The sequence below is a fragment of the Vicugna pacos genome, unplaced genomic scaffold (genome assembly GCF_048564905.1).
Source record: "Vicugna pacos unplaced genomic scaffold, VicPac4 scaffold_14, whole genome shotgun sequence".
Classification (NCBI taxonomy): domain Eukaryota; kingdom Metazoa; phylum Chordata; class Mammalia; order Artiodactyla; family Camelidae; genus Vicugna; species Vicugna pacos.
The window spans coordinates 4,667,068-4,738,796 of NW_027328735.1; the positions used below are offsets into that span (position 1 = coordinate 4,667,068).

General features: G+C 45.0%; 9 long non-coding RNA genes across 9 annotated transcripts; all 9 read right to left on the reverse strand.

Moving 5' to 3' along the window:
- Positions 1-2,525: 2,525 nt before the first annotated feature.
- Positions 2,526-7,565, reverse strand: LOC140692631 (uncharacterized). Its single transcript, XR_012068188.1, has 3 exons — positions 7,319-7,565; positions 4,040-4,112; positions 2,526-2,668 (listed from the first exon to the last, which is right to left on the reverse strand). It is a non-coding gene; the product is annotated as an uncharacterized lncRNA (long non-coding RNA).
- A 131-nt stretch (positions 7,566-7,696) lies between these two features.
- On the reverse strand, positions 7,697-18,048 carry LOC140692630 (uncharacterized). Its single transcript, XR_012068187.1, has 3 exons — positions 17,900-18,048; positions 14,627-14,699; positions 7,697-7,964 (listed from the first exon to the last, which is right to left on the reverse strand). It is a non-coding gene; the product is annotated as an uncharacterized lncRNA (long non-coding RNA).
- A 291-nt stretch (positions 18,049-18,339) lies between these two features.
- On the reverse strand, positions 18,340-23,296 carry LOC140692623 (uncharacterized). Its single transcript, XR_012068180.1, has 3 exons — positions 23,192-23,296; positions 19,919-19,991; positions 18,340-18,545 (listed from the first exon to the last, which is right to left on the reverse strand). It is a non-coding gene; the product is annotated as an uncharacterized lncRNA (long non-coding RNA).
- Positions 23,297-23,569: 273 nt separating this feature from the next.
- On the reverse strand, positions 23,570-28,630 carry LOC140692629 (uncharacterized). The gene is made up of 3 exons (XR_012068186.1): positions 28,482-28,630; positions 25,209-25,281; positions 23,570-23,837 (listed from the first exon to the last, which is right to left on the reverse strand). It is a non-coding gene; the product is annotated as an uncharacterized lncRNA (long non-coding RNA).
- Positions 28,631-28,933: 303 nt separating this feature from the next.
- Positions 28,934-33,879, reverse strand: LOC140692626 (uncharacterized). Its single transcript, XR_012068183.1, has 3 exons — positions 33,774-33,879; positions 30,501-30,573; positions 28,934-29,127 (listed from the first exon to the last, which is right to left on the reverse strand). It is a non-coding gene; the product is annotated as an uncharacterized lncRNA (long non-coding RNA).
- Positions 33,880-34,213: 334 nt separating this feature from the next.
- LOC140692624 (uncharacterized) lies at positions 34,214-39,170 on the reverse strand. Its single transcript, XR_012068181.1, has 3 exons — positions 39,066-39,170; positions 35,793-35,865; positions 34,214-34,419 (listed from the first exon to the last, which is right to left on the reverse strand). It is a non-coding gene; the product is annotated as an uncharacterized lncRNA (long non-coding RNA).
- Positions 39,171-39,519: 349 nt separating this feature from the next.
- Positions 39,520-44,447, reverse strand: LOC140692628 (uncharacterized). Its single transcript, XR_012068185.1, has 3 exons — positions 44,358-44,447; positions 41,085-41,157; positions 39,520-39,711 (listed from the first exon to the last, which is right to left on the reverse strand). It is a non-coding gene; the product is annotated as an uncharacterized lncRNA (long non-coding RNA).
- Positions 44,448-44,809: 362 nt separating this feature from the next.
- LOC140692625 (uncharacterized) lies at positions 44,810-49,750 on the reverse strand. Its single transcript, XR_012068182.1, has 3 exons — positions 49,650-49,750; positions 46,377-46,449; positions 44,810-45,003 (listed from the first exon to the last, which is right to left on the reverse strand). It is a non-coding gene; the product is annotated as an uncharacterized lncRNA (long non-coding RNA).
- Positions 49,751-60,685: 10,935 nt separating this feature from the next.
- Positions 60,686-65,626, reverse strand: LOC140692627 (uncharacterized). Its single transcript, XR_012068184.1, has 3 exons — positions 65,526-65,626; positions 62,253-62,325; positions 60,686-60,879 (listed from the first exon to the last, which is right to left on the reverse strand). It is a non-coding gene; the product is annotated as an uncharacterized lncRNA (long non-coding RNA).
- Between the last annotated feature and the right edge of the window lie 6,103 nt (positions 65,627-71,729).

The following is a 71,729-nucleotide window of genomic DNA, read 5'->3' on the forward strand; positions in this document are numbered from 1 at the left end:
CATGGCATCAATGTCTAGGAGAAATTGTCCTCACAGAAATCCCATGGAATTGCGTAGTGCCAAGAGTCTAAAATTTTCACTTAACAAAACATAGAATTCTGCATTAGATACCTGATATTACCTGACCAGTAGAGATGAAGAAGTACAGTAAAAGAAACAGGAAGTACCATTTTCAGTTCCAAAGAGAATGAAGGCACAAAAGATAAGCTTTCAAACAACTAGACTGCAAAACGCTACCAGAGCAAGTATTGAAAACAGAGGTGAGGGAAACACTGAAGAACAACAGGGTCTCAGAATCACAAAAGGCAGAATACCAGAAAAGGGGAAGAGAAAGTCTCAAGATGAGCCAAAAACTATCAGAAAACTCAGTGGATGAGATAATATCAGGGCTAAAATTCAGTCCTAAGCAGACTAGATAATGCAAAGGGATGCGTGAATGTCTGTGAAGACAGGGGAACAGAAATCCCTCGGTCACAAGCACACATAGAAAAGCAAGTGCAAACCAATGAACACATTGCTGTCGAATCCTGGGTAAGAAAAGGCATGAAAGACAAGGAGTCATAAGAGTCCCAGATGGAAAAGCAAGAGATAAAGAGAAAAAAATATCTGAAAAGATATCTGAAAAAAAAATTTGACTGAAACTTGCTTAAAGCCAAGAAAGAATCATCTATTCAGATTCAGGAAGTACACAGTGTCCAAAGGAGGTGGAATCCCAATAGAACTACCAGCAGCAGTATGATTCAAATCAACAGAGTTCACGAGCACCCCAGTGATTAAAATTGCACCTGGAGGAAAACAACATAGTCACCAGAGTACATCCAGAGGGGTTTCAGCTGATATATTGGCAGCAATATTGTAGGACATGGAGGAGTGCCAGGACATAGACCATATCCTGAATGGCAAAATGCTGCCATCTCTGGTAGCCTATGACACATGACCCCCATTTCTAATAATGGCAGAGATAGAGAATTCCACAGACCGGCAAATCTTAAAAGAATTCAGCAGTTCGAAACTTTTCCTAAAAGAAAGGTTGAGAATATTCCCCTGAATAGAAAAGCAGCAAGATGAAATGGAAAAGAAGCAAACCATTATTGGAAATGCAAGAAGAGCTTGAGTGGCAAAGAAGAAACAATAAGGCAAGGAGGACATCAAAACCCTAATGATGGGAGAGGGAAGCAGGAAATCCTAGGTGATTGGAAGCACTTTCTTAAGTGAATCAGCTTATATGACTCTCTCTTTGAAGCGAACGGAGAGATGAATGGCATGACATTTTGCTAAACAAACGAGAAGCAGGCCAACAAAGAATCAAACAGACAAACAAGTAACAAAAGGGTACGGTTGACTGACATATACCAAGGGAAACATGATTATTCAAAAGAAAATACTCAAGGTGATGTGAAGGATCATTTAGCACGCATCGACCTAGTATCGCGGCTTGCATATATTCAACACACTTGTTTTTGTAAATCGAAGGCGTGCATTTCTATTCATAAATATTGATTCATAAGAGCATATTGTGACCTAAACCAAATGCCGATTTGGTATCAGATGGATTCCTAGTCAGTGATATATACTTACAAGTCTTCCAACAGGATGAATGAATGCCATATTATACCCTACATAGAGAAGAAATGGCATAAGCCTATAACAAAGACAAGTAGCTCTGCAAAAGTGTACCAAGAGCAAAAGGGATAGACATTAAAGTGCACATTGTTGTTGGTTTCATCTCTTGGAGTTTCAGCCCCAATGAAACCAATGGATCCATGTCCTGAGATTGTGGGGGTTTCAGCAGAAATCAACCAACGTATATGTATCCCAGATGTACGGGTATTACAGGAACATAAGATTCTTTATTGGGTCTCTGTGTACTGTGAAGTGTAAGAAAGTTAAAAGACGTGTGGAACCATCAACTGAAAATGGACACACTTCCCTCCTTTGGTACTGTGCACACAAATCAGAACAAAAGGATACAGGGGAGAACAAAGGCCCATGGGACGCTAGTGGGTAGAATCACATTTGCCTTAGGAACCTCTCATCGGATGCAGCCACTCCCCTAACACTGACAAGAGGCAGCAGGCTTTGGGGGTGGCAGTTAGCGGTTGGATTCCAGGTGGAATGTTGGTGTGTACCGCGAGGCTTGTTGTGGCTGGTGGATCCTAGGTAACCGGGCAGAGTTCTGTGGGTGGATCAGTGTGATGGAGGGGCTGCCGCCCTCTGTGGAGCATGGCTTAGTTCTTTCGTCTGGGAAGCTGTGTAAGTTCGAGATTCTGCTGCTCTTCCCCTAAGACCTGAGTTCACGGGTAAGTTTCCAGAACCTGAAAGGCAGACAGTGGAAGATCAGCCTATCATCAGCTTACTGGTAAGGCTCCAAAGTACTTTCAGACTTGCCCAGTCATGTTGAAGTTGACTTTATGGGAGAAACGAAGAGAAGCTGGCCAAAAAGCTGGCTGCACGGACTGAGGAGAGATGCGAACACACTGATTAGAAATATTCTGCTACAATGGAGAATACTGGCCTGGAGACAGCTGTAGACAATACCAGGATCGAAAGACATTAATGAGACATATTGAACCTTGCTGATACTGGCAGAAACATACAGAGTGCCAACGTGGACTTGAGGAAGTTCATCAATTCTCTGCTCCAAGAACAGGTCCAAGATGCCTGACGTCTAAAAGAGAAGAGATGGCAGAGATGATCAAAACGCTCATGTTCTTGGAAGAGGTCGTGAGAATCCACACGTCCCAAGGGTCATTTCCAAGCCCTAGAGACCAAAATGCACCAAGCCCAGGTAAGCCTTTTCCCAGGTTGGGGCCTAGCTATCAAGCACTTGCCCTTCCCTCCCCTCTACTCAGGCATCCATCTGAAGGATCAGGACCTGAGCTGCAATGAAGCCAGTACGAGAATGGCAAGCCCCTCCTAGAACCAGAGTTCCTCTAGCTTAACACTCTGTGAACAACAGTGATCTCCTTAAAGGTCAAATACTCTCGACTGAAATATATAGGGATTGAATACTTACCTCCCACAAAGAAACGATGGCCTTACACTAGATTCCGCAATTGCTGGGTTTATGTCTTCCCTGGGGTGAAGGGAGTGTGGTAAGTGAGGGGAAACTTTGACTGAACTTGAATATGTATTAGGCCTCAGTTTTTCAAGACAGTCTGGGTAAATATTAGAATCAGATAGTGAACTGAACTGTAAAAGTCGCCAATGACATTAAAGACACAGCTATGTGGACATTCTTTCACTTGAGTCAAGCCCCCGGGGGCACTATATCATGTGGTGCAGATTTGGTTGCGTTCAATTGCTTTACCCAACATGATCGGATGATTAAAATATCTCATCACTGATAGGAGAACACCTGGTTCTCAATAGCCTGGCATAGCTGCAGCAGGGTTCCCTGAGCTACAATGCCTCTAGGTGCTTTTGGATTCAAACCTAAATGTATTTATTTGGTTTGTTTTCCCTTGTATTTTCCTAGAGAGGGATGTTACCCCTAGAAATGCCAACATAGGCCAGTAGGTGTCATTGGGTGTAAAGTGCACCACATGCACAAGTATATCCAAGGTTGGGGTTATTTCATATTTCCAATAGTTATTTCATGGTTCCTGTTGGGTTCAGAGGCTTCAACCGTAAAGAGCTGACATGACCCCTTTAACAGTTTGGACTGCTAGTTTGCATTCTATCTGTCTAGGTTTTCCGTAGAGCTGACAAAATGTTAGAAAATTGACAAGTCTGGCTTCTAGGTCGATTGAGTGTGTTTCAAAAAGTAAATTCATTTTCGTATAACTCCTAAAACATGTAAATGAATTCTGCTAAACTTCTTAAAGACTGCAAATGAGATATGAACACAATGTCAAAAAAGGTGTCTTCGGACAATCCCTCCCACCACGGCTGTATAGAAACAAAGAGCTAAGCAAATATCACATTTCTGTGAAATGTATCTGGATAGTGTAGATTCATCGATGCCCAGGTGGCAGAGAAGAAGTGCAACCTGCACTCACTCGCTCCCATGTACAGAGGAATGGAAACACCAACTCACCCAGCATTTGGCACAGGATACTGGCCGAAGAGAGGTCTGTTATTTCCAAAGACAGGATGAGGCCTCAGGACACCTGGAAGCAGGAGAAGGCAAAGCAGGGAATGGAAACCAGTGCAGGGTCTGACCCCTGGTGATGGAGCAGCAAGGGTGAACTGTGTTTAATTTGGACGCACACTCTCAAGCGGACAGGAGACATGGGATTGAAGGTGATGTGCTGAGATTTACAAGAGTGCACAGCAGATGCTTGGCTGACAGAACTCAAAGAAACCAGCGCAAAATATCCCCACAGTTGATTCTGAGACCAAGATCCCAGCTGCCAAATTTGAGGTAGCAGAGGCAACGGTCAGTGAGGGATAGGGCTACGGATGATGGCACACGCTGAGTCTCAGGGATCTGGAGTGCATTGTGGGATGTTGTGGGTCGAATCAAGAGAGCAAACCGAAATGTGTACAAATGATAAAGCAACCACACTGGTCGCGCGGTTGAGATTACTGATATGGCCCATGGCCACACACAGTACATTTGCAGGACCAGGGACCAATTGGGCATTTTGCCAATAGAGAACGTGTGGGGCTGAATCAGAGCTATCGTGCATCTGCTCTGAGTGGTCCAGGGGGCCTTGGTTTTGAAATCAGAATGAAAAGCCTTAGGATCTGCTACATTCATAACCTGGGCTGGGATTATGGTTTGGTTTGAGGCACAGGATGCGCAACACCTCTGTGATTGCTTTCGTGAACCCGTGCCACAATGATGAGAGGACAAGGAAGAGTGGTCCAAGACCACAGCATGAGAAGAGGAAGCATTACCTTCAGCACTACCTCCCAAAAACAGATGCTACATTTTGGATGGCACCGGCACGGTACGGCACCGAGGACACCAAGGTAGGTCTGCGGGATCATTCCAGCAGGCCCTGATATGTGACATCCATAGATATGCTTCCACTGGTGTTTCTGTAGACAGAGAAGCTCTGAGAAGAACTGCTTTCATTATGAAATTCCCGAGGCACTACAAATCACAAGCACACTCTCAGTTTGCTGTTTTAGAAACACTCCAAAATGACATAGAGCAGAATGCAGAGCTGAGAAACTTTAGAAGCTTCATTTCCACAAGAGGAAGTGCCCTGCGCACTTTCAGAATTGTGAGAAAAACATAATCAAAATGAAGTTATGCTAATCGAAATAGGATGGGATGTTCATCAAAACTAATGCAACACCAGCAATTGGAGATATACCAGACAACACACACAGGAACACGATATGGCATCAATGTCTAGGAGAAATTGTCCTCACAGAAATCCCATGGAATTGTATAGAGCCAAGAGTCTAAAATTTTCACTTAACCAAGCCCTAGAAGTCTACATTAGATACTTGATATTACCTGACCTGTAGAGATGAAGAAGAACAGTAAAAGAAACAGGAAGTACCATTTTCAGTTCCAAAGATATTGAAGGCCCAAAAGATAAGATTTTAAACAACAAGACTGCAAAACGCTATCCAGGCCAGGTGTTGAAATTGGACGTCAGGGAAACACTGAAAAACAACAGTGTCTCAGAATCACATAAGGCAGAATACCGGAAAAGGGGAAGAGAAACTCTAAAAACGAGCCAAAAAATATCAGGAAACTCAATGGATGTGATAATATCAGGGCTAAAATTTAGTCGAAAGCAGACTAGATAATGCAGAGGGACGCGTGAATGACTGTGAAGACAGGGGAACAGAAAAACCTCGGTCAGAAGCAGACATAGGAAAGCAAGTGCAAACCAATGTAAACATTGCTGTAGAACCATGGGTTAAGACAGGGCATGAAAGACTAGAATTCATAACAGTCCCAGATGGAAAAGCAAGAGATAAAGAAACAAAAAATGTCTGAAAATTTATCTGTAGAAAAATCAGACTGATACTTGCTGAAAGCCAAGAAAGTATCATCTATGCGAATTCAGGAATTTCACAGCATCCAAAGGAGGTGGAATCCCAATAGACATACCAGCAGCTGTATGATTGAAATCAACAAAGCTCACGAATATCCCAGTGATTTAAATTGCACCTGGAGGATACAACATAGTCACAAGGGAACCTCCAGAGAGGTTTCAGCTGATATCTCGGCAGCAATATTGCAGGACAGGGAGGAGTGTCAGGACAAAGACCATAACCTGAATGGCCAAATGCTGCGACGTAGGGTAGCCTATGCCACATGACCGCCATTTATAATAACTGCAGATCTAGTGAATTTCACAGACTGGCAATTCTTAAAAGAATTCAGCAGTTTAAAATTTATCCTAAAAGAATGGTTGAGAAATAAACCCTGAATAGAAATGCAGCTAGATGAAATGGAAAGAAGAAACCATTATTGGAAATGCAAGAAGAGCATGAGTGGCAAAGAAGCAATAAGAAGAATGCAAGTAGGACATCAAAACCCTAAATATGGGAGAGGTAAGCAGGAAATCATAGGTGATTGGAAGCACTCTCTTAAGTGAATCAGCTTATTTGACTCTCTGTTTGAAGAGAAAGGGGAGATGCATGGCCTGACTTGTTTGCGAAAAAAGCTAGAAGCCGACCAACAAAGAATCAAACCTAAAAACAAGCACCAAAATGGTACGGTTGGCTGACATTTACCACGGGAAACATGACTATTCAAAAGAAAATTCTTAAGGTGATGTCAAGGATCATTCAGCATGCATCGACCCAGTATCGGGCTTGCATGTACTCAGCACAATTGTATTCGGAAATCAGAGGCGTGCATTCATATTCGTAAATTTTGATTCATAAGAGCATATCGTGACCTAACCCTAATGCCGATTTGGAATCAAAAGGATTCGTAATCCGTGATGTAGACTTGTATGTCTTCCAACAGGATGAAGGAATGCCATATTCTACGCTACGTAGAGAAGAATTGTAAGAAGTCTATAACAAAGGAAAGTAGCTCTGCCAACGTGTCCTAAGAGCAAAAGAGACCGACAGTAAAGTGCACATTGGGGTTGGTTTCATTTCTTGGAATTTCAGCCCCCATGAAACCAATGGATCCATGTCCTGAGAGTGCGGGTGTTTCAGCAGAAATCAGGCGACACATATGTATTCCGGGTTTACGGATATTATAGGAATATAAGTCTCCTTTAGTGGGTCTCTGTGTACTGTGAACTGTTAGAAAGTTTAAAGACGTGTGAAACCATCAACTGAAAAGGGACACACTTCCCTCCATTGGTACTGTGCATAGAGATCTGAACAAAAGGAAAGAGGGAAGAAGAAAGGCCCATGGGACGCTAGTGGGTAGAATCACATTTACCTTAGGAACTTCTCGTCGGATGCAGCCCCTCCCCCAACACTGACAAGATGCAGCAGCCATTGGGGATGGCAGTTAGCGGTTGGATTCCAGGTGGAATGTTGGTGTGTACCGCGAGGCTTGTTGTGGCTGTTGGATCCTAGGTAACCGGGCAGAGTTCTGTGGGTGGATCAGTGTGATGGAGGGGCTGCCGCCCTCTGTGGAGCTTGGCTTAGGTGTTTGGTCCGGGAAGCTGTGTAAGTTCGAGATACTGCTGCTGCCCAAAGACCTGAGGTCACAGGTCAGTTTCCAGAACCTGAAAGGGCAGACAGTGGAAGATCTGCCTGTCATCAGCTTACTGGTGAGGCTCCGAGGTACTTTCAGACTTGCCCAGTCCTGGTGAAGTCAACTTTAGGGGAGACACGAAGAGAAGCTGGCCGAAAAGCTGGCTGAACGGATTGAGGAGAGATGCGAACACATGGATGAGAGATGTTCTGCTACAATGGAGAATACTGGCGTGGAGACAGCTGTAGAGGATACCAGGCTCCAAAGACATTCATGAGACATATTGAACTTCGCTGATACTGGCAGAAACATACGGAGTGCCAACGTGGACTTGAGGAAGTTCCTCAATTCTCTTCTCCAAGAACGGGTCCAAGGTCCCTGACGTCTGCAAGAGAAGAGATGGCAGAGATGATCAAAACGCTCCTGTTCTTGGAAGAGGCCATGGGAATCCACACTTCCCAAGGGGCCTTCCCAAGCCATTCAGACCAGAATTCACCAAGCCCAGGTAAGCCTTTTCCCAGGTTTGGGCCTAGCTAGCAAGCACTTGCCTTCCCTCCCCTCCACACAGGCATCCATTTTGAAGGATCAGTAGCTGAGCTGCAATGAAGCCATTACGAGTAAAACAAGCCCCTCCTAGAATCAGAGTTCCTCCAGCTTCACACTCTGTGAACAACAGTGAACTCCTTAAAGGTCCAATAAACTTGGCTGAAATAGATAGGAATTGAATACTTAGCTCACACCTAGAAACGATGGCCTTCCGCTAGATTCAGCAAATGTTGTGCTTATGTCTTCCCTGGGGTGAAGGGAGTGTGGTAAGAGAGGGGAATCTGACTGAACTTGAATCTGTATTAGGCCTCAATTTTTCAAGACAGTATAGGTAAAGAGTACAATTCAGAAAGAGAACTGTACTGTAAAAGTCGCCAATGATATAAAAGACACAGCTTATGTGGATCGTCTTTCACTTGAGTCAAGCCCCCGTGGGCACTATATCATGCGGGTGCAGACTTGGTTGCGTTAAATGGCTTTACCCAACATGATCGGATGATTAAGCGTTCTCATCACTGATAGAAGAACACCTGGTTCTCCATAGACTAGCATAATTGCAGCAGGGTTCTCCTAGCTAGAATGCCTCTAGGTGCTTTTGGATTCAAACCTAAATGTATATATTTGGTTTCTTTCCTCTTGTATTTTCCTAGAGAGGGATGTTACCCCTTGAAATGCCAATATTGGCCAGTAGGTGTCATTGGGAGTAAAGGGCACCAATGCACAAGTGTATCCAAGTTTGGGGGTTATTTCAAGTTTCCAATAGTTATTTCATGGTTCCTGTTGGTTTCGGAGGCTTCAACCGTAAAGAGCCGACATGAACCCTTTAACAGTTTGGACTGCCAATTTGCATTCTATCTGTCTAGGTTTTCCGTCGAGCTGACAAAATGTTACCAAAATTGACAAGTCTGGCTTCTAGGTCGATTGAGTGTGTTTCAAAAAATAACTTCATTTTCGTATAACTCCCAAAACATGTAAATGAATTCTTTTAAACTTCTTAAAGACTGCAAATGAGATATCAACACAATGTCAAAACAGGTGTATTCGGACCATCCCTCCCACCACGGCTGTATAGAAACAAAGAGCTAAGCAAATATCACATTTCTGTGAAATGTATCTGGATAGTGTTGATTCATCGATGCCCAGTTGGCAGAGAAGAAGTGCAACCTGCACTCACTCGCTCCCATGAACAGAGCAATGGAAACATCCACTCACCCAGCCCTTGGCACAGGACACTTGCCGAAGAGAGGTCTGTTACTTCCAAAGACAGGATGAGGCCTCAGGACACCTGGAAGCAGGAGAAGGCAAAGCAGGAAATGGAATCCAGTGAGGGTCTGACCCCTGGTGATGGAGCAACAAGGGTGAAACTCTGTTTAACTTGGACGCACACTCTCAAGCGGACAGGAGACATGGGATAGAAGGTGATGTGCTGAGATTTACAAGAGTGCACAGCAGATGCTTGGCTGACAGAACTCAAAGAAACCAGCGCAAAATATCCCCACAGTTGATTCGGAGTCCAAGATCCCAGCTGCCACATTTGAGGTAGCAGAGGCAACGTTCTGTGAGGGATAGGGCTACGAATGATGGCACACGCTGAGTCTCAGGGATCTGGAGTGCATTGTGGGATGTGGTGGGTCGAATCAAGAGAGCAAACCAAAATGTGTACCAATGATAAAGCATCAAAACCGGTCACGTGGTTGAGATTACCAATATGTCCCATGGCCACACCCAGTGCATCTGCAGGACCAGGGACCAATTGGGCATTTTGCCAATAGAGCACGTGTGGGGCTGAATCAGAGATATCGTTCATCTGGTCTGAGGGATCCAGGGGGCCTTGGTTTTGAAATCAGAATGAAAAGCCTTAGGATCTGCTACATTCATAACCTGGGCTGGGATTATGGTTTGGTTTGAGGCACAGGATGCGCAACAGCTGTGTGGTTGCCTTCGTGCACCCGTGCCACAAGGATGAGAGGACAAGGAAGAGTGGTCCAAGTCCACAGCGTTAGAAGAGGAAGCATTACCTACAGCATTATCTCCCTAAGCGGATGCTACATTTTGGATGGCACCAGCACGGTACGGCACCGAGGACACCAAGGTAGGTCTGCGGGATCATTCCAGCAGGCCCTGATATGTGACATCCATAGATATGCTTCCACTGGTGTTTCTGTAGACAGAGAAGCTCTGAGAAGAACTGCTTTCATTGGGACATTCCCGTGGAACTACAAAGCACAAGTGCACTCTCAGTTTGCTCTTTTGGAAACACTCCAAAATGACATAGAGCAGAATGCAGAGCTGAGAACCTTTAAAAGCTTCATTTCCACAAGAGGAAGTGTCCTGCGCACTTTCAGAATTGTGAGATAAGCATTATCAAAATGAAGTTATGCAAATCGAAATAGTATTGGTTTTTCATCAAAACTAATGCAACAACAGCAATTGGAGATATACCAGACAACACACACAGGAACACGATATGGCATCAATGTCTAGGAGAAATTGTCCGCACAGAAATCCCATGGAATTGCGTAGAGCCAAAAGTCTAAAATTTTCACTTAACAAAGCCCTAGAAGTCCACATTACATACCTGATATTACCTGAGCAGTAGAGGTGAAGAAGTACAGTAAAAGAAACAGGAAGTACCATTTTCAGTTCCAAAGATATTGAAGGCCCAAAAGATAAGCTTTCAAACAACTAGACTGCAAAACGCTATCCAGACCATGTGTTGAAAATGGAGGTCAGGAAATCACTGAAAAACAACAGTGTCTCAGAATCACATAAGGCAGAATACCGGAAAAGGGGAAGAGAAAGTCTAAAGACGAGCCAAAAAATATCAGGAAACTCAATGGATGTGATAATATCAGGGCTAAAATTTAGTCGTAAGCAGACTAGATAATGCAGAGGGACGCGTGAATGACTGTGAAGACATGGGATCAGAAAAACCTCGGTCAGAAGCAGACATAGGAAAGCAAGTGCAAAGCAATGTAAACATTGCTGTTGAACCCTGGGTTAAGACAGGGCATGAAAGACTAGAATTCATAAGGGTCCCAGATGGAAAAGCAAGAGATAAGGAAACAAAAAATGTCTGAAAATTTATCTGTAGAAAAATCAGACTGAAACTTCCTGAAAGCCAAGAAAGAATCATGTATGCGAATTCAGGAATTACACAGCATCCAAAGGAGGTGGAATCCCAATAGACCTACCAGCAGCTGTATGATTCAAATCAACAAAGCTCACGAATATCACAGTGATTTAAAATGCACCTGGAGGAAACAACATAGTCACAAGGGAACCTCAAGAGGGGATTCAGCTGATATCTCGGCAGCAATATTGCAGGAGAGGGAGGAGTGCCAGGACACAGACCATATCCTGAGTGGCCAAATGCTGCCACCTAGGGGAGCCTATGCCACATGACCGCCAGTCCTAATAACGGCAGAGCTAGAAAATTCCACAAACCGGCAAATCTTAAAAGAATTCAGCAGTTCAAAACTTATCCTACAAGAATGGTTGAGAAATCTACCCTGAATAGAAAAGCAGCAAGATGAAATGGAAAGAAGAAACCATTATTGGAAATGCAAGAAGAGCATGAGTGGCAAAGAAGAAACAAGAAGAAGGCAAGGAGGACATCAAAACCCTAAAGATGGGAGAGGGAAGCAGGAAATCATAGGTGATTGGAAGCACTCTCTTAAGTGAATCAGCTTATTTGACTCTCTGTTTCAAGCTTAAGGAGAGATGCATGGCCTGTCGTGTTTGCAATACAAGCGAGAAGCAGACCAACAAAGAATCAAACCAACAAGCAAACACCAAAATGGTACGGTTGGCTGATATTTACCAAGGGAACCATGATTATTCAAAAGAAAATACTTAAGGTGATGTCAAGGATCATTCAGCATGCATCGACCCATTATCGCGGCTTGCATGTACTCAGCACACTTGTATTCGGAGGCGTGCATTCATATTCGTAAATTTTGATTCATAAGAACATATCGTGACCTAACCCTAATGCCGATTTGGAATCAAATGGATTCCTAGTCCGTGATGTAGACTTGTATGTCTTCCAACAGGATGAAGGAATGCCATATTCTAGGCTACGTAGAGAAGAATTGTAAGAAGCCTATAACAAAGGCAAGTAGCTCTGCCAAAGTGTACTAAGAGCAAAAGAGACTGACAGCAAAGTGCACATTGGGGTTGGTTTCATTTCTTGGAATTTCAGCCCCCATGAAACCAATGGATCCATGTCCTGAGAGTGCGGGTGTTTCAGCAGAAATCAGGCGACGCATATGTATTCCGGGTGTACGGATATTATAGGAACATAAGTCTCCTTTAGTGGGTCTCTGTGTACTGTGAACTGTTAGAAAGTTTAAAGACGTGTGAAACCATCAACTGAAAAGGGACACACTTCCCTCCATTGGTACTGTGCACAGAGATCTGAACAAAAGGAAAGAGGGAAGAAGAAAGGCCCATGGGACGCTAGTGGGTAGAATCACATTTACCTTAGGAACTTCTCGTCGGATGCAGCCCCTCCCCCAACACTGACAAGATGCAGCAGCCATTGGGGATGGCAGTTAGCGGTTGGATTCCAGGTGGAATGTTGGTGTGTACCGCGAGGCTTGTTGTGGCTGTTGGATCCTAGGTAACCGGGCAGAGTTCTGTGGGTGGATCAGTGTGATGGAGGGGCTGCCGCCCTCTGTGGAGCTTGGCTTAGGTGTTTGGTCCGGGAAGCTGTGTAAGTTCGAGATACTGCTGCTGCCCAAAGACCTGAGGTCACAGGTCAGTTTCCAGAACCTGAAAGGGCAGACAGTGGAAGAGCTGCCTGTCATCAGCTTACTGGTGAGGCTCCGAGGTACTTTCAGACTTGCCCAGTCCTGGTGAAGTCAACTTTAGGGGAGACACGAACAGAAGCTGGCCGAAAAGCTGGCTGAACGGATTGAGGAGAGATGCGAACACATGGATGAGAGATGTTCTGCTACAATGGAGAATACTGGCGTGGAGACAGCTGTAGAGGATACCAGGCTCAAAAGACATTCATGAGACATATTGAACCTCGCTGATACTGGCAGAAACATACGGAGTGCCAACGTGGACTTGAGGAAGTTCCTCAATTCTCTTCTCCAAGAACGGGTCCAAGGTCCCTGACGTCTGCAAGAGAAGAGATGGCAGAGATGATCAAAACGCTCCTGTTCTTGGAAGAGGTCATGGGAATCCACACTTCCCAAGGGGCCTTCCCAAGCCATTCAGACCAGAATTCACCAAGCCCAGGTAAGCCTTTTCCCAGGTTTGGGCCTAGCTAGCAAGCACTTGCCTTCCCTCCCCTCCACACAGGCATCCATTTTGAAGGATCAGTAGCTGAGCTGCAATGAAGCCATTACGAGTAAAACAAGCCCCTCCTAGAATCAGAGTTCCTCCAGCTTCACACTCTGTGAACAACAGTGAACTCCTTAAAGGTCCAATAAACTTGGCTGAAATAGATAGGAATTGAATACTTAGCTCACACCTAGAAACGATGGCCTTCCGCTAGATTCAGCAAATGTTGTGCTTATGTCTTCCCTGGGGTGAAGGGAGTGTGGTAAGAGAGGGGAATCTGACTGAACTTGAATCTGTATTAGGCCTCAATTTTTCAAGACAGTATAGGTAAATAGTACAAGTCAGAAAGAGAACTGTACTGTAAAAGTCGCCAATGATATAAAAGACACAGCTTATGTGGATCGTCTTTCACTTGAGTCAAGCCCCCGTGGGCACTATATCATGCGGGTGCAGACTTGGTTGCGTTAAATGGCTTTACCCAACATGATCGGATGATTAAGTTCTCATCACTGATAGAAGAACACCTGGTTCTCCATAGACTAGCATAACTGCAGCAGGGTTCTCCTAGCTAGAATGCCTCTAGGTGCTTTTGGATTCAAACCTAAATGTATATATTTGGTTTCTTTCCTCTTGTATTTTCCTAGAGAGGGATGTTACCCCTTGAAATGCCAATATTGGCCAGTAGGTGTCATTGGGAGTAAAGGGCACCAATGCACAAGTGTATCCAAGTTTGGGGGTTATTTCAAGTTTCCAATAGTTATTTCATGGTTCCTGTTGGTTTCGGAGGCTTCAACCGTAAAGAGCCGACATGAACCCTTTAACAGTTTGGACTGCCAATTTGCATTCTATCTGTCTAGGTTTTCCGTCGAGCTGACAAAATGTTACCAAAATTGACAAGTCTGGCTTCTAGGTCGATTGAGTGTGTTTCAAAAAATAACTTCATTTTCGTATAACTCCCAAAACATGTAAATGAATTCTTTTAAACTTCTTAAAGACTGCAAATGAGATATCAACACAATGTCAAAACAGGTGTATTCGGACCATCCCTCCCACCACGGCTGTATAGAAACAAAGAGCTAAGCAAATATCACATTTCTGTGAAATGTATCTGGATAGTGTTGATTCATCGATGCCCAGTTGGCAGAGAAGAAGTGCAACCTGCACTCACTCGCTCCCATGAACAGAGCAATGGAAACATCCACTCACCCAGCCCTTGGCACAAGACACTTGCCAAAGAGAGGTCTGTTACTTCCAAAGACAGGATGAGGCCTCAGGACACCTGGAAGCAGGAGAAGGCAAAGCAGGAAATGGAATCCAGTGAGGGTCTGACCCCTGGTGATGGAGCAACAAGGGTGAAACTCTGTTTAACTTGGATGCACACTCTCAAGCGGACAGGAGACATGGGATAGAAGGTGATGTGCTGAGATTTACAAGAGTGCACAGCAGATGCTTGGCTGACAGAACTCAAAGAAACCAGCGCAAAATATCCCCACAGTTGATTCGGAGTCCAAGATCCCAGCTGCCACATTTGAGGAAGCAGAGGCAATGTTCTGTGAGGGATAGGGCTACGAATGATGGCACACGCTGAGTCTCAGGGATCTGGAGTGCATTGTGGGATGTGGTGGGTCGAATCAAGAGAGCAAACCAAAATGTGTACCAATGATAAAGCATCAAAACCGGTCACGTGGTTGAGATTACCAATATGTCCCATGGCCACACCCAGTGCATCTACAGGACCAGGGACCAATTGGGCATTTTGCCAATAGAGCACGTGTGGGGCTGAATCAGAGATATCGTTCATCTGGTCTGAGGGATCCAGGGGGCCTTGGTTTTGAAATCAGAATGAAAAGCCTTAGGATCTGCTACATTCATAACCTGGGCTGGGATTATGGTTTGGTTTGAGGCACAGGATGCACAACAGCTGTGTGGTTGCCTTCGTGCACCCGTGCCACAAGGATGAGAGGACAAGGAAGAGTGGTCCAAGTCCACAGCGTTAGAAGAGGAAGCATTACCTACAGCATTATCTCCCTAAAGCGGATGCTACATTTTGGATGGCACCAGCACGGTACGGCACCGAGGACACCAAGGTAGGTCTGCGGGATCATTCCAGCAGGCCCTGATATGTGACATCCATAGATATGCTTCCACTGGTGTTTCTGTAGACAGAGAAGCTCTGAGAAGAACTGCTTTCATTGGGACATTCCCGTGGAACTACAAAGCACAAGCGCACTCTCAGTTTGCTGTTTTGGAAACACTCCAAAATGACATAGAGCAGAATGCAGAGCTGAGAACCTTTAAAAGCTTCATTTCCACAAGAGGAAGTGTCCTGCGCACTTTCAGAATTGTGAGATAAGCATTATCAAAATGAAGTTATGCAAATCGAAATAGTATTGGTTTTTCATCAAAACTAATGCAACAACAGCAATTGGAGATATACCAGACAACACACACAGGAACACGATATGGCATCAATGTCTAGGAGAAATTGTCCGCACAGAAATCCCATGGAATTGCGTAGAGCCAAAAGTCTAAAATTTTCACTTAACAAAGCCCTAGAAGTCCACATTACATACCTGATATTACCTGAGCAGTAGAGGTGAAGAAGTACAGTAAAAGAAACAGGAAGTACCATTTTCAGTTCCAAAGATATTGAAGGCCCAAAAGATAAGCTTTCAAACAACTAGACTGCAAAACGCTATCCAGACCATGTGTTGAAAATGGAGGTCAGGAAATCACTGAAAAACAACAGTGTCTCAGAATCACATAAGGCAGAATACCGGAAAAGGGGAAGAGAAAGTCTAAAGACGAGCCAAAAAATATCAGGAAACTCAATGGATGTGATAATATCAGGGCTAAAATTTAGTCGTAAGCAGACTAGATAATGCAGAGGGACGCGTGAATGACTGTGAAGACATGGGATCAGAAAAACCTCGGTCAGAAGCAGACATAGGAAAGCAAGTGCAAAGCAATGTAAACATTGCTGTTGAACCCTGGGTTAAGACAGGGCATGAAAGACTAGAATTCATAAGGGTCCCAGATGGAAAAGCAAGAGATAAGGAAACAAAAAATGTCTGAAAATTTATCTGTAGAAAAATCAGACTGAAACTTCCTGAAAGCCAAGAAAGAATCATGTATGCGAATTCAGGAATTACACAGCATCCAAAGGAGGTGGAATCCCAATAGGCCTACCAGCAGCTGTATGATTCAAATCAACAAAGCTCACGAATATCACAGTGATTTAAAATGCACCTGGAGGAAACAACATAGTCACAAGGGAACCTCAAGAGGGGATTCAGCTGATATCTCGGCAGCAATATTGCAGGAGAGGGAGGAGTGCCAGGACACAGACCATATCCTGAATGGCCAAATGCTGCCACCTAGGGGAGCCTATGCCACATGACCGCCAGTCCTAATAACGGCAGAGCTAGAAAATTCCACAAACCGGCAAATCTTAAAAGAATTCAGCAGTTCAAAACTTATCCTACAAGAATGGTTGAGAAATCTACCCTGAATAGAAAAGCAGCAAGATGAAATGGAAAGAAGAAACCATTATTGGAAATGCAAGAAGAGCATGAGTGGCAAAGAAGAAACAAGAAGAAGGCAAGGAGGACATCAAAACCCTAAAGATGGGAGAGGGAAGCAGGAAATCATAGGTGATTGGAAGCACTCTCTTAAGTGAATCAGCTTATTTGACTCTCTGTTTCAAGCTTAAGGAGAGATGCATGGCCTGTCGTGTTTGCAATACAAGCGAGAAGCAGACCAACAAAGAATCAAACCAACAAACAAACACCAAAATGGTACGGTTGGCTGATATTTACCAAGGGAACCATGATTATTCAAAAGAAAATACTTAAGGTGATGTCAAGGATCATTCAGCATGCATCGACCCATTATCGCGGCTTGCATGTACTCAGCACACTTGTATTCGGAGGCGTGCATTCATATTCGTAAATTTTGATTCATAAGAACATATCGTGACCTAACCCTAATGCCGATTTGGAATCAAATGGATTCCTAGTCCGTGATGTAGACTTGTATGTCTTCCAACAGGATGAAGGAATGCCATATTCTAGGCTACGTAGAGAAGAATTGTAAGAAGCCTATAACAAAGGCAAGTAGCTCTGCCAAAGTGTACTAAGAGCAAAAGAGACTGACAGCAAAGTGCACATTGGGGTTGGTTTCATTTCTTGGAATTTCAGCCCCCATGAAACCAATGGATCCATGTCCTGAGAGTGCGGGTGTTTCAGCAGAAATCAGGCGACGCATATGTATTCCGGGTGTACGGATATTATAGGAACGTAAGTCTCCTTTAGTGGGTCTCTGTGTACTGTGAACTGTTAGAAAGTTTAAAGACGTGTGAAACCATCAACTGAAAAGGGACACACTTCCCTCCATTGGTACTGTGCATAGAGATCTGAACAAAAGGAAAGAGGGAAGAAGAAAGGCCCATGGGACGCTAGTGGGTAGAATCACATTTACCTTAGGAACTTCTCGTCGGATGCAGCCCCTCCCCCAACACTGACAAGATGCAGCAGCCATTGGGGATGGCAGTTAGCGGTTGGATTCCAGGTGGAATGTTGGTGTGTACCGCGAGGCTTGTTGTGGCTGTTGGATCCTAGGTAACCGGGCAGAGTTCTGTGGGTGGATCAGTGTGATGGAGGGGCTGCCGCCCTCTGTGGAGCTTGGCTTAGGTGTTTGGTCCGGGAAGCTGTGTAAGTTCGAGATACTGCTGCTGCCCAAAGACCTGAGGTCACAGGTCAGTTTCCAGAACCTGAAAGGGCAGACAGTGGAAGATCTGCCTGTCATCAGCTTACTGGTGAGGCTCCGAGGTACTTTCAGACTTGCCCAGTCCTGGTGAAGTCAACTTTAGGGGAGACACGAAGAGAAGCTGGCCGAAAAGCTGGCTGAACGGATTGAGGAGAGATGCGAACACATGGATGAGAGATGTTCTGCTACAATGGAGAATACTGGCGTGGAGACAGCTGTAGAGGATACCAGGCTCCAAAGACATTCATGAGACATATGGAACCTCGCTGATACTGGCAGAAACATACGGAGTGCCAACGTGGACTTGAGGAAGTTCCTCAATTCTCTTCTCCAAGAACGGGTCCAAGGTCCCTGACGTCTGCAAGAGAAGAGATGGCAGAGATGATCAAAACGCTCCTGTTCTTGGAAGAGGTCATGGGAATCCACACTTCCCAAGGGGCCTTCCCAAGCCATTCAGACCAGAATTCACCAAGCCCAGGTAAGCCTTTTCCCAGGTTTGGGCCTAGCTAGCAAGCACTTGCCTTCCCTCCCCTCCACACAGGCATCCATTTTGAAGGATCAGTAGCTGAGCTGCAATGAAGCCATTACGAGTAAAACAAGCCCCTCCTAGAATCAGAGTTCCTCCAGCTTCACACTCTGTGAACAACAGTGAACTCCTTAAAGGTCCAATAAACTTGGCTGAAATAGATAGGAATTGAATACTTAGCTCACACCTAGAAACGATGGCCTTCCGCTAGATTCAGCAAATGTTGTGCTTATGTCTTCCCTGGGGTGAAGGGAGTGTGGTAAGAGAGGGGAATCTGACTGAACTTGAATCTGTATTAGGCCTCAATTTTTCAAGACAGTATAGGTAAATAGTACAAGTCAGAAAGAGAACTGTACTGTAAAAGTCGCCAATGATATAAAAGACACAGCTTATGTGGATCGTCTTTCACTTGAGTCAAGCCCCCGTGGGCACTATATCATGCGGGTGCAGACTTGGTTGCGTTAAATGGCTTTACCCAACATGATCGGATGATTAAGCGTTCTCATCACTGATAGAAGAACACCTGGTTCTCCATAGACTAGCATAACTGCAGCAGGGTTCTCCTAGCTAGAATGCCTCTAGGTGCTTTTGGATTCAAACCTAAATGTATATATTTGGTTTCTTTCCTCTTGTATTTTCCTAGAGAGGGATGTTACCCCTTGAAATGCCAATATTGGCCAGTAGGTGTCATTGGGAGTAAAGGGCACCAATGCACAAGTGTATCCAAGTTTGGGGGTTATTTCAAGTTTCCAATAGTTATTTCATGGTTCCTGTTGGTTCCGGAGGCTTCAACCGTAAAGAGCCGACATGAACCCTTTAACAGTTTGGACTGCCAATTTGCATTCTATCTGTCTAGGTTTTCCGTCGAGCTGACAAAATGTTACCAAAATTGACAAGTCTGGCTTCTAGGTCGATTGAGTGTGTTTCAAAAAATAACTTCATTTTCGTATAACTCCCAAAACATGTAAATGAATTCTTTTAAACTTCTTAAAGACTGCAAATGAGATATCAACACAATGTCAAAACAGGTGTATTCGGACCATCCCTCCCACCACGGCTGTATAGAAACAAAGAGCTAAGCAAATATCACATTTCTGTGAAATGTATCTGGATAGTGTTGATTCATCGATGCCCAGTTGGCAGAGAAGAAGTGCAACCTGCACTCACTCGCTCCCATGAACAGAGCAATGGAAACATCCACTCACCCAGCCCTTGGCACAGGACACTTGCCGAAGAGAGGTCTGTTACTTCCAAAGACAGGATGAGGCCTCAGGACACCTGGAAGCAGGAGAAGGCAAAGCAGGAAATGGAATCCAGTGAGGGTCTGACCCCTGGTGATGGAGCAACAAGGGTGAAACTCTGTTTAACTTGGACGCACACTCTCAAGCGGACAGGAGACATGGGATAGAAGGTGATGTGCTGAGATTTACAAGAGTGCACAGCAGATGCTTGGCTGACAGAACTCAAAGAAACCAGCGCAAAATATCCCCACAGTTGATTCGGAGTCCAAGATCCCAGCTGCCACATTTGAGGTAGCAGAGGCAACGTTCTGTGAGGGATAGGGCTACGAATGATGGCACACGCTGAGTCTCAGGGATCTGGAGTGCATTGTGGGATGTGGTGGGTCGAATCAAGAGAGCAAACCAAAATGTGTACCAATGATAAAGCATCAAAACTGGTCACGTGGTTGAGATTACCAATATGTCCCATGGCCACACCCAGTGCATCTGCAGGACCAGGGACCAATTGGGCATTTTGCCAATAGAGCACGTGTGGGGCTGACTCAGAGATATCGTTCATCTGGTCTGAGGGATCCAGGGGGCCTTGGTTTTGAAATCAGAATGAAAAGACTTAGGATCTGCTACATTCATAACCTGGGCTGGGATTATGGTTTGGTTTGAGGCACAGGATGCGCAACAGCTGTGTGGTTGCCTTCGTGCACCCGTGCCACAAGGATGAGAGGACAAGGAAGAGTGGTCCAAGTCCACAGCGTTAGAAGAGGAAGCATTACCTACAGCATTATCTCCCTAAAGCGGATGCTACATTTTGGATGGCACCAGCACGGTACGGCACCGAGGACACCAAGGTAGGTCTGCGGGATCATTCCAGCAGGCCCTGATATGTGACATCCATAGATATGCTTCCACTGGTGTTTCTGTAGACAGAGAAGCTCTGAGAAGAACTGCTTTCATTGGGACATTCCCGTGGAACTACAAAGCACAAGCGCACTCTCAGTTTGCTGGTTTGGAAACACTCCAAAATGACATAGAGCAGAATGCAGAGCTGAGAACCTTTAGAAGCTTCATTTCCACAAGAGGAAGTGTCCTGCGCACTTTCAGAATTGTGAGATAAGCATTATCAAAATGAAGTTATGCAAATCGAAATAGTATTGGTTTTTCATCAAAACTAATGCAACAACAGCAATTGGAGATATACCAGACAACACACACAGGAACACGATATGGCATCAATGTCTAGGAGAAATTGTCCGCACAGAAATCCCATGGAATTGCGTAGAGCCAAAAGTCTAAAATTTTCACTTAACAAAGCCCTAGAAGTCCACATTACATACCTGATATTACCTGAGCAGTAGAGGTGAAGAAGTACAGTAAAAGAAACAGGAAGTACCATTTTCAGTTCCAAAGATATTGAAGGCCCAAAAGATAAGCTTTCAAACAACTAGACTGCAAAACGCTATCCAGACCATGTGTTGAAAATGGAGGTCAGGAAATCACTGAAAAACAACAGTGTCTCAGAATCACATAAGGCAGAATACCGGAAAAGGGGAAGAGAAAGTCTAAAGACGAGCCAAAAAATATCAGGAAACTCAATGGATGTGATAATATCAGGGCTAAAATTTAGTCGTAAGCAGACTAGATAATGCAGAGGGACGCGTGAATGACTGTGAAGACATGGGATCAGAAAAACCTCGGTCAGAAGCAGACATAGGAAAGCAAGTGCAAAGCAATGTAAACATTGCTGTTGAACCCTGGGTTAAGACAGGGCATGAAAGACTAGAATTCATAAGGGTCCCAGATGGAAAAGCAAGAGATAAGGAAACAAAAAATGTCTGAAAATTTATCTGTAGAAAAATCAGACTGAAACTTCCTGAAAGCCAAGAAAGAATCATGTATGCGAATTCAGGAATTACACAGCATCCAAAGGAGGTGGAATCCCAATAGACCTACCAGCAGCTGTATGATTCAAATCAACAAAGCTCACGAATATCACAGTGATTTAAAATGCACCTGGAGGAAACAACATAGTCACAAGGGAACCTCAAGAGGGGATTCAGCTGATATCTCGGCAGCAATATTGCAGGAGAGGGAGGAGTGCCAGGACACAGACCATATCCTGAATGGCCAAATGCTGCCACCTAGGGGAGCCTATGCCACATGACCGCCAGTCCTAATAACGGCAGAGCTAGAAAATTCCACAAACCGGCAAATCTTAAAAGAATTCAGCAGTTCAAAACTTATCCTACAAGAATGGTTGAGAAATCTACCCTGAATAGAAAAGCAGCAAGATGAAATGGAAAGAAGAAACCATTATTGGAAATGCAAGAAGAGCATGAGTGGCAAAGAAGAAACAAGAAGAAGGCAAGGAGGACATCAAAACCCTAAAGATGGGAGAGGGAAGCAGGAAATCATAGGTGATTGGAAGCACTCTCTTAAGTGAATCAGCTTATTTGACTCTCTGTTTCAAGCTTAAGGAGAGATGCATGGCCTGTCGTGTTTGCAATACAAGCGAGAAGCAGACCAACAAAGAATCAAACCAACAAACAAACACCAAAATGGTACGGTTGGCTGATATTTACCAAGGGAACCATGATTATTCAAAAGAAAATACTTAAGGTGATGTCAAGGATCATTCAGCATGCATCGACCCATTATCGCGGCTTGCATGTACTCAGCACACTTGTATTCGGAGGCGTGCATTCATATTCGTAAATTTTGATTCATAAGAACATATCGTGACCTAACCCTAATGCCGATTTGGAATCAAATGGATTCCTAGTCCGTGATGTAGACTTGTATGTCTTCCAACAGGATGAAGGAATGCCATATTCTAGGCTACGTAGAGAAGAATTGTAAGAAGCCTATAACAAAGGCAAGTAGCTCTGCCAAAGTGTACTAAGAGCAAAAGAGACTGACAGCAAAGTGCACATTGGGGTTGGTTTCATTTCTTGGAATTTCAGCCCCCATGAAACCAATGGATCCATGTCCTGAGAGTGCGGGTGTTTCAGCAGAAATCAGGCGACGCATATGTATTCCGGGTGTACGGATATTATAGGAACATAAGTCTCCTTTAGTGGGTCTCTGTGTACTGTGAACTGTTAGAAAGTTTAAAGACGTGTGAAACCATCAACTGAAAAGGGACACACTTCCCTCCATTGGTACTGTGCATAGAGATCTGAACAAAAGGAAAGAGGGAAGAAGAAAGGCCCATGGGACGCTAGTGGGTAGAATCACATTTACCTTAGGAACTTCTCGTCGGATGCAGCCCCTCCCCCAACACTGACAAGATGCAGCAGCCATTGGGGATGGCAGTTAGCGGTTGGATTCCAGGTGGAATGTTGGTGTGTACCGCGAGGCTTGTTGTGGCTGTTGGATCCTAGGTAACCGGGCAGAGTTCTGTGGGTGGATCAGTGTGATGGAGGGGCTGCCGCCCTCTGTGGAGCTTGGCTTAGGTGTTTGGTCCGGGAAGCTGTGTAAGTTCGAGATACTGCTGCTGCCCAAAGACCTGAGGTCACAGGTCAGTTTCCAGAACCTGAAAGGGCAGACAGTGGAAGATCTGCCTGTCATCAGCTTACTGGTGAGGCTCCGAGGTACTTTCAGACTTGCCCAGTCCTGGTGAAGTCAACTTTAGGGGAGACACGAAGAGAAGCTGGCCGAAAAGCTGGCTGAACGGATTGAGGAGAGATGCGAACACATGGATGAGAGATGTTCTGCTACAATGGAGAATACTGGCGTGGAGACAGCTGTAGAGGATACCAGGCTCCAAAGACATTCATGAGACATATGGAACCTCGCTGATACTGGCAGAAACATACGGAGTGCCAACGTGGACTTGAGGAAGTTCCTCAATTCTCTTCTCCAAGAACGGGTCCAAGGTCCCTGACGTCTGCAAGAGAAGAGATGGCAGAGATGATCAAAACGCTCCTGTTCTTGGAAGAGGTCATGGGAATCCACACTTCCCAAGGGGCCTTCCCAAGCCATTCAGACCAGAATTCACCAAGCCCAGGTAAGCCTTTTCCCAGGTTTGGGCCTAGCTAGCAAGCACTTGCCTTCCCTCCCCTCCACACAGGCATCCATTTTGAAGGATCAGTAGCTGAGCTGCAATGAAGCCATTACGAGTAAAACAAGCCCCTCCTAGAATCAGAGTTCCTCCAGCTTCACACTCTGTGAACAACAGTGAACTCCTTAAAGGTCCAATAAACTTGGCTGAAATAGATAGGAATTGAATACTTAGCTCACACCTAGAAACGATGGCCTTCCGCTAGATTCAGCAAATGTTGTGCTTATGTCTTCCCTGGGGTGAAGGGAGTGTGGTAAGAGAGGGGAATCTGACTGAACTTGAATCTGTATTAGGCCTCAATTTTTCAAGACAGTATAGGTAAATAGTACAAGTCAGAAAGAGAACTGTACTGTAAAAGTCGCCAATGATATAAAAGACACAGCTTATGTGGATCGTCTTTCACTTGAGTCAAGCCCCCGTGGGCACTATATCATGCGGGTGCAGACTTGGTTGCGTTAAATGGCTTTACCCAACATGATCGGATGATTAAGTTCTCATCACTGATAGAAGAACACCTGGTTCTCCATAGACTAGCATAACTGCAGCAGGGTTCTCCTAGCTAGAATGCCTCTAGGTGCTTTTGGATTCAAACCTAAATGTATATATTTGGTTTCTTTCCTCTTGTATTTTCCTAGAGAGGGATGTTACCCCTTGAAATGCCAATATTGGCCAGTAGGTGTCATTGGGAGTAAAGGGCACCAATGCACAAGTGTATCCAAGTTTGGGGGTTATTTCAAGTTTCCAATAGTTATTTCATGGTTCCTGTTGGTTTCGGAGGCTTCAACCGTAAAGAGCCGACATGAACCCTTTAACAGTTTGGACTGCCAATTTGCATTCTATCTGTCTAGGTTTTCCGTCGAGCTGACAAAATGTTACCAAAATTGACAAGTCTGGCTTCTAGGTCGATTGAGTGTGTTTCAAAAAATAACTTCATTTTCGTATAACTCCCAAAACATGTAAATGAATTCTTTTAAACTTCTTAAAGACTGCAAATGAGATATCAACACAATGTCAAAACAGGTGTATTCGGACCATCCCTCCCACCACGGCTGTATAGAAACAAAGAGCTAAGCAAATATCACATTTCTGTGAAATGTATCTGGATAGTGTTGATTCATCGATGCCCAGTTGGCAGAGAAGAAGTGCAACCTGCACTCACTCGCTCCCATGAACAGAGCAATGGAAACATCCACTCACCCAGCCCTTGGCACAAGACACTTGCCAAAGAGAGGTCTGTTACTTCCAAAGACAGGATGAGGCCTCAGGACACCTGGAAGCAGGAGAAGGCAAAGCAGGAAATGGAATCCAGTGAGGGTCTGACCCCTGGTGATGGAGCAACAAGGGTGAAACTCTGTTTAACTTGGATGCACACTCTCAAGCGGACAGGAGACATGGGATAGAAGGTGATGTGCTGAGATTTACAAGAGTGCACAGCAGATGCTTGGCTGACAGAACTCAAAGAAACCAGCGCAAAATATCCCCACAGTTGATTCGGAGTCCAAGATCCCAGCTGCCACATTTGAGGAAGCAGAGGCAATGTTCTGTGAGGGATAGGGCTACGAATGATGGCACACGCTGAGTCTCAGGGATCTGGAGTGCATTGTGGGATGTGGTGGGTCGAATCAAGAGAGCAAACCAAAATGTGTACCAATGATAAAGCATCAAAACCGGTCACGTGGTTGAGATTACCAATATGTCCCATGGCCACACCCAGTGCATCTACAGGACCAGGGACCAATTGGGCATTTTGCCAATAGAGCACGTGTGGGGCTGAATCAGAGATATCGTTCATCTGGTCTGAGGGATCCAGGGGGCCTTGGTTTTGAAATCAGAATGAAAAGCCTTAGGATCTGCTACATTCATAACCTGGGCTGGGATTATGGTTTGGTTTGAGGCACAGGATGCACAACAGCTGTGTGGTTGCCTTCGTGCACCCGTGCCACAAGGATGAGAGGACAAGGAAGAGTGGTCCAAGTCCACAGCGTTAGAAGAGGAAGCATTACCTACAGCATTATCTCCCTAAAGCGGATGCTACATTTTGGATGGCACCAGCACGGTACGGCACCGAGGACACCAAGGTAGGTCTGCGGGATCATTCCAGCAGGCCCTGATATGTGACATCCATAGATATGCTTCCACTGGTGTTTCTGTAGACAGAGAAGCTCTGAGAAGAACTGCTTTCATTGGGACATTCCCGTGGAACTACAAAGCACAAGCGCACTCTCAGTTTGCTGTTTTGGAAACACTCCAAAATGACATAGAGCAGAATGCAGAGCTGAGAACCTTTAAAAGCTTCATTTCCACAAGAGGAAGTGTCCTGCGCACTTTCAGAATTGTGAGATAAGCATTATCAAAATGAAGTTATGCAAATCGAAATAGTATTGGTTTTTCATCAAAACTAATGCAACAACAGCAATTGGAGATATACCAGACAACACACACAGGAACACGATATGGCATCAATGTCTAGGAGAAATTGTCCGCACAGAAATCCCATGGAATTGCGTAGAGCCAAAAGTCTAAAATTTTCACTTAACAAAGCCCTAGAAGTCCACATTACATACCTGATATTACCTGAGCAGTAGAGGTGAAGAAGTACAGTAAAAGAAACAGGAAGTACCATTTTCAGTTCCAAAGATATTGAAGGCCCAAAAGATAAGCTTTCAAACAACTAGACTGCAAAACGCTATCCAGACCATGTGTTGAAAATGGAGGTCAGGAAATCACTGAAAAACAACAGTGTCTCAGAATCACATAAGGCAGAATACCGGAAAAGGGGAAGAGAAAGTCTAAAGACGAGCCAAAAAATATCAGGAAACTCAATGGATGTGATAATATCAGGGCTAAAATTTAGTCGTAAGCAGACTAGATAATGCAGAGGGACGCGTGAATGACTGTGAAGACATGGGATCAGAAAAACCTCGGTCAGAAGCAGACATAGGAAAGCAAGTGCAAAGCAATGTAAACATTGCTGTTGAACCCTGGGTTAAGACAGGGCATGAAAGACTAGAATTCATAAGGGTCCCAGATGGAAAAGCAAGAGATAAGGAAACAAAAAATGTCTGAAAATTTATCTGTAGAAAAATCAGACTGAAACTTCCTGAAAGCCAAGAAAGAATCATGTATGCGAATTCAGGAATTACACAGCATCCAAAGGAGGTGGAATCCCAATAGGCCTACCAGCAGCTGTATGATTCAAATCAACAAAGCTCACGAATATCACAGTGATTTAAAATGCACCTGGAGGAAACAACATAGTCACAAGGGAACCTCAAGAGGGGATTCAGCTGATATCTCGGCAGCAATATTGCAGGAGAGGGAGGAGTGCCAGGACACAGACCATATCCTGAATGGCCAAATGCTGCCACCTAGGGGAGCCTATGCCACATGACCGCCAGTCCTAATAACGGCAGAGCTAGAAAATTCCACAAACCGGCAAATCTTAAAAGAATTCAGCAGTTCAAAACTTATCCTACAAGAATGGTTGAGAAATCTACCCTGAATAGAAAAGCAGCAAGATGAAATGGAAAGAAGAAACCATTATTGGAAATGCAAGAAGAGCATGAGTGGCAAAGAAGAAACAAGAAGAAGGCAAGGAGGACATCAAAACCCTAAAGATGGGAGAGGGAAGCAGGAAATCATAGGTGATTGGAAGCACTCTCTTAAGTGAATCAGCTTATTTGACTCTCTGTTTCAAGCTTAAGGAGAGATGCATGGCCTGTCGTGTTTGCAATACAAGCGAGAAGCAGACCAACAAAGAATCAAACCAACAAACAAACACCAAAATGGTACGGTTGGCTGATATTTACCAAGGGAACCATGATTATTCAAAAGAAAATACTTAAGGTGATGTCAAGGATCATTCAGCATGCATCGACCCATTATCGCGGCTTGCATGTACTCAGCACACTTGTATTCGGAGGCGTGCATTCATATTCGTAAATTTTGATTCATAAGAACATATCGTGACCTAACCCTAATGCCGATTTGGAATCAAATGGATTCCTAGTCCGTGATGTAGACTTGTATGTCTTCCAACAGGATGAAGGAATGCCATATTCTAGGCTACGTAGAGAAGAATTGTAAGAAGCCTATAACAAAGGCAAGTAGCTCTGCCAAAGTGTACTAAGAGCAAAAGAGACTGACAGCAAAGTGCACATTGGGGTTGGTTTCATTTCTTGGAATTTCAGCCCCCATGAAACCAATGGATCCATGTCCTGAGAGTGCGGGTGTTTCAGCAGAAATCAGGCGACGCATATGTATTCCGGGTGTACGGATATTATAGGAACGTAAGTCTCCTTTAGTGGGTCTCTGTGTACTGTGAACTGTTAGAAAGTTTAAAGACGTGTGAAACCATCAACTGAAAAGGGACACACTTCCCTCCATTGGTACTGTGCATAGAGATCTGAACAAAAGGAAAGAGGGAAGAAGAAAGGCCCATGGGACGCTAGTGGGTAGAATCACATTTACCTTAGGAACTTCTCGTCGGATGCAGCCCCTCCCCCAACACTGACAAGATGCAGCAGCCATTGGGGATGGCAGTTAGCGGTTGGATTCCAGGTGGAATGTTGGTGTGTACCGCGAGGCTTGTTGTGGCTGTTGGATCCTAGGTAACCGGGCAGAGTTCTGTGGGTGGATCAGTGTGATGGAGGGGCTGCCGCCCTCTGTGGAGCTTGGCTTAGGTGTTTGGTCCGGGAAGCTGTGTAAGTTCGAGATACTGCTGCTGCCCAAAGACCTGAGGTCACAGGTCAGTTTCCAGAACCTGAAAGGGCAGACAGTGGAAGATCTGCCTGTCATCAGCTTACTGGTGAGGCTCCGAGGTACTTTCAGACTTGCCCAGTCCTGGTGAAGTCAACTTTAGGGGAGACACGAAGAGAAGCTGGCCGAAAAGCTGGCTGAACGGATTGAGGAGAGATGCGAACACATGGATGAGAGATGTTCTGCTACAATGGAGAATACTGGCGTGGAGACAGCTGTAGAGGATACCAGGCTCAAAAGACATTCATGAGACATATGGAACCTCGCTGATACTGGCAGAAACATACGGAGTGCCAACGTGGACTTGAGGAAGTTCCTCAATTCTCTTCTCCAAGAACGGGTCCAAGGTCGCTGACGTCTGCAAGAGAAGAGATGGCAGAGATGATCAAAACGCTCCTGTTCTTGGAAGAGGTCATGGGAATCCACACTTCCCAAGGGGCCTTCCCAAGCCATTCAGACCAGAATTCACCAAGCCCAGGTAAGCCTTTTCCCAGGTTTGGGCCTAGCTAGCAAGCACTTGCCTTCCCTCCCCTCCACACAGGCATCCATTTTGAAGGATCAGTAGCTGAGCTGCAATGAAGCCATTACGAGTAAAACAAGCCCCTCCTAGAATCAGAGTTCCTCCAGCTTCACACTCTGTGAACAACAGTGAACTCCTTAAAGGTCCAATAAACTTGGCTGAAATAGATAGGAATTGAATACTTAGCTCACACCTAGAAACGATGGCCTTCCGCTAGATTCAGCAAATGTTGTGCTTATGTCTTCCCTGGGGTGAAGGGAGTGTGGTAAGAGAGGGGAATCTGACTGAACTTGAATCTGTATTACGCCTCAATTTTTCAAGACAGTATAGGTAAATAGTACAAGTCAGAAAGAGAACTGTACTGTAAAAGTCGCCAATGATATAAAAGACACAGCTTATGTGGATCGTCTTTCACTTGAGTCAAGCCCCCGTGGGCACTATATCATGCGGGTGCAGACTTGGTTGCGTTAAATGGCTTTACCCAACATGATCGGATGATTAAGCGTTCTCATCACTGATAGAAGAACACCTGGTTCTCCATAGACTAGCATAACTGCAGCAGGGTTCTCCTAGCTAGAATGCCTCTAGGTGCTTTTGGATTCAAACCTAAATGTATATATTTGGTTTCTTTCCTCTTGTATTTTCCTAGAGAGGGATGTTACCCCTTGAAATGCCAATATTGGCCAGTAGGTGTCATTGGGAGTAAAGGGCACCAATGCACAAGTGTATCCAAGTTTGGGGGTTATTTCAAGTTTCCAATAGTTATTTCATGGTTCCTGTTGGTTCCGGAGGCTTCAACCGTAAAGAGCCGACATGAACCCTTTAACAGTTTGGACTGCCAATTTGCATTCTATCTGTCTAGGTTTTCCGTCGAGCTGACAAAATGTTACCAAAATTGACAAGTCTGGCTTCTAGGTCGATTGAGTGTGTTTCAAAAAATAACTTCATTTTCGTATAACTCCCAAAACATGTAAATGAATTCTTTTAAACTTCTTAAAGACTGCAAATGAGATATCAACACAATGTCAAAACAGGTGTATTCGGACCATCCCTCCCACCACGGCTGTATAGAAACAAAGAGCTAAGCAAATATCACATTTCTGTGAAATGTATCTGGATAGTGTTGATTCATCGATGCCCAGTTGGCAGAGAAGAAGTGCAACCTGCACTCACTCGCTCCCATGAACAGAGCAATGGAAACATCCACTCACCCAGCCCTTGGCACAGGACACTTGCCGAAGAGAGGTCTGTTACTTCCAAAGACAGGATGAGGCCTCAGGACACCTGGAAGCAGGAGAAGGCAAAGCAGGAAATGGAATCCAGTGAGGGTCTGACCCCTGGTGATGGAGCAACAAGGGTGAAACTCTGTTTAACTTGGACGCACACTCTCAAGCGGACAGGAGACATGGGATAGAAGGTGATGTGCTGAGATTTACAAGAGTGCACAGCAGATGCTTGGCTGACAGAACTCAAAGAAACCAGCGCAAAATATCCCCACAGTTGATTCGGAGTCCAAGATCCCAGCTGCCACATTTGAGGTAGCAGAGGCAACGTTCTGTGAGGGATAGGGCTACGAATGATGGCACACGCTGAGTCTCAGGGATCTGGAGTGCATTGTGGGATGTGGTGGGTCGAATCAAGAGAGCAAACCAAAATGTGTACCAATGATAAAGCATCAAAACTGGTCACGTGGTTGAGATTACCAATATGTCCCATGGCCACACCCAGTGCATCTGCAGGACCAGGGACCAATTGGGCATTTTGCCAATAGAGCACGTGTGGGGCTGAATCAGAGATATCGTTCATCTGGTCTGAGGGATCCAGGGGGCCTTGGTTTTGAAATCAGAATGAAAAGACTTAGGATCTGCTACATTCATAACCTGGGCTGGGATTATGGTTTGGTTTGAGGCACAGGATGCGCAACAGCTGTGTGGTTGCCTTCGTGCACCCGTGCCACAAGGATGAGAGGACAAGGAAGAGTGGTCCAAGTCCACAGCGTTAGAAGAGGAAGCATTACCTACAGCATTATCTCCCTAAAGCGGATGCTACATTTTGGATGGCACCAGCACGGTACGGCACCGAGGACACCAAGGTAGGTCTGCGGGATCATTCCAGCAGGCCCTGATATGTGACATCCATAGATATGCTTCCACTGGTGTTTCTGTAGACAGAGAAGCTCTGAGAAGAACTGCTTTCATTGGGACATTCCCGTGGAACTACAAAGCACAAGCGCACTCTCAGTTTGCTGGTTTGGAAACACTCCAAAATGACATAGAGCAGAATGCAGAGCTGAGAACCTTTAGAAGCTTCATTTCCACAAGAGGAAGTGTCCTGCGCACTTTCAGAATTGTGAGATAAGCATTATCAAAATGAAGTTATGCAAATCGAAATAGTATTGGTTTTTCATCAAAACTAATGCAACAACAGCAATTGGAGATATACCAGACAACACACACAGGAACACGATATGGCATCAATGTCTAGGAGAAATTGTCCGCACAGAAATCCCATGGAATTGCGTAGAGCCAAAAGTCTAAAATTTTCACTTAACAAAGCCCTAGAAGTCCACATTACATACCTGATATTACCTGAGCAGTAGAGGTGAAGAAGTACAGTAAAAGAAACAGGAAGTACCATTTTCAGTTCCAAAGATATTGAAGGCCCAAAAGATAAGCTTTCAAACAACTAGACTGCAAAACGCTATCCAGACCATGTGTTGAAAATGGAGGTCAGGAAATCACTGAAAAACAACAGTGTCTCAGAATCACATAAGGCAGAATACCGGAAAAGGGGAAGAGAAAGTCTAAAGACGAGCCAAAAAATATCAGGAAACTCAATGGATGTGATAATATCAGGGCTAAAATTTAGTCGTAAGCAGACTAGATAATGCAGAGGGACGCGTGAATGACTGTGAAGACATGGGATCAGAAAAACCTCGGTCAGAAGCAGACATAGGAAAGCAAGTGCAAAGCAATGTAAACATTGCTGTTGAACCCTGGGTTAAGACAGGGCATGAAAGACTAGAATTCATAAGGGTCCCAGATGGAAAAGCAAGAGATAAGGAAACAAAAAATGTCTGAAAATTTATCTGTAGAAAAATCAGACTGAAACTTCCTGAAAGCCAAGAAAGAATCATGTATGCGAATTCAGGAATTACACAGCATCCAAAGGAGGTGGAATCCCAATAGACCTACCAGCAGCTGTATGATTCAAATCAACAAAGCTCACGAATATCACAGTGATTTAAAATGCACCTGGAGGAAACAACATAGTCACAAGGGAACCTCAAGAGGGGATTCAGCTGATATCTCGGCAGCAATATTGCAGGAGAGGGAGGAGTGCCAGGACACAGACCATATCCTGAATGGCCAAATGCTGCCACCTAGGGGAGCCTATGCCACATGACCGCCAGTCCTAATAACGGCAGAGCTAGAAAATTCCACAAACCGGCAAATCTTAAAAGAATTCAGCAGTTCAAAACTTATCCTACAAGAATGGTTGAGAAATCTACCCTGAATAGAAAAGCAGCAAGATGAAATGGAAAGAAGAAACCATTATTGGAAATGCAAGAAGAGCATGAGTGGCAAAGAAGAAACAAGAAGAAGGCAAGGAGGACATCAAAACCCTAAAGATGGGAGAGGGAAGCAGGAAATCATAGGTGATTGGAAGCACTCTCTTAAGTGAATCAGCTTATTTGACTCTCTGTTTCAAGCTTAAGGAGAGATGCATGGCCTGTCGTGTTTGCAATACAAGCGAGAAGCAGACCAACAAAGAATCAAACCAACAAACAAACACCAAAATGGTACGGTTGGCTGATATTTACCAAGGGAACCATGATTATTCAAAAGAAAATACTTAAGGTGATGTCAAGGATCATTCAGCATGCATCGACCCATTATCGCGGCTTGCATGTACTCAGCACACTTGTATTCGGAGGCGTGCATTCATATTCGTAAATTTTGATTCATAAGAACATATCGTGACCTAACCCTAATGCCGATTTGGAATCAAATGGATTCCTAGTCCGTGATGTAGACTTGTATGTCTTCCAACAGGATGAAGGAATGCCATATTCTAGGCTACGTAGAGAAGAATTGTAAGAAGCCTATAACAAAGGCAAGTAGCTCTGCCAAAGTGTACTAAGAGCAAAAGAGACTGACAGCAAAGTGCACATTGGGGTTGGTTTCATTTCTTGGAATTTCAGCCCCCATGAAACCAATGGATCCATGTCCTGAGAGTGCGGGTGTTTCAGCAGAAATCAGGCGACGCATATGTATTCCGGGTGTACGGATATTATAGGAACATAAGTCTCCTTTAGTGGGTCTCTGTGTACTGTGAACTGTTAGAAAGTTTAAAGACGTGTGAAACCATCAACTGAAAAGGGACACACTTCCCTCCATTGGTACTGTGCATAGAGATCTGAACAAAAGGAAAGAGGGAAGAAGAAAGGCCCATGGGACGCTAGTGGGTAGAATCACATTTACCTTAGGAACTTCTCGTCGGATGCAGCCCCTCCCCCAACACTGACAAGATGCAGCAGCCATTGGGGATGGCAGTTAGCGGTTGGATTCCAGGTGGAATGTTGGTGTGTACCGCGAGGCTTGTTGTGGCTGTTGGATCCTAGGTAACCGGGCAGAGTTCTGTGGGTGGATCAGTGTGATGGAGGGGCTGCCGCCCTCTGTGGAGCTTGGCTTAGGTGTTTGGTCCGGGAAGCTGTGTAAGTTCGAGATACTGCTGCTGCCCAAAGACCTGAGGTCACAGGTCAGTTTCCAGAACCTGAAAGGGCAGACAGTGGAAGATCTGCCTGTCATCAGCTTACTGGTGAGGCTCCGAGGTACTTTCAGACTTGCCCAGTCCTGGTGAAGTCAACTTTAGGGGAGACACGAAGAGAAGCTGGCCGAAAAGCTGGCTGAACGGATTGAGGAGAGATGCGAACACATGGATGAGAGATGTTCTGCTACAATGGAGAATACTGGCGTGGAGACAGCTGTAGAGGATACCAGGCTCCAAAGACATTCATGAGACATATGGAACCTCGCTGATACTGGCAGAAACATACGGAGTGCCAACGTGGACTTGAGGAAGTTCCTCAATTCTCTTCTCCAAGAACGGGTCCAAGGTCCCTGACGTCTGCAAGAGAAGAGATGGCAGAGATGATCAAAACGCTCCTGTTCTTGGAAGAGGTCATGGGAATCCACACTTCCCAAGGGGCCTTCCCAAGCCATTCAGACCAGAATTCACCAAGCCCAGGTAAGCCTTTTCCCAGGTTTGGGCCTAGCTAGCAAGCACTTGCCTTCCCTCCCCTCCACACAGGCATCCATTTTGAAGGATCAGTAGCTGAGCTGCAATGAAGCCATTACGAGTAAAACAAGCCCCTCCTAGAATCAGAGTTCCTCCAGCTTCACACTCTGTGAACAACAGTGAACTCCTTAAAGGTCCAATAAACTTGGCTGAAATAGATAGGAATTGAATACTTAGCTCACACCTAGAAACGATGGCCTTCCGCTAGATTCAGCAAATGTTGTGTTTATGTCTTCCCTGGGGTGAAGGGAGTGTGGTAAGAGAGGGGAATCTGACTGAACTTGAATCTGTATTACGCCTCAATTTTTCAAGACAGTATAGGTAAATAGTACAAGTCAGAAAGAGAACTGTACTGTAAAAGTCGCCAATGATATAAAAGACACAGCTTATGTGGATCGTCTTTCACTTGAGTCAAGCCCCCGTGGGCACTATATCATGCGGGTGCAGACTTGGTTGCGTTAAATGGCTTTACCCAACATGATCGGATGATTAAGCGTTCTCATCACTGATAGAAGAACACCTGGTTCTCCATAGACTAGCATAACTGCAGCAGGGTTCTCCCAGCTAGAATGCCTCTAGGTGCTTTTGGATTCAAACCTAAATGTATATATTTGGTTTCTTTCCTCTTGTATTTTCCTAGAGAGGGATGTTACCCCTTGAAATGCCAATATTGGCCAGTAGGTGTCATTGGGAGTAAAGGGCACCAATGCACAAGTGTATCCAAGTTTGGGGGTTATTTCAAGTTTCCAATAGTTATTTCATGGTTCCTGTTGGTTTCGGAGGCTTCAACCGTAAAGAGCCGACATGAACCCTTTAACAGTTTGGACTGCCAATTTGCATTCTATCTGTCTAGGTTTTCCGTCGAGCTGACAAAATGTTACCAAAATTGACAAGTCTGGCTTCTAGGTCGATTGAGTGTGTTTCAAAAAATAACTTCATTTTCGTATAACTCCCAAAACATGTAAATGAATTCTTTTAAACTTCTTAAAGACTGCAAATGAGATATCAACACAATGTCAAAACAGGTGTATTCGGACCATCCCTCCCACCACGGCTGTATAGAAACAAAGAGCTAAGCAAATATCACATTTCTGTGAAATGTATCTGGATAGTGTTGATTCATCGATGCCCAGTTGGCAGAGAAGAAGTGCAACCTGCACTCACTCGCTCCCATGAACAGAGCAATGGAAACATCCACTCACCCAGCCCTTGGCACAGGACACTTGCCGAAGAGAGGTCTGTTACTTCCAAAGACAGGATGAGGCCTCAGGACACCTGGAAGCAGGAGAAGGCAAAGCAGGAAATGGAATCCAGTGAGGGTCTGACCCCTGGTGATGGAGCAACAAGGGTGAAACTCTGTTTAACTTGGACGCACACTCTCAAGCGGACAGGAGACATGGGATAGAAGGTGATGTGCTGAGATTTACAAGAGTGCACAGCAGATGCTTGGCTGACAGAACTCAAAGAAACCAGCGCAAAATATCCCCACAGTTGATTCGGAGTCCAAGATCCCAGCTGCCACATTTGAGGTAGCAGAGGCAACGTTCTGTGAGGGATAGGGCTACGAATGATGGCACACGCTGAGTCTCAGGGATCTGGAGTGCATTGTGGGATGTGGTGGGTCGAATCAAGAGAGCAAACCAAAATGTGTACCAATGATAAAGCATCAAAACTGGTCACGTGGTTGAGATTACCAATATGTCCCATGGCCACACCCAGTGCATCTGCAGGACCAGGGACCAATTGGGCATTTTGCCAATAGAGCACGTGTGGGGCTGAATCAGAGATATCGTTCATCTGGTCTGAGGGATCCAGGGGGCCTTGGTTTTGAAATCAGAATGAAAAGACTTAGGATCTGCTACATTCATAACCTGGGCTGGGATTATGGTTTGGTTTGAGGCACAGGATGCGCAACAGCTGTGTGGTTGCCTTCGTGCACCCGTGCCACAAGGATGAGAGGACAAGGAAGAGTGGTCCAAGTCCACAGCGTTAGAAGAGGAAGCATTACCTACAGCATTATCTCCCTAAAGCGGATGCTACATTTTGGATGGCACCAGCACGGTACGGCACCGAGGACACCAAGGTAGGTCTGCGGGATCATTCCAGCAGGCCCTGATATGTGACATCCATAGATATGCTTCCACTGGTGTTTCTGTAGACAGAGAAGCTCTGAGAAGAACTGCTTTCATTGGGACATTCCCGTGGAACTACAAAGCACAAGCGCACTCTCAGTTTGCTGTTTTGGAAACACTCCAAAATGACATAGAGCAGAATGCAGAGCTGAGAACCTTTAAAAGCTTCATTTCCACAAGAGGAAGTGTCCTGCGCACTTTCAGAATTGTGAGATAAGCATTATCAAAATGAAGTTATGCAAATCGAAATAGTATTGGTTTTTCATCAAAACTAATGCAACAACAGCAATTGGAGATATACCAGACAACACACACAGGAACACGATATGGCATCAATGTCTAGGAGAAATTGTCCGCACAGAAATCCCATGGAATTGCGTAGAGCCAAAAGTCTAAAATTTTCACTTAACAAAGCCCTAGAAGTCCACATTACATACCTGATATTACCTGAGCAGTAGAGGTGAAGAAGTACAGTAAAAGAAACAGGAAGTACCATTTTCAGTTCCAAAGATATTGAAGGCCCAAAAGATAAGCTTTCAAACAACTAGACTGCAAAACGCTATCCAGACCATGTGTTGAAAATGGAGGTCAGGAAATCACTGAAAAACAACAGTGTCTCAGAATCACATAAGGCAGAATACCGGAAAAGGGGAAGAGAAAGTCTAAAGACGAGCCAAAAAATATCAGGAAACTCAATGGATGTGATAATATCAGGGCTAAAATTTAGTCGTAAGCAGACTAGATAATGCAGAGGGACGCGTGAATGACTGTGAAGACATGGGATCAGAAAAACCTCGGTCAGAAGCAGACATAGGAAAGCAAGTGCAAAGCAATGTAAACATTGCTGTTGAACCCTGGGTTAAGACAGGGCATGAAAGACTAGAATTCATAAGGGTCCCAGATGGAAAAGCAAGAGATAAGGAAACAAAAAATGTCTGAAAATTTATCTGTAGAAAAATCAGACTGAAACTTCCTGAAAGCCAAGAAAGAATCATGTATGCGAATTCAGGAATTACACAGCATCCAAAGGAGGTGGAATCCCAATAGACCTACCAGCAGCTGTATGATTCAAATCAACAAAGCTCACGAATATCACAGTGATTTAAAATGCACCTGGAGGAAACAACATAGTCACAAGGGAACCTCAAGAGGGGATTCAGCTGATATCTCGGCAGCAATATTGCAGGAGAGGGAGGAGTGCCAGGACACAGACCATATCCTGAATGGCCAAATGCTGCCACCTAGGGGAGCCTATGCCACATGACCGCCAGTCCTAATAACGGCAGAGCTAGAAAATTCCACAAACCGGCAAATCTTAAAAGAATTCAGCAGTTCAAAACTTATCCTACAAGAATGGTTGAGAAATCTACCCTGAATAGAAAAGCAGCAAGATGAAATGGAAAGAAGAAACCATTATTGGAAATGCAAGAAGAGCATGAGTGGCAAAGAAGAAACAAGAAGAAGGCAAGGAGGACATCAAAACCCTAAAGATGGGAGAGGGAAGCAGGAAATCATAGGTGATTGGAAGCACTCTCTTAAGTGAATCAGCTTATTTGACTCTCTGTTTCAAGCTTAAGGAGAGATGCATGGCCTGTCGTGTTTGCAATACAAGCGAGAAGCAGACCAACAAAGAATCAAACCAACAAACAAACACCAAAATGGTACGGTTGGCTGATATTTACCAAGGGAACCATGATTATTCAAAAGAAAATACTTAAGGTGATGTCAAGGATCATTCAGCATGCATCGACCCATTATCGCGGCTTGCATGTACTCAGCACACTTGTATTCGGAGGCGTGCATTCATATTCGTAAATTTTGATTCATAAGAACATATCGTGACCTAACCCTAATGCCGATTTGGAATCAAATGGATTCCTAGTCCGTGATGTAGACTTGTATGTCTTCCAACAGGATGAAGGAATGCCATATTCTAGGCTACGTAGAGAAGAATTGTAAGAAGCCTATAACAAAGGCAAGTAGCTCTGCCAAAGTGTACTAAGAGCAAAAGAGACTGACAGCAAAGTGCACATTGGGGTTGGTTTCATTTCTTGGAATTTCAGCCCCCATGAAACCAATGGATCCATGTCCTGAGAGTGCGGGTGTTTCAGCAGAAATCAGGCGACGCATATGTATTCCGGGTGTACGGATATTATAGGAACATAAGTCTCCTTTAGTGGGTCTCTGTGTACTGTGAACTGTTAGAAAGTTTAAAGACGTGTGAAACCATCAACTGAAAAGGGACACACTTCCCTCCATTGGTACTGTGCATAGAGATCTGAACAAAAGGAAAGAGGGAAGAAGAAAGGCCCATGGGACGCTAGTGGGTAGAATCACATTTACCTTAGGAACTTCTCGTCGGATGCAGCCCCTCCCCCAACACTGACAAGATGCAGCAGCCATTGGGGATGGCAGTTAGCGGTTGGATTCCAGGTGGAATGTTGGTGTGTACCGCGAGGCTTGTTGTGGCTGTTGGATCCTAGGTAACCGGGCAGAGTTCTGTGGGTGGATCAGTGTGATGGAGGGGCTGCCGCCCTCTGTGGAGCTTGGCTTAGGTGTTTGGTCCGGGAAGCTGTGTAAGTTCGAGATACTGCTGCTGCCCAAAGACCTGAGGTCACAGGTCAGTTTCCAGAACCTGAAAGGGCAGACAGTGGAAGATCTGCCTGTCATCAGCTTACTGGTGAGGCTCTGAGGTACTTTCAGACTTGCCCAGTCCTGGTGAAGTCAACTTTAGGGGAGACACGAAGAGAAGCTGGCCGAAAAGCTGGCTGAACGGATTGAGGAGAGATGCGAACACATGGATGAGAGATGTTCTGCTACAATGGAGAATACTGGCGTGGAGACAGCTGTAGAGGATACCAGGCTCAAAAGACATTCATGAGACATATGGAACCTCGCTGATACTGGCAGAAACATACGGAGTGCCAACGTGGACTTGAGGAAGTTCCTCAATTCTCTTCTCCAAGAACGGGTCCAAGGTCGCTGACGTCTGCAAGAGAAGAGATGGCAGAGATGATCAAAACGCTCCTGTTCTTGGAAGAGGTCATGGGAATCCACACTTCCCAAGGGGCCTTCCCAAGCCATTCAGACCAGAATTCACCAAGCCCAGGTAAGCCTTTTCCCAGGTTTGGGCCTAGCTAGCAAGCACTTGCCTTCCCTCCCCTCCACACAGGCATCCATTTTGAAGGATCAGTAGCTGAGCTGCAATGAAGCCATTACGAGTAAAACAAGCCCCTCCTAGAATCAGAGTTCCTCCAGCTTCACACTCTGTGAACAACAGTGAACTCCTTAAAGGTCCAATAAACTTGGCTGAAATAGATAGGAATTGAATACTTAGCTCACACCTAGAAACGATGGCCTTCCGCTAGATTCAGCAAATGTTGTGTTTATGTCTTCCCTTGGGTGAAGGGAGTGTGGTAAGAGAGGGGAATCTGACTGAACTTGAATCTGTATTAGGCCTCAATTTTTCAAGACAGTATAGGTAAATAGTACAAGTCAGAAAGAGAACTGTACTGTAAAAGTCGACAATGATATAAAAGACACAGCTTATGTGGATCGTCTTTCACTTGAGTCAAGCCCCCGTGGGCACTATATCATGCGGGTGCAGACTTGGTTGCGTTAAATGTCTTTACCCAACATGATCGGATGATTAAGCGTTCTCATCACTGATAGAAGAACACCTGGTTCTCCATAGACTAGCATAACTGCAGCAGGGTTCTCCCAGCTAGAATGCCTCTAGGTGCTTTTGGATTCAAACCTAAATGTATATATTTGGTTTCTTTCCTCTTGTATTTTCCTAGAGAGGGATGTTACCCCTTGAAATGCCAATATTGGCCAGTAGGTGTCATTGGGAGTAAAGGGCACCAATGCACAAGTGTATCCAAGTTTGGGGGTTATTTCAAGTTTCCAATAGTTATTTCATGGTTCCTGTTGGTTTCGGAGGCTTCAACCGTAAAGAGCCGACATGAACCCTTTAACAGTTTGGACTGCCAATTTGCATTCTATCTGTCTAGGTTTTCCGTCGAGCTGACAAAATGTTACCAAAATTGACAAGTCTGGCTTCTAGGTCGATTGAGTGTGTTTCAAAAAATAACTTCATTTTCGTATAACTCCCAAAACATGTAAATGAATTCTTTTAAACTTCTTAAAGACTGCAAATGAGATATCAACACAATGTCAAAACAGGTGTATTCGGACCATCCCTCCCACCACGGCTGTATAGAAACAAAGAGCTAAGCAAATATCACATTTCTGTGAAATGTATCTGGATAGTGTTGATTCATCGATGCCCAGTTGGCAGAGAAGAAGTGCAACCTGCACTCACTCGCTCCCATGAACAGAGCAATGGAAACATCCACTCACCCAGCCCTTGGCACAGGACACTTGCCGAAGAGAGGTCTGTTACTTCCAAAGACAGGATGAGGCCTCAGGACACCTGGAAGCAGGAGAAGGCAAAGCAGGAAATGGAATCCAGTGAGGGTCTGACCCCTGGTGATGGAGCAACAAGGGTGAAACTCTGTTTAACTTGGACGCACACTCTCAAGCGGACAGGAGACATGGGATAGAAGGTGATGTGCTGAGATTTACAAGAGTGCACAGCAGATGCTTGGCTGACAGAACTCAAAGAAACCAGCGCAAAATATCCCCACAGTTGATTCGGAGTCCAAGATCCCAGCTGCCACATTTGAGGTAGCAGAGGCAACGTTCTGTGAGGGATAGGGCTACGAATGATGGCACACGCTGAGTCTCAGGGATCTGGAGTGCATTGTGGGATGTGGTGGGTCGAATCAAGAGAGCAAACCAAAATGTGTACCAATGATAAAGCATCAAAACTGGTCACGTGGTTGAGATTACCAATATGTCCCATGGCCACACCCAGTGCATCTGCAGGACCAGGGACCAATTGGGCATTTTGCCAATAGAGCACGTGTGGGGCTGACTCAGAGATATCGTTCATCTGGTCTGAGGGATCCAGGGGGCCTTGGTTTTGAAATCAGAATGAAAAGCCTTAGGATCTGCTACATTCATAACCTGGGCTGGGATTATGGTTTGGTTTGAGGCACAGGATGCGCAACAGCTGTGTGGTTGCCTTCGTGCACCCGTGCCACAAGGATGAGAGGACAAGGAAGAGTGGTCCAAGTCCACAGCGTTAGAAGAGGAAGCATTACCTACAGCATTATCTCCCTAAAGCGGATGCTACATTTTGGATGGCACCAGCACGGTACGGCACCGAGGACACCAAGGTAGGTCTGCGGGATCATTCCAGCAGGCCCTGATATGTGACATCCATAGATATGCTTCCACTGGTGTTTCTGTAGACAGAGAAGCTCTGAGAAGAACTGCTTTCATTGGCACATTCCCGTGGAACTACAAAGCACAAGCGCACTCTCAGTTTGCTGTTTTGGAAACACTCCAAAATGACATAGAGCAGAATGCAGAGCTGAGAACCTTTAAAAGCTTCATTTCCACAAGAGGAAGTGTCCTGCGCACTTTCAGAATTGTGAGATAAGCATTATCAAAATGAAGTTATGCAAATCGAAATAGTATTGGTTTTTCATCAAAACTAATGCAACAACAGCAATTGGAGATATACCAGACAACACACACAGGAACACGATATGGCATCAATGTCTAGGAGAAATTGTCCGCACAGAAATCCCATGGAATTGCGTAGAGCCAAAAGTCTAAAATTTTCACTTAACAAAGCCCTAGAAGTCCACATTACATACCTGATATTACCTGAGCAGTAGAGGTGAAGAAGTACAGTAAAAGAAACAGGAAGTACCATTTTCAGTTCCAAAGATATTGAAGGCCCAAAAGATAAGCTTTCAAACAACTAGACTGCAAAACGCTATCCAGACCATGTGTTGAAAATGGAGGTCAGGAAATCACTGAAAAACAACAGTGTCTCAGAATCACATAAGGCAGAATACCGGAAAAGGGGAAGAGAAAGTCTAAAGACGAGCCAAAAAATATCAGGAAACTCAATGGATGTGATAATATCAGGGCTAAAATTTAGTCGTAAGCAGACTAGATAATGCAGAGGGACGCGTGAATGACTGTGAAGACATGGGATCAGAAAAACCTCGGTCAGAAGCAGACATAGGAAAGCAAGTGCAAAGCAATGTAAACATTGCTGTTGAACCCTGGGTTAAGACAGGGCATGAAAGACTAGAATTCATAAGGGTCCCAGATGGAAAAGCAAGAGATAAGGAAACAAAAAATGTCTGAAAATTTATCTGTAGAAAAATCAGACTGAAACTTCCTGAAAGCCAAGAAAGAATCATGTATGCGAATTCAGGAATTACACAGCATCCAAAGGAGGTGGAATCCCAATAGACCTACCAGCAGCTGTATGATTCAAATCAACAAAGCTCACGAATATCACAGTGATTTAAAATGCACCTGGAGGAAACAACATAGTCACAAGGGAACCTCAAGAGGGGATTCAGCTGATATCTCGGCAGCAATATTGCAGGAGAGGGAGGAGTGCCAGGACACAGACCATATCCTGAATGGCCAAATGCTGCCACCTAGGGGAGCCTATGCCACATGACCGCCAGTCCTAATAACGGCAGAGCTAGAAAATTCCACAAACCGGCAAATCTTAAAAGAATTCAGCAGTTCAAAACTTATCCTACAAGAATGGTTGAGAAATCTACCCTGAATAGAAAAGCAGCAAGATGAAATGGAAAGAAGAAACCATTATTGGAAATGCAAGAAGAGCATGAGTGGCAAAGAAGAAACAAGAAGAAGGCAAGGAGGACATCAAAACCCTAAAGATGGGAGAGGGAAGCAGGAAATCATAGGTGATTGGAAGCACTCTCTTAAGTGAATCAGCTTATTTGACTCTCTGTTTCAAGCTTAAGGAGAGATGCATGGCCTGTCGTGTTTGCAATACAAGCGAGAAGCAGACCAACAAAGAATCAAACCAACAAACAAACACCAAAATGGTACGGTTGGCTGATATTTACCAAGGGAACCATGATTATTCAAAAGAAAATACTTAAGGTGGTGTCAAGGATCATTCAGCATGCATCGACCCATTATCGCGGCTTGCATGTACTCAGCACACTTGTATTCGGAGGCGTGCATTCATATTCGTAAATTTTGATTCATAAGAACATATCGTGACCTAACCCTAATGCCGATTTGGAATCAAATGGATTCCTAGTCCGTGATGTAGACTTGTATGTCTTCCAACAGGATGAAGGAATGCCATATTCTAGGCTACGTAGAGAAGAATTGTAAGAAGCCTATAACAAAGGCAAGTAGCTCTGCCAAAGTGTACTAAGAGCAAAAGAGACTGACAGCAAAGTGCACATTGGGGTTGGTTTCATTTCTTGGAATTTCAGCCCCCATGAAACCAATGGATCCATGTCCTGAGAGTGCGGGTATTTCAGCAGAAATCAGGCGACGCATATGTATTCCGGGTGTACGGATATTATAGGAACATAAGTCTCCTTTAGTGGGTCTCTGTGTACTGTGAACTGTTAGAAAGTTTAAAGACGTGTGAAACCATCAACTGAAAAGGGACACACTTCCCTCCATTGGTACTGTGCATAGAGATCTGAACAAAAGGAAAGAGGGAAGAAGAAAGGCCCATGGGACGCTAGTGGGTAGAATCACATTTACCTTAGGAACTTCTCGTCGGATGCAGCCCCTCCCCCAACACTGACAAGATGCAGCAGCCATTGGGGATGGCAGTTAGCGGTTGGATTCCAGGTGGAATGTTGGTGTGTACCGCGAGGCTTGTTGTGGCTGTTGGATCCTAGGTAACCGGGCAGAGTTCTGTGGGTGGATCAGTGTGATGGAGGGGCTGCCGCCCTCTGTGGAGCTTGGCTTAGGTGTTTGGTCCGGGAAGCTGTGTAAGTTCGAGATACTGCTGCTGCCCAAAGACCTGAGGTCACAGGTCAGTTTCCAGAACCTGAAAGGGCAGACAGTGGAAGATCTGCCTGTCATCAGCTTACTGGTGAGGCTCCGAGGTACTTTCAGACTTGCCCAGTCCTGGTGAAGTCAACTTTAGGGGAGACACGAAGAGAAGCTGGCCGAAAAGCTGGCTGAACGGATTGAGGAGAGATGCGAACACATGGATGAGAGATGTTCTGCTACAATGGAGAATACTGGCGTGGAGACAGCTGTAGAGGATACCAGGCTCAAAAGACATTCATGAGACATATGGAACCTCGCTGATACTGGCAGAAACATACGGAGTGCCAACGTGGACTTGAGGAAGTTCCTCAATTCTCTTCTCCAAGAACGGGTCCAAGGTCGCTGACGTCTGCAAGAGAAGAGATGGCAGAGATGATCAAAACGCTCCTGTTCTTGGAAGAGGTCATGGGAATCCACACTTCCCAAGGGGCCTTCCCAAGCCATTCAGACCAGAATTCACCAAGCCCAGGTAAGCCTTTTCCCAGGTTTGGGCCTAGCTAGCAAGCACTTGCCTTCCCTCCCCTCCACACAGGCATCCATTTTGAAGGATCAGTAGCTGAGCTGCAATGAAGCCATTACGAGTAAAACAAGCCCCTCCTAGAATCAGAGTTCCTCCAGCTTCACACTCTGTGAACAACAGTGAACTCCTTAAAGGTCCAATAAACTTGGCTGAAATAGATAGGAATTGAATACTTAGCTCACACCTAGAAACGATGGCCTTCCGCTAGATTCAGCAAATGTTGTGTTTATGTCTTCCCTTGGGTGAAGGGAGTGTGGTAAGAGAGGGGAATCTGACTGAACTTGAATCTGTATTAGGCCTCAATTTTTCAAGACAGTATAGGTAAATAGTACAAGTCAGAAAGAGAACTGTACTGTAAAAGTCGCCAATGATATAAAAGACACAGCTTATGTGGATCGTCTTTCACTTGAGTCAAGCCCCCGTGGGCACTATATCATGCGGGTGCAGACTTGGTTGCGTTAAATGTCTTTACCCAACATGATCGGATGATTAAGCGTTCTCATCACTGATAGAAGAACACCTGGTTCTCCATAGACTAGCATAACTGCAGCAGGGTTCTCCCAGCTAGAATGCCTCTAGGTGCTTTTGGATTCAAACCTAAATGTATATATTTGGTTTCTTTCCTCTTGTATTTTCCTAGAGAGGGATGTTACCCCTTGAAATGCCAATATTGGCCAGTAGGTGTCATTGGGAGTAAAGGGCACCAATGCACAAGTGTATCCAAGTTTGGGGGTTATTTCAAGTTTCCAATAGTTATTTCATGGTTCCTGTTGGTTTCGGAGGCTTCAACCGTAAAGAGCCGACATGAACCCTTTAACAGTTTGGACTGCCAATTTGCATTCTATCTGTCTAGGTTTTCCGTCGAGCTGACAAAATGTTACCAAAATTGACAAGTCTGGCTTCTAGGTCGATTGAGTGTGTTTCAAAAAATAACTTCATTTTCGTATAACTCCCAAAACATGTAAATGAATTCTTTTAAACTTCTTAAAGACTGCAAATGAGATATCAACACAATGTCAAAACAGGTGTATTCGGACCATCCCTCCCACCACGGCTGTATAGAAACAAAGAGCTAAGCAAATATCACATTTCTGTGAAATGTATCTGGATAGTGTTGATTCATCGATGCCCAGTTGGCAGAGAAGAAGTGCAACCTGCACTCACTCGCTCCCATGAACAGAGCAATGGAAACATCCACTCACCCAGCCCTTGGCACAGGACACTTGCCGAAGAGAGGTCTGTTACTTCCAAAGACAGGATGAGGCCTCAGGACACCTGGAAGCAGGAGAAGGCAAAGCAGGAAATGGAATCCAGTGAGGGTCTGACCCCTGGTGATGGAGCAACAAGGGTGAAACTCTGTTTAACTTGGACGCACACTCTCAAGCGGACAGGAGACATGGGATAGAAGGTGATGTGCTGAGATTTACAAGAGTGCACAGCAGATGCTTGGCTGACAGAACTCAAAGAAACCAGCGCAAAATATCCCCACAGTTGATTCGGAGTCCAAGATCCCAGCTGCCACATTTGAGGTAGCAGAGGCAACGTTCTGTGAGGGATAGGGCTACGAATGATGGCACACGCTGAGTCTCAGGGATCTGGAGTGCATTGTGGGATGTGGTGGGTCGAATCAAGAGAGCAAACCAAAATGTGTACCAATGATAAAGCATCAAAACTGGTCACGTGGTTGAGATTACCAATATGTCCCATGGCCACACCCAGTGCATCTGCAGGACCAGGGACCAATTGGGCATTTTGCCAATAGAGCACGTGTGGGGCTGAATCAGAGATATCGTTCATCTGGTCTGAGGGATCCAGGGGGCCTTGGTTTTGAAATCAGAATGAAAAGACTTAGGATCTGCTACATTCATAACCTGGGCTGGGATTATGGTTTGGTTTGAGGCACAGGATGCGCAACAGCTGTGTGGTTGCCTTCGTGCACCCGTGCCACAAGGATGAGAGGACAAGGAAGAGTGGTCCAAGTCCACAGCGTTAGAAGAGGAAGCATTACCTACAGCATTATCTCCCTAAAGCGGATGCTACATTTTGGATGGCACCAGCACGGTACGGCACCGAGGACACCAAGGTAGGTCTGCGGGATCATTCCAGCAGGCCCTGATATGTGACATCCATAGATATGCTTCCACTGGTGTTTCTGTAGACAGAGAAGCTCTGAGAAGAACTGCTTTCATTGGGACATTCCCGTGGAACTACAAAGCACAAGCGCACTCTCAGTTTGCTGTTTTGGAAACACTCCAAAATGACATAGAGCAGAATGCAGAGCTGAGAACCTTTAAAAGCTTCATTTCCACAAGAGGAAGTGTCCTGCGCACTTTCAGAATTGTGAGATAAGCATTATCAAAATGAAGTTATGCAAATCGAAATAGTATTGGTTTTTCATCAAAACTAATGCAACAACAGCAATTGGAGATATACCAGACAACACACACAGGAACACGATATGGCATCAATGTCTAGGAGAAATTGTCCGCACAGAAATCCCATGGAATTGCGTAGAGCCAAAAGTCTAAAATTTTCACTTAACAAAGCCCTAGAAGTCCACATTACATACCTGATATTACCTGAGCAGTAGAGGTGAAGAAGTACAGTAAAAGAAACAGGAAGTACCATTTTCAGTTCCAAAGATATTGAAGGCCCAAAAGATAAGCTTTCAAACAACTAGACTGCAAAACGCTATCCAGACCATGTGTTGAAAATGGAGGTCAGGAAATCACTGAAAAACAACAGTGTCTCAGAATCACATAAGGCAGAATACCGGAAAAGGGGAAGAGAAAGTCTAAAGACGAGCCAAAAAATATCAGGAAACTCAATGGATGTGATAATATCAGGGCTAAAATTTAGTCGTAAGCAGACTAGATAATGCAGAGGGACGCGTGAATGACTGTGAAGACATGGGATCAGAAAAACCTCGGTCAGAAGCAGACATAGGAAAGCAAGTGCAAAGCAATGTAAACATTGCTGTTGAACCCTGGGTTAAGACAGGGCATGAAAGACTAGAATTCATAAGGGTCCCAGATGGAAAAGCAAGAGATAAGGAAACAAAAAATGTCTGAAAATTTATCTGTAGAAAAATCAGACTGAAACTTCCTGAAAGCCAAGAAAGAATCATGTATGCGAATTCAGGAATTACACAGCATCCAAAGGAGGTGGAATCCCAATAGACCTACCAGCAGCTGTATGATTCAAATCAACAAAGCTCACGAATATCACAGTGATTTAAAATGCACCTGGAGGAAACAACATAGTCACAAGGGAACCTCAAGAGGGGATTCAGCTGATATCTCGGCAGCAATATTGCAGGAGAGGGAGGAGTGCCAGGACACAGACCATATCCTGAATGGCCAAATGCTGCCACCTAGGGGAGCCTATGCCACATGACCGCCAGTCCTAATAACGGCAGAGCTAGAAAATTCCACAAACCGGCAAATCTTAAAAGAATTCAGCAGTTCAAAACTTATCCTACAAGAATGGTTGAGAAATCTACCCTGAATAGAAAAGCAGCAAGATGAAATGGAAAGAAGAAACCATTATTGGAAATGCAAGAAGAGCATGAGTGGCAAAGAAGAAACAAGAAGAAGGCAAGGAGGACATCAAAACCCTAAAGATGGGAGAGGGAAGCAGGAAATCATAGGTGATTGGAAGCACTCTCTTAAGTGAATCAGCTTATTTGACTCTCTGTTTCAAGCTTAAGGAGAGATGCATGGCCTGTCGTGTTTGCAATACAAGCGAGAAGCAGACCAACAAAGAATCAAACCAACAAACAAACACCAAAATGGTACGGTTGGCTGATATTTACCAAGGGAACCATGATTATTCAAAAGAAAATACTTAAGGTGGTGTCAAGGATCATTCAGCATGCATCGACCCATTATCGCGGCTTGCATGTACTCAGCACACTTGTATTCGGAGGTGTGCATTCATATTCGTAAATTTTGATTCATAAGAACATATCGTGACCTAACCCTAATGCCGATTTGGAATCAAATGGATTCCTAGTCCGTGATGTAGACTTGTATGTCTTCCAACAGGATGAAGGAATGCCATATTCTAGGCTACGTAGAGAAGAATTGTAAGAAGCCTATAACAAAGGCAAGTAGCTCTGCCAAAGTGTACTAAGAGCAAAAGAGACTGACAGCAAAGTGCACATTGGGGTTGGTTTCATTTCTTGGAATTTCAGCCCCCATGAAACCAATGGATCCATGTCCTGAGAGTGCGGGTATTTCAGCAGAAATCAGGCGACGCATATGTATTCCGGGTGTACGGATATTATAGGAACATAAGTCTCCTTTAGTGGGTCTCTGTGTACTGTGAACTGTTAGAAAGTTTAAAGACGTGTGAAACCATCAACTGAAAAGGGACACACTTCCCTCCATTGGTACTGTGCATAGAGATCTGAACAAAAGGAAAGAGGGAAGAAGAAAGGCCCATGGGACGCTAGTGGGTAGAATCACATTTACCTTAGGAACTTCTCGTCGGATGCAGCCCCTCCCCCAACACTGACAAGATGCAGCAGCCATTGGGGATGGCAGTTAGCGGTTGGATTCCAGGTGGAATGTTGGTGTGTACCGCGAGGCTTGTTGTGGCTGTTGGATCCTAGGTAACCGGGCAGAGTTCTGTGGGTGGATCAGTGTGATGGAGGGGCTGCCGCCCTCTGTGGAGCTTGGCTTAGGTGTTTGGTCCGGGAAGCTGTGTAAGTTCGAGATACTGCTGCTGCCCAAAGACCTGAGGTCACAGGTCAGTTTCCAGAACCTGAAAGGGCAGACAGTGGAAGATCTGCCTGTCATCAGCTTACTGGTGAGGCTCCGAGGTACTTTCAGACTTGCCCAGTCCTGGTGAAGTCAACTTTAGGGGAGACACGAAGAGAAGCTGGCCGAAAAGCTGGCTGAACGGATTGAGGAGAGATGCGAACACATGGATGAGAGATGTTCTGCTACAGTGGAGAATACTGGCGTGGAGACAGCTGTAGAGGATACCAGGCTCCAAAGACATTCATGAGACATATGGAACCTCGCTGATACTGGCAGAAACATACGGAGTGCCAACGTGGACTTGAGGAAGTTCCTCAATTCTCTTCTCCAAGAATGGGTCCATGGTCCCTGACGTCTGCAAGAGAAGAGATGGCAGAGATGATCAAAACGCTCCTGTTCTTGGAAGAGGTCATGGGAATCCACACTTCCCAAGGGGCCTTCCCAAGCCATTCAGACCAGAATTCACCAAGCCCAGGTAAGCCTTTTCCCAGGTTTGGGCCTAGCTAGCAAGCACTTGCCTTCCCTCCCCTCCACACAGGCATCCATTTTGAAGGATCAGTAGCTGAGCTGCAATGAAGCCATTACGAGTAAAACAAGCCCCTCCTAGAATCAGAGTTCCTCCAGCTTCACACTCTGTGAACAACAGTGAACTCCTTAAAGGTCCAATAAACTTGGCTGAAATAGATAGGAATTGAATACTTAGCTCACACCTAGAAACGATGTCCTTCCGCTAGATTCAGCAAATGTTGTGTTTATGTCTTCCCTTGGGTGAAGGGAGTGTGGTAAGAGAGGGGAATCTGACTGAACTTGAATCTGTATTAGGCCTCAATTTTTCAAGACAGTATAGGTAAATAGTACAAGTCAGAAAGAGAACTGTACTGTAAAAGTCGCCAATGATATAAAAGACACAGCTTATGTGGATCGTCTTTCACTTGAGTCAAGCCCCCGTGGGCACTATATCATGCGGGTGCAGACTTGGTTGCGTTAAATGGCTTTACCCAACATGATCGGATGATTAAGCGTTCTCATCACTGATAGAAGAACACCTGGTTCTCCATAGACTAGCATAACTGCAGCAGGGTTCTCCTAGCTAGAATGCCTCTAGGTGCTTTTGGATTCAAACCTAAATGTATATATTTGGTTTCTTTCCTCTTGTATTTTCCTAGAGAGGGATGTTACCCCTTGAAATGCCAATATTGGCCAGTAGGTGTCATTGGGAGTAAAGGGCACCAATGCACAAGTGTATCCAAGTTTGGGGGTTATTTCAAGTTTCCAATAGTTATTTCATGGTTCCTGTTGGTTTCGGAGGCTTCAACCGTAAAGAGCCGACATGAACCCTTTAACAGTTTGGACTGCCAATTTGCATTCTATCTGTCTAGGTTTTCCGTCGAGCTGACAAAATGTTACCAAAATTGACAAGTCTGGCTTCTAGGTCGATTGAGTGTGTTTCAAAAAATAACTTCATTTTCGTATAACTCCCAAAACATGTAAATGAATTCTTTTAAACTTCTTAAAGACTGCAAATGAGATATCAACACAATGTCAAAACAGGTGTATTCGGACCATCCCTCCCACCACGGCTGTATAGAAACAAAGAGCTAAGCAAATATCACATTTCTGTGAAATGTATCTGGATAGTGTTGATTCATCGATGCCCAGTTGGCAGAGAAGAAGTGCAACCTGCACTCACTCGCTCCCATGAACAGAGCAATGGAAACATCCACTCACCCAGCCCTTGGCACAGGACACTTGCCGAAGAGAGGTCTGTTACTTCCAAAGACAGGATGAGGCCTCAGGACACCTGGAAGCAGGAGAAGGCAAAGCAGGAAATGGAATCCAGTGAGGGTCTGACCCCTGGTGATGGAGCAACAAGGGTGAAACTCTGTTTAACTTGGACGCACACTCTCAAGCGGACAGGAGACATGGGATAGAAGGTGATGTGCTGAGATTTACAAGAGTGCACAGCAGATGCTTGGCTGACAGAACTCAAAGAAACCAGCGCAAAATATCCCCACAGTTGATTCGGAGTCCAAGATCCCAGCTGCCACATTTGAGGTAGCAGAGGCAACGTTCTGTGAGGGATAGGGCTACGAATGATGGCACACGCTGAGTCTCAGGGATCTGGAGTGCATTGTGGGATGTGGTGGGTCGAATCAAGAGAGCAAACCAAAATGTGTACCAATGATAAAGCATCAAAACTGGTCACGTGGTTGAGATTACCAATATGTCCCATGGCCACACCCAGTGCATCTGCAGGACCAGGGACCAATTGGGCATTTTGCCAATAGAGCACGTGTGGGGCTGACTCAGAGATATCGTTCATCTGGTCTGAGGGATCCAGGGGGCCTTGGTTTTGAAATCAGAATGAAAAGCCTTAGGATCTGCTACATTCATAACCTGGGCTGGGATTATGGTTTGGTTTGAGGCACAGGATGCGCAACAGCTGTGTGGTTGCCTTCGTGCACCCGTGCCACAAGGATGAGAGGACAAGGAAGAGTGGTCCAAGTCCACAGCGTTAGAAGAGGAAGCATTACCTACAGCATTATCTCCCTAAAGCGGATGCTACATTTTGGATGGCACCAGCACGGTACGGCACCGAGGACACCAAGGTAGGTCTGCGGGATCATTCCAGCAGGCCCTGATATGTGACATCCATAGATATGCTTCCACTGGTGTTTCTGTAGACAGAGAAGCTCTGAGAAGAACTGCTTTCATTGGGACATTCCCGTGGAACTACAAAGCACAAGCGCACTCTCAGTTTGCTGTTTTGGAAACACTCCAAAATGACATAGAGCAGAATGCAGAGCTGAGAACCTTTAAAAGCTTCATTTCCACAAGAGGAAGTGTCCTGCGCACTTTCAGAATTGTGAGATAAGCATTATCAAAATGAAGTTATGCAAATCGAAATAGTATTGGTTTTTCATCAAAACTAATGCAACAACAGCAATTGGAGATATACCAGACAACACACACAGGAACACGATATGGCATCAATGTCTAGGAGAAATTGTCCGCACAGAAATCCCATGGAATTGCGTAGAGCCAAAAGTCTAAAATTTTCACTTAACAAAGCCCTAGAAGTCCACATTACATACCTGATATTACCTGAGCAGTAGAGGTGAAGAAGTACAGTAAAAGAAACAGGAAGTACCATTTTCAGTTCCAAAGATATTGAAGGCCCAAAAGATAAGCTTTCAAACAACTAGACTGCAAAACGCTATCCAGACCATGTGTTGAAAATGGAGGTCAGGAAATCACTGAAAAACAACAGTGTCTCAGAATCACATAAGGCAGAATACCGGAAAAGGGGAAGAGAAAGTCTAAAGACGAGCCAAAAAATATCAGGAAACTCAATGGATGTGATAATATCAGGGCTAAAATTTAGTCGTAAGCAGACTAGATAATGCAGAGGGACGCGTGAATGACTGTGAAGACATGGGATCAGAAAAACCTCGGTCAGAAGCAGACATAGGAAAGCAAGTGCAAAGCAATGTAAACATTGCTGTTGAACCCTGGGTTAAGACAGGGCATGAAAGACTAGAATTCATAAGGGTCCCAGATGGAAAAGCAAGAGATAAGGAAACAAAAAATGTCTGAAAATTTATCTGTAGAAAAATCAGACTGAAACTTCCTGAAAGCCAAGAAAGAATCATGTATGCGAATTCAGGAATTACACAGCATCCAAAGGAGGTGGAATCCCAATAGACCTACCAGCAGCTGTATGATTCAAATCAACAAAGCTCACGAATATCACAGTGATTTAAAATGCACCTGGAGGAAACAACATAGTCACAAGGGAACCTCAAGAGGGGATTCAGCTGATATCTCGGCAGCAATATTGCAGGAGAGGGAGGAGTGCCAGGACACAGACCATATCCTGAATGGCCAAATGCTGCCACCTAGGGGAGCCTATGCCACATGACCGCCAGTCCTAATAACGGCAGAGCTAGAAAATTCCACAAACCGGCAAATCTTAAAAGAATTCAGCAGTTCAAAACTTATCCTACAAGAATGGTTGAGAAATCTACCCTGAATAGAAAAGCAGCAAGATGAAATGGAAAGAAGAAACCATTATTGGAAATGCAAGAAGAGCATGAGTGGCAAAGAAGAAACAAGAAGAAGGCAAGGAGGACATCAAAACCCTAAAGATGGGAGAGGGAAGCAGGAAATCATAGGTGATTGGAAGCACTCTCTTAAGTGAATCAGCTTATTTGACTCTCTGTTTCAAGCTTAAGGAGAGATGCATGGCCTGTCGTGTTTGCAATACAAGCGAGAAGCAGACCAACAAAGAATCAAACCAACAAACAAACACCAAAATGGTACGGTTGGCTGATATTTACCAAGGGAACCATGATTATTCAAAAGAAAATACTTAAGGTGGTGTCAAGGATCATTCAGCATGCATCGACCCATTATCGCGGCTTGCATGTACTCAGCACACTTGTATTCGGAGGTGTGCATTCATATTCGTAAATTTTGATTCATAAGAACATATCGTGACCTAACCCTAATGCCGATTTGGAATCAAATGGATTCCTAGTCCGTGATGTAGACTTGTATGTCTTCCAACAGGATGAAGGAATGCCATATTCTAGGCTACGTAGAGAAGAATTGTAAGAAGCCTATAACAAAGGCAAGTAGCTCTGCCAAAGTGTACTAAGAGCAAAAGAGACTGACAGCAAAGTGCACATTGGGGTTGGTTTCATTTCTTGGAATTTCAGCCCCCATGAAACCAATGGATCCATGTCCTGAGAGTGCGGGTATTTCAGCAGAAATCAGGCGACGCATATGTATTCCGGGTGTACGGATATTATAGGAACATAAGTCTCCTTTAGTGGGTCTCTGTGTACTGTGAACTGTTAGAAAGTTTAAAGACGTGTGAAACCATCAACTGAAAAGGGACACACTTCCCTCCATTGGTACTGTGCATAGAGATCTGAACAAAAGGAAAGAGGGAAGAAGAAAGGCCCATGGGACGCTAGTGGGTAGAATCACATTTACCTTAGGAACTTCTCGTCGGATGCAGCCCCTCCCCCAACACTGACAAGATGCAGCAGCCATTGGGGATGGCAGTTAGCGGTTGGATTCCAGGTGGAATGTTGGTGTGTACCGCGAGGCTTGTTGTGGCTGTTGGATCCTAGGTAACCGGGCAGAGTTCTGTGGGTGGATCAGTGTGATGGAGGGGCTGCCGCCCTCTGTGGAGCTTGGCTTAGGTGTTTGGTCCGGGAAGCTGTGTAAGTTCGAGATACTGCTGCTGCCCAAAGACCTGAGGTCACAGGTCAGTTTCCAGAACCTGAAAGGGCAGACAGTGGAAGATCTGCCTGTCATCAGCTTACTGGTGAGGCTCCGAGGTACTTTCAGACTTGCCCAGTCCTGGTGAAGTCAACTTTAGGGGAGACACGAAGAGAAGCTGGCCGAAAAGCTGGCTGAACGGATTGAGGAGAGATGCGAACACATGGATGAGAGATGTTCTGCTACAGTGGAGAATACTGGCGTGGAGACAGCTGTAGAGGATACCAGGCTCCAAAGACATTCATGAGACATATGGAACCTCGCTGATACTGGCAGAAACATACGGAGTGCCAACGTGGACTTGAGGAAGTTCCTCAATTCTCTTCTCCAAGAATTGGTCCATGGTCCCTGACGTCTGCAAGAGAAGAGATGGCAGAGATGATCAAAACGCTCCTGTTCTTGGAAGAGGTCATGGGAATCCACACTTCCCAAGGGGCCTTCCCAAGCCATTCAGACCAGAATTCACCAAGCCCAGGTAAGCCTTTTCCCAGGTTTGGGCCTAGCTAGCAAGCACTTGCCTTCCCTCCCCTCCACACAGGCATCCATTTTGAAGGATCAGTAGCTGAGCTGCAATGAAGCCATTACGAGTAAAACAAGCCCCTCCTAGAATCAGAGTTCCTCCAGCTTCACACTCTGTGAACAACAGTGAACTCCTTAAAGGTCCAATAAACTTGGCTGAAATAGATAGGAATTGAATACTTAGCTCACACCTAGAAACGATGTCCTTCCGCTAGATTCAGCAAATGTTGTGTTTATGTCTTCCCTTGGGTGAAGGGAGTGTGGTAAGAGAGGGGAATCTGACTGAACTTGAATCTGTATTAGGCCTCAATTTTTCAAGACAGTATAGGTAAATAGTACAAGTCAGAAAGAGAACTGTACTGTAAAAGTCGCCAATGATATAAAAGACACAGCTTATGTGGATCGTCTTTCACTTGAGTCAAGCCCCCGTGGGCACTATATCATGCGGGTGCAGACTTGGTTGCGTTAAATGGCTTTACCCAACATGATCGGATGATTAAGCGTTCTCATCACTGATAGAAGAACACCTGGTTCTCCATAGACTAGCATAACTGCAGCAGGGTTCTCCTAGCTAGAATGCCTCTAGGTGCTTTTGGATTCAAACCTAAATGTATATATTTGGTTTCTTTCCTCTTGTATTTTCCTAGAGAGGGATGTTACCCCTTGAAATGCCAATATTGGCCAGTAGGTGTCATTGGGAGTAAAGGGCACCAATGCACAAGTGTATCCAAGTTTGGGGGTTATTTCAAGTTTCCAATAGTTATTTCATGGTTCCTGTTGGTTTCGGAGGCTTCAACCGTAAAGAGCCGACATGAACCCTTTAACAGTTTGGACTGCCAATTTGCATTCTATCTGTCTAGGTTTTCCGTCGAGCTGACAAAATGTTACCAAAATTGACAAGTCTGGCTTCTAGGTCGATTGAGTGTGTTTCAAAAAATAACTTCATTTTCGTATAACTCCCAAAACATGTAAATGAATTCTTTTAAACTTCTTAAAGACTGCAAATGAGATATCAACACAATGTCAAAACAGGTGTATTCGGACCATCCCTCCCACCACGGCTGTATAGAAACAAAGAGCTAAGCAAATATCACATTTCTGTGAAATGTATCTGGATAGTGTTGATTCATCGATGCCCAGTTGGCAGAGAAGAAGTGCAACCTGCACTCACTCGCTCCCATGAACAGAGCAATGGAAACATCCACTCACCCAGCCCTTGGCACAGGACACTTGCCGAAGAGAGGTCTGTTACTTCCAAAGACAGGATGAGGCCTCAGGACACCTGGAAGCAGGAGAAGGCAAAGCAGGAAATGGAATCCAGTGAGGGTCTGACCCCTGGTGATGGAGCAACAAGGGTGAAACTCTGTTTAACTTGGACGCACACTCTCAAGCGGACAGGAGACATGGGATAGAAGGTGATGTGCTGAGATTTACAAGAGTGCACAGCAGATGCTTGGCTGACAGAACTCAAAGAAACCAGCGCAAAATATCCCCACAGTTGATTCGGAGTCCAAGATCCCAGCTGCCACATTTGAGGTAGCAGAGGCAACGTTCTGTGAGGGATAGGGCTACGAATGATGGCACACGCTGAGTCTCAGGGATCTGGAGTGCATTGTGGGATGTGGTGGGTCGAATCAAGAGAGCAAACCAAAATGTGTACCAATGATAAAGCATCAAAACTGGTCACGTGGTTGAGATTACCAATATGTCCCATGGCCACACCCAGTGCATCTGCAGGACCAGGGACCAATTGGGCATTTTGCCAATAGAGCACGTGTGGGGCTGACTCAGAGATATCGTTCATCTGGTCTGAGGGATCCAGGGGGCCTTGGTTTTGAAATCAGAATGAAAAGCCTTAGGATCTGCTACATTCATAACCTGGGCTGGGATTATGGTTTGGTTTGAGGCACAGGATGCGCAACAGCTGTGTGGTTGCCTTCGTGCACCCGTGCCACAAGGATGAGAGGACAAGGAAGAGTGGTCCAAGTCCACAGCGTTAGAAGAGGAAGCATTACCTACAGCATTATCTCCCTAAAGCGGATGCTACATTTTGGATGGCACCAGCACGGTACGGCACCGAGGACACCAAGGTAGGTCTGCGGGATCATTCCAGCAGGCCCTGATATGTGACATCCATAGATATGCTTCCACTGGTGTTTCTGTAGACAGAGAAGCTCTGAGAAGAACTGCTTTCATTGGGACATTCCCGTGGAACTACAAAGCACAAGCGCACTCTCAGTTTGCTGTTTTGGAAACACTCCAAAATGACATAGAGCAGAATGCAGAGCTGAGAACCTTTAAAAGCTTCATTTCCACAAGAGGAAGTGTCCTGCGCACTTTCAGAATTGTGAGATAAGCATTATCAAAATGAAGTTATGCAAATCGAAATAGTATTGGTTTTTCATCAAAACTAATGCAACAACAGCAATTGGAGATATACCAGACAACACACACAGGAACACGATATGGCATCAATGTCTAGGAGAAATTGTCCGCACAGAAATCCCATGGAATTGCGTAGAGCCAAAAGTCTAAAATTTTCACTTAACAAAGCCCTAGAAGTCCACATTACATACCTGATATTACCTGAGCAGTAGAGGTGAAGAAGTACAGTAAAAGAAACAGGAAGTACCATTTTCAGTTCCAAAGATATTGAAGGCCCAAAAGATAAGCTTTCAAACAACTAGACTGCAAAACGCTATCCAGACCATGTGTTGAAAATGGAGGTCAGGAAATCACTGAAAAACAACAGTGTCTCAGAATCACATAAGGCAGAATACCGGAAAAGGGGAAGAGAAAGTCTAAAGACGAGCCAAAAAATATCAGGAAACTCAATGGATGTGATAATATCAGGGCTAAAATTTAGTCGTAAGCAGACTAGATAATGCAGAGGGACGCGTGAATGACTGTGAAGACATGGGATCAGAAAAACCTCGGTCAGAAGCAGACATAGGAAAGCAAGTGCAAAGCAATGTAAACATTGCTGTTGAACCCTGGGTTAAGACAGGGCATGAAAGACTAGAATTCATAAGGGTCCCAGATGGAAAAGCAAGAGATAAGGAAACAAAAAATGTCTGAAAATTTATCTGTAGAAAAATCAGACTGAAACTTCCTGAAAGCCAAGAAAGAATCATGTATGCGAATTCAGGAATTACACAGCATCCAAAGGAGGTGGAATCCCAATAGACCTACCAGCAGCTGTATGATTCAAATCAACAAAGCTCACGAATATCACAGTGATTTAAAATGCACCTGGAGGAAACAACATAGTCACAAGGGAACCTCAAGAGGGGATTCAGCTGATATCTCGGCAGCAATATTGCAGGAGAGGGAGGAGTGCCAGGACACAGACCATATCCTGAATGGCCAAATGCTGCCACCTAGGGGAGCCTATGCCACATGACCGCCAGTCCTAATAACGGCAGAGCTAGAAAATTCCACAAACCGGCAAATCTTAAAAGAATTCAGCAGTTCAAAACTTATCCTACAAGAATGGTTGAGAAATCTACCCTGAATAGAAAAGCAGCAAGATGAAATGGAAAGAAGAAACCATTATTGGAAATGCAAGAAGAGCATGAGTGGCAAAGAAGAAACAAGAAGAAGGCAAGGAGGACATCAAAACCCTAAAGATGGGAGAGGGAAGCAGGAAATCATAGGTGATTGGAAGCACTCTCTTAAGTGAATCAGCTTATTTGACTCTCTGTTTCAAGCTTAAGGAGAGATGCATGGCCTGTCGTGTTTGCAATACAAGCGAGAAGCAGACCAACAAAGAATCAAACCAACAAACAAACACCAAAATGGTACGGTTGGCTGATATTTACCAAGGGAACCATGATTATTCAAAAGAAAATACTTAAGGTGGTGTCAAGGATCATTCAGCATGCATCGACCCATTATCGCGGCTTGCATGTACTCAGCACACTTGTATTCGGAGGTGTGCATTCATATTCGTAAATTTTGATTCATAAGAACATATCGTGACCTAACCCTAATGCCGATTTGGAATCAAATGGATTCCTAGTCCGTGATGTAGACTTGTATGTCTTCCAACAGGATGAAGGAATGCCATATTCTAGGCTACGTAGAGAAGAATTGTAAGAAGCCTATAACAAAGGCAAGTAGCTCTGCCAAAGTGTACTAAGAGCAAAAGAGACTGACAGCAAAGTGCACATTGGGGTTGGTTTCATTTCTTGGAATTTCAGCCCCCATGAAACCAATGGATCCATGTCCTGAGAGTGCGGGTATTTCAGCAGAAATCAGGCGACGCATATGTATTCCGGGTGTACGGATATTATAGGAACATAAGTCTCCTTTAGTGGGTCTCTGTGTACTGTGAACTGTTAGAAAGTTTAAAGACGTGTGAAACCATCAACTGAAAAGGGACACACTTCCCTCCATTGGTACTGTGCATAGAGATCTGAACAAAAGGAAAGAGGGAAGAAGAAAGGCCCATGGGACGCTAGTGGGTAGAATCACATTTACCTTAGGAACTTCTCGTCGGATGCAGCCCCTCCCACAACACTGACAAGATGCAGCAGCCATTGGGGATGGCAGTTAGCGGTTGGATTCCAGGTGGAATGTTGGTGTGTACCGCGAGGCTTGTTGTGGCTGTTGGATCCTAGGTAACCGGGCAGAGTTCTGTGGGTGGATCAGTGTGATGGAGGGGCTGCCGCCCTCTGTGGAGCTTGGCTTAGGTGTTTGGTCCGGGAAGCTGTGTAAGTTCGAGATACTGCTGCTGCCCAAAGACCTGAGGTCACAGGTCAGTTTCCAGAACCTGAAAGGGCAGACAGTGGAAGATCTGCCTGTCATCAGCTTACTGGTGAGGCTCCGAGGTACTTTCAGACTTGCCCAGTCCTGGTGAAGTCAACTTTAGGGGAGACACGAAGAGAAGCTGGCCGAAAAGCTGGCTGAACGGATTGAGGAGAGATGCGAACACATGGATGAGAGATGTTCTGCTACAATGGAGAATACTGGCGTGGAGACAGCTGTAGAGGATACCAGGCTCAAAAGACATTCATGAGACATATGGAACCTCGCTGATACTGGCAGAAACATACGGAGTGCCAACGTGGACTTGAGGAAGTTCCTCAATTCTCTTCTCCAAGAACGGGTCCAAGGTCGCTGACGTCTGCAAGAGAAGAGATGGCAGAGATGATCAAAACGCTCCTGTTCTTGGAAGAGGTCATGGGAATCCACACTTCCCAAGGGGCCTTCCCAAGCCATTCAGACCAGAATTCACCAAGCCCAGGTAAGCCTTTTCCCAGGTTTGGGCCTAGCTAGCAAGCACTTGCCTTCCCTCCCCTCCACACAGGCATCCATTTTGAAGGATCAGTAGCTGAGCTGCAATGAAGCCATTACGAGTAAAACAAGCCCCTCCTAGAATCAGAGTTCCTCCAGCTTCACACTCTGTGAACAACAGTGAACTCCTTAAAGGTCCAATAAACTTGGCTGAAATAGATAGGAATTGAATACTTAGCTCACACCTAGAAACGATGGCCTTCCGCTAGATTCAGCAAATGTTGTGTTTATGTCTTCCCTTGGGTGAAGGGAGTGTGGTAAGAGAGGGGAATCTGACTGAACTTGAATCTGTATTAGGCCTCAATTTTTCAAGACAGTATAGGTAAATAGTACAAGTCAGAAAGAGAACTGTACTGTAAAAGTCGCCAATGATATAAAAGACACAGCTTATGTGGATCGTCTTTCACTTGAGTCAAGCCCCCGTGGGCACTATATCATGCGGGTGCAGACTTGGTTGCGTTAAATGTCTTTACCCAACATGATCGGATGATTAAGCGTTCTCATCACTGATAGAAGAACACCTGGTTCTCCATAGACTAGCATAACTGCAGCAGGGTTCTCCCAGCTAGAATGCCTCTAGGTGCTTTTGGATTCAAACCTAAATGTATATATTTGGTTTCTTTCCTCTTGTATTTTCCTAGAGAGGGATGTTACCCCTTGAAATGCCAATATTGGCCAGTAGGTGTCATTGGGAGTAAAGGGCACCAATGCACAAGTGTATCCAAGTTTGGGGGTTATTTCAAGTTTCCAATAGTTATTTCATGGTTCCTGTTGGTTTCGGAGGCTTCAACCGTAAAGAGCCGACATGAACCCTTTAACAGTTTGGACTGCCAATTTGCATTCTATCTGTCTAGGTTTTCCGTCGAGCTGACAAAATGTTACCAAAATTGACAAGTCTGGCTTCTAGGTCGATTGAGTGTGTTTCAAAAAATAACTTCATTTTCGTATAACTCCCAAAACATGTAAATGAATTCTTTTAAACTTCTTAAAGACTGCAAATGAGATATCAACACAATGTCAAAACAGGTGTATTCGGACCATCCCTCCCACCACGGCTGTATAGAAACAAAGAGCTAAGCAAATATCACATTTCTGTGAAATGTATCTGGATAGTGTTGATTCATCGATGCCCAGTTGGCAGAGAAGAAGTGCAACCTGCACTCACTCGCTCCCATGAACAGAGCAATGGAAACATCCACTCACCCAGCCCTTGGCACAGGACACTTGCCGAAGAGAGGTCTGTTACTTCCAAAGACAGGATGAGGCCTCAGGACACCTGGAAGCAGGAGAAGGCAAAGCAGGAAATGGAATCCAGTGAGGGTCTGACCCCTGGTGATGGAGCAACAAGGGTGAAACTCTGTTTAACTTGGACGCACACTCTCAAGCGGACAGGAGACATGGGATAGAAGGTGATGTGCTGAGATTTACAAGAGTGCACAGCAGATGCTTGGCTGACAGAACTCAAAGAAACCAGCGCAAAATATCCCCACAGTTGATTCGGAGTCCAAGATCCCAGCTGCCACATTTGAGGTAGCAGAGGCAACGTTCTGTGAGGGATAGGGCTACGAATGATGGCACACGCTGAGTCTCAGGGATCTGGAGTGCATTGTGGGATGTGGTGGGTCGAATCAAGAGAGCAAACCAAAATGTGTACCAATGATAAAGCATCAAAACTGGTCACGTGGTTGAGATTACCAATATGTCCCATGGCCACACCCAGTGCATCTGCAGGACCAGGGACCAATTGGGCATTTTGCCAATAGAGCACGTGTGGGGCTGAATCAGAGATATCGTTCATCTGGTCTGAGGGATCCAGGGGGCCTTGGTTTTGAAATCAGAATGAAAAGACTTAGGATCTGCTACATTCATAACCTGGGCTGGGATTATGGTTTGGTTTGAGGCACAGGATGCGCAACAGCTGTGTGGTTGCCTTCGTGCACCCGTGCCACAAGGATGAGAGGACAAGGAAGAGTGGTCCAAGTCCACAGCGTTAGAAGAGGAAGCATTACCTACAGCATTATCTCCCTAAAGCGGATGCTACATTTTGGATGGCACCAGCACGGTACGGCACCGAGGACACCAAGGTAGGTCTGCGGGATCATTCCAGCAGGCCCTGATATGTGACATCCATAGATATGCTTCCACTGGTGTTTCTGTAGACAGAGAAGCTCTGAGAAGAACTGCTTTCATTGGGACATTCCCGTGGAACTACAAAGCACAAGCGCACTCTCAGTTTGCTGTTTTGGAAACACTCCAAAATGACATAGAGCAGAATGCAGAGCTGAGAACCTTTAAAAGCTTCATTTCCACAAGAGGAAGTGTCCTGCGCACTTTCAGAATTGTGAGATAAGCATTATCAAAATGAAGTTATGCAAATCGAAATAGTATTGGTTTTTCATCAAAACTAATGCAACAACAGCAATTGGAGATATACCAGACAACACACACAGGAACACGATATGGCATCAATGTCTAGGAGAAATTGTCCGCACAGAAATCCCATGGAATTGCGTAGAGCCAAAAGTCTAAAATTTTCACTTAACAAAGCCCTAGAAGTCCACATTACATACCTGATATTACCTGAGCAGTAGAGGTGAAGAAGTACAGTAAAAGAAACAGGAAGTACCATTTTCAGTTCCAAAGATATTGAAGGCCCAAAAGATAAGCTTTCAAACAACTAGACTGCAAAACGCTATCCAGACCATGTGTTGAAAATGGAGGTCAGGAAATCACTGAAAAACAACAGTGTCTCAGAATCACATAAGGCAGAATACCGGAAAAGGGGAAGAGAAAGTCTAAAGACGAGCCAAAAAATATCAGGAAACTCAATGGATGTGATAATATCAGGGCTAAAATTTAGTCGTAAGCAGACTAGATAATGCAGAGGGACGCGTGAATGACTGTGAAGACATGGGATCAGAAAAACCTCGGTCAGAAGCAGACATAGGAAAGCAAGTGCAAAGCAATGTAAACATTGCTGTTGAACCCTGGGTTAAGACAGGGCATGAAAGACTAGAATTCATAAGGGTCCCAGATGGAAAAGCAAGAGATAAGGAAACAAAAAATGTCTGAAAATTTATCTGTAGAAAAATCAGACTGAAACTTCCTGAAAGCCAAGAAAGAATCATGTATGCGAATTCAGGAATTACACAGCATCCAAAGGAGGTGGAATCCCAATAGACCTACCAGCAGCTGTATGATTCAAATCAACAAAGCTCACGAATATCACAGTGATTTAAAATGCACCTGGAGGAAACAACATAGTCACAAGGGAACCTCAAGAGGGGATTCAGCTGATATCTCGGCAGCAATATTGCAGGAGAGGGAGGAGTGCCAGGACACAGACCATATCCTGAATGGCCAAATGCTGCCACCTAGGGGAGCCTATGCCACATGACCGCCAGTCCTAATAACGGCAGAGCTAGAAAATTCCACAAACCGGCAAATCTTAAAAGAATTCAGCAGTTCAAAACTTATCCTACAAGAATGGTTGAGAAATCTACCCTGAATAGAAAAGCAGCAAGATGAAATGGAAAGAAGAAACCATTATTGGAAATGCAAGAAGAGCATGAGTGGCAAAGAAGAAACAAGAAGAAGGCAAGGAGGACATCAAAACCCTAAAGATGGGAGAGGGAAGCAGGAAATCATAGGTGATTGGAAGCACTCTCTTAAGTGAATCAGCTTATTTGACTCTCTGTTTCAAGCTTAAGGAGAGATGCATGGCCTGTCGTGTTTGCAATACAAGCGAGAAGCAGACCAACAAAGAATCAAACCAACAAACAAACACCAAAATGGTACGGTTGGCTGATATTTACCAAGGGAACCATGATTATTCAAAAGAAAATACTTAAGGTGGTGTCAAGGATCATTCAGCATGCATCGACCCATTATCGCGGCTTGCATGTACTCAGCACACTTGTATTCGGAGGTGTGCATTCATATTCGTAAATTTTGATTCATAAGAACATATCGTGACCTAACCCTAATGCCGATTTGGAATCAAATGGATTCCTAGTCCGTGATGTAGACTTGTATGTCTTCCAACAGGATGAAGGAATGCCATATTCTAGGCTACGTAGAGAAGAATTGTAAGAAGCCTATAACAAAGGCAAGTAGCTCTGCCAAAGTGTACTAAGAGCAAAAGAGACTGACAGCAAAGTGCACATTGGGGTTGGTTTCATTTCTTGGAATTTCAGCCCCCATGAAACCAATGGATCCATGTCCTGAGAGTGCGGGTATTTCAGCAGAAATCAGGCGACGCATATGTATTCCGGGTGTACGGATATTATAGGAACATAAGTCTCCTTTAGTGGGTCTCTGTGTACTGTGAACTGTTAGAAAGTTTAAAGACGTGTGAAACCATCAACTGAAAAGGGACACACTTCCCTCCATTGGTACTGTGCATAGAGATCTGAACAAAAGGAAAGAGGGAAGAAGAAAGGCCCATGGGACGCTAGTGGGTAGAATCACATTTACCTTAGGAACTTCTCGTCGGATGCAGCCCCTCCCCCAACACTGACAAGATGCAGCAGCCATTGGGGATGGCAGTTAGCGGTTGGATTCCAGGTGGAATGTTGGTGTGTACCGCGAGGCTTGTTGTGGCTGTTGGATCCTAGGTAACCGGGCAGAGTTCTGTGGGTGGATCAGTGTGATGGAGGGGCTGCCGCCCTCTGTGGAGCTTGGCTTAGGTGTTTGGTCCGGGAAGCTGTGTAAGTTCGAGATACTGCTGCTGCCCAAAGACCTGAGGTCACAGGTCAGTTTCCAGAACCTGAAAGGGCAGACAGTGGAAGATCTGCCTGTCATCAGCTTACTGGTGAGGCTCCGAGGTACTTTCAGACTTGCCCAGTCCTGGTGAAGTCAACTTTAGGGGAGACACGAAGAGAAGCTGGCCGAAAAGCTGGCTGAACGGATTGAGGAGAGATGCGAACACATGGATGAGAGATGTTCTGCTACAGTGGAGAATACTGGCGTGGAGACAGCTGTAGAGGATACCAGGCTCCAAAGACATTCATGAGACATATGGAACCTCGCTGATACTGGCAGAAACATACGGAGTGCCAACGTGGACTTGAGGAAGTTCCTCAATTCTCTTCTCCAAGAATGGGTCCATGGTCCCTGACGTCTGCAAGAGAAGAGATGGCAGAGATGATCAAAACGCTCCTGTTCTTGGAAGAGGTCATGGGAATCCACACTTCCCAAGGGGCCTTCCCAAGCCATTCAGACCAGAATTCACCAAGCCCAGGTAAGCCTTTTCCCAGGTTTGGGCCTAGCTAGCAAGCACTTGCCTTCCCTCCCCTCCACACAGGCATCCATTTTGAAGGATCAGTAGCTGAGCTGCAATGAAGCCATTACGAGTAAAACAAGCCCCTCCTAGAATCAGAGTTCCTCCAGCTTCACACTCTGTGAACAACAGTGAACTCCTTAAAGGTCCAATAAACTTGGCTGAAATAGATAGGAATTGAATACTTAGCTCACACCTAGAAACGATGGCCTTCCGCTAGATTCAGCAAATGTTGTGTTTATGTCTTCCCTTGGGTGAAGGGAGTGTGGTAAGAGAGGGGAATCTGACTGAACTTGAATCTGTATTAGGCCTCAATTTTTCAAGACAGTATAGGTAAATAGTACAAGTCAGAAAGAGAACTGTACTGTAAAAGTCGCCAATGATATAAAAGACACAGCTTATGTGGATCGTCTTTCACTTGAGTCAAGCCCCCGTGGGCACTATATCATGCGGGTGCAGACTTGGTTGCGTTAAATGGCTTTACCCAACATGATCGGATGATTAAGCGTTCTCATCACTGATAGAAGAACACCTGGTTCTCCATAGACTAGCATAACTGCAGCAGGGTTCTCCTAGCTAGAATGCCTCTAGGTGCTTTTGGATTCAAACCTAAATGTATATATTTGGTTTCTTTCCTCTTGTATTTTCCTAGAGAGGGATGTTACCCCTTGAAATGCCAATATTGGCCAGTAGGTGTCATTGGGAGTAAAGGGCACCAATGCACAAGTGTATCCAAGTTTGGGGGTTATTTCAAGTTTCCAATAGTTATTTCATGGTTCCTGTTGGTTTCGGAGGCTTCAACCGTAAAGAGCCGACATGAACCCTTTAACAGTTTGGACTGCCAATTTGCATTCTATCTGTCTAGGTTTTCCGTCGAGCTGACAAAATGTTACCAAAATTGACAAGTCTGGCTTCTAGGTCGATTGAGTGTGTTTCAAAAAATAACTTCATTTTCGTATAACTCCCAAAACATGTAAATGAATTCTTTTAAACTTCTTAAAGACTGCAAATGAGATATCAACACAATGTCAAAACAGGTGTATTCGGACCATCCCTCCCACCACGGCTGTATAGAAACAAAGAGCTAAGCAAATATCACATTTCTGTGAAATGTATCTGGATAGTGTTGATTCATCGATGCCCAGTTGGCAGAGAAGAAGTGCAACCTGCACTCACTCGCTCCCATGAACAGAGCAATGGAAACATCCACTCACCCAGCCCTTGGCACAGGACACTTGCCGAAGAGAGGTCTGTTACTTCCAAAGACAGGATGAGGCCTCAGGACACCTGGAAGCAGGAGAAGGCAAAGCAGGAAATGGAATCCAGTGAGGGTCTGACCCCTGGTGATGGAGCAACAAGGGTGAAACTCTGTTTAACTTGGACGCACACTCTCAAGCGGACAGGAGACATGGGATAGAAGGTGATGTGCTGAGATTTACAAGAGTGCACAGCAGATGCTTGGCTGACAGAACTCAAAGAAACCAGCGCAAAATATCCCCACAGTTGATTCGGAGTCCAAGATCCCAGCTGCCACATTTGAGGTAGCAGAGGCAACGTTCTGTGAGGGATAGGGCTACGAATGATGGCACACGCTGAGTCTCAGGGATCTGGAGTGCATTGTGGGATGTGGTGGGTCGAATCAAGAGAGCAAACCAAAATGTGTACCAATGATAAAGCATCAAAACTGGTCACGTGGTTGAGATTACCAATATGTCCCATGGCCACACCCAGTGCATCTGCAGGACCAGGGACCAATTGGGCATTTTGCCAATAGAGCACGTGTGGGGCTGACTCAGAGATATCGTTCATCTGGTCTGAGGGATCCAGGGGGCCTTGGTTTTGAAATCAGAATGAAAAGCCTTAGGATCTGCTACATTCATAACCTGGGCTGGGATTATGGTTTGGTTTGAGGCACAGGATGCGCAACAGCTGTGTGGTTGCCTTCGTGCACCCGTGCCACAAGGATGAGAGGACAAGGAAGAGTGGTCCAAGTCCACAGCGTTAGAAGAGGAAGCATTACCTACAGCATTATCTCCCTAAAGCGGATGCTACATTTTGGATGGCACCAGCACGGTACGGCACCGAGGACACCAAGGTAGGTCTGCGGGATCATTCCAGCAGGCCCTGATATGTGACATCCATAGATATGCTTCCACTGGTGTTTCTGTAGACAGAGAAGCTCTGAGAAGAACTGCTTTCATTGGGACATTCCCGTGGAACTACAAAGCACAAGCGCACTCTCAGTTTGCTGTTTTGGAAACACTCCAAAATGACATAGAGCAGAATGCAGAGCTGAGAACCTTTAAAAGCTTCATTTCCACAAGAGGAAGTGTCCTGCGCACTTTCAGAATTGTGAGATAAGCATTATCAAAATGAAGTTATGCAAATCGAAATAGTATTGGTTTTTCATCAAAACTAATGCAACAACAGCAATTGGAGATATACCAGACAACACACACAGGAACACGATATGGCATCAATGTCTAGGAGAAATTGTCCGCACAGAAATCCCATGGAATTGCGTAGAGCCAAAAGTCTAAAATTTTCACTTAACAAAGCCCTAGAAGTCCACATTACATACCTGATATTACCTGAGCAGTAGAGGTGAAGAAGTACAGTAAAAGAAACAGGAAGTACCATTTTCAGTTCCAAAGATATTGAAGGCCCAAAAGATAAGCTTTCAAACAACTAGACTGCAAAACGCTATCCAGACCATGTGTTGAAAATGGAGGTCAGGAAATCACTGAAAAACAACAGTGTCTCAGAATCACATAAGGCAGAATACCGGAAAAGGGGAAGAGAAAGTCTAAAGACGAGCCAAAAAATATCAGGAAACTCAATGGATGTGATAATATCAGGGCTAAAATTTAGTCGTAAGCAGACTAGATAATGCAGAGGGACGCGTGAATGACTGTGAAGACATGGGATCAGAAAAACCTCGGTCAGAAGCAGACATAGGAAAGCAAGTGCAAAGCAATGTAAACATTGCTGTTGAACCCTGGGTTAAGACAGGGCATGAAAGACTAGAATTCATAAGGGTCCCAGATGGAAAAGCAAGAGATAAGGAAACAAAAAATGTCTGAAAATTTATCTGTAGAAAAATCAGACTGAAACTTCCTGAAAGCCAAGAAAGAATCATGTATGCGAATTCAGGAATTACACAGCATCCAAAGGAGGTGGAATCCCAATAGACCTACCAGCAGCTGTATGATTCAAATCAACAAAGCTCACGAATATCACAGTGATTTAAAATGCACCTGGAGGAAACAACATAGTCACAAGGGAACCTCAAGAGGGGATTCAGCTGATATCTCGGCAGCAATATTGCAGGAGAGGGAGGAGTGCCAGGACACAGACCATATCCTGAATGGCCAAATGCTGCCACCTAGGGGAGCCTATGCCACATGACCGCCAGTCCTAATAACGGCAGAGCTAGAAAATTCCACAAACCGGCAAATCTTAAAAGAATTCAGCAGTTCAAAACTTATCCTACAAGAATGGTTGAGAAATCTACCCTGAATAGAAAAGCAGCAAGATGAAATGGAAAGAAGAAACCATTATTGGAAATGCAAGAAGAGCATGAGTGGCAAAGAAGAAACAAGAAGAAGGCAAGGAGGACATCAAAACCCTAAAGATGGGAGAGGGAAGCAGGAAATCATAGGTGATTGGAAGCACTCTCTTAAGTGAATCAGCTTATTTGACTCTCTGTTTCAAGCTTAAGGAGAGATGCATGGCCTGTCGTGTTTGCAATACAAGCGAGAAGCAGACCAACAAAGAATCAAACCAACAAACAAACACCAAAATGGTACGGTTGGCTGATATTTACCAAGGGAACCATGATTATTCAAAAGAAAATACTTAAGGTGGTGTCAAGGATCATTCAGCATGCATCGACCCATTATCGCGGCTTGCATGTACTCAGCACACTTGTATTCGGAGGTGTGCATTCATATTCGTAAATTTTGATTCATAAGAACATATCGTGACCTAACCCTAATGCCGATTTGGAATCAAATGGATTCCTAGTCCGTGATGTAGACTTGTATGTCTTCCAACAGGATGAAGGAATGCCATATTCTAGGCTACGTAGAGAAGAATTGTAAGAAGCCTATAACAAAGGCAAGTAGCTCTGCCAAAGTGTACTAAGAGCAAAAGAGACTGACAGCAAAGTGCACATTGGGGTTGGTTTCATTTCTTGGAATTTCAGCCCCCATGAAACCAATGGATCCATGTCCTGAGAGTGCGGGTATTTCAGCAGAAATCAGGCGACGCATATGTATTCCGGGTGTACGGATATTATAGGAACATAAGTCTCCTTTAGTGGGTCTCTGTGTACTGTGAACTGTTAGAAAGTTTAAAGACGTGTGAAACCATCAACTGAAAAGGGACACACTTCCCTCCATTGGTACTGTGCATAGAGATCTGAACAAAAGGAAAGAGGGAAGAAGAAAGGCCCATGGGACGCTAGTGGGTAGAATCACATTTACCTTAGGAACTTCTCGTCGGATGCAGCCCCTCCCCCAACACTGACAAGATGCAGCAGCCATTGGGGATGGCAGTTAGCGGTTGGATTCCAGGTGGAATGTTGGTGTGTACCGCGAGGCTTGTTGTGGCTGTTGGATCCTAGGTAACCGGGCAGAGTTCTGTGGGTGGATCAGTGTGATGGAGGGGCTGCCGCCCTCTGTGGAGCTTGGCTTAGGTGTTTGGTCCGGGAAGCTGTGTAAGTTCGAGATACTGCTGCTGCCCAAAGACCTGAGGTCACAGGTCAGTTTCCAGAACCTGAAAGGGCAGACAGTGGAAGATCTGCCTGTCATCAGCTTACTGGTGAGGCTCCGAGGTACTTTCAGACTTGCCCAGTCCTGGTGAAGTCAACTTTAGGGGAGACACGAAGAGAAGCTGGCCGAAAAGCTGGCTGAACGGATTGAGGAGAGATGCGAACACATGGATGAGAGATGTTCTGCTACAGTGGAGAATACTGGCGTGGAGACAGCTGTAGAGGATACCAGGCTCCAAAGACATTCATGAGACATATGGAACCTCGCTGATACTGGCAGAAACATACGGAGTGCCAACGTGGACTTGAGGAAGTTCCTCAATTCTCTTCTCCAAGAATTGGTCCATGGTCCCTGACGTCTGCAAGAGAAGAGATGGCAGAGATGATCAAAACGCTCCTGTTCTTGGAAGAGGTCATGGGAATCCACACTTCCCAAGGGGCCTTCCCAAGCCATTCAGACCAGAATTCACCAAGCCCAGGTAAGCCTTTTCCCAGGTTTGGGCCTAGCTAGCAAGCACTTGCCTTCCCTCCCCTCCACACAGGCATCCATTTTGAAGGATCAGTAGCTGAGCTGCAATGAAGCCATTACGAGTAAAACAAGCCCCTCCTAGAATCAGAGTTCCTC